Source organism: Drosophila nasuta, unplaced genomic scaffold (genome assembly GCF_023558535.2).
Source record: "Drosophila nasuta strain 15112-1781.00 unplaced genomic scaffold, ASM2355853v1 ctg17_pilon, whole genome shotgun sequence".
In the NCBI taxonomy this organism is placed as follows: Eukaryota; Metazoa; Arthropoda; class Insecta; order Diptera; family Drosophilidae; genus Drosophila; species Drosophila nasuta.
The window spans coordinates 71,305-143,393 of NW_026869403.1; the positions used below are offsets into that span (position 1 = coordinate 71,305).

Sequence of the window (72,089 nt, forward strand, 5' to 3'; positions counted from 1 at the left end):
ATCACCCACGAAGACATATGGCATCTTAATGTTTGTTTCAGGCAAGCAAGAATCTGGCGGAAAACATTTTCGAGCCCTTAGCTGCATATAGAGTTGTGATGCATTAAATGTTCCACCATCACTTTGTTTTCCATAGCCTCCAACTTCTATGGCAATAAATTTGCAATTGGCATCTGCCACTCCTTGAAGTACTATGGAAAAGTACTTTTATAATTATAAAACATATACCTGGAATGAGGTGGACATCTAAGGCGTATATGTTTTCCATCAATAGCCTCAGCACAATTTAGAAAGTTCCACAGCTTCCAAAAGTTGTCTGCTGTCTTGCTAATTATTACCTTCGTGGGCTGAGGCATATGTATCGGTTGTAGCTCTTCCCAAAGAGCTATTACAGTCTCTTTTCACTATAACTGACACAGAAGTCCTTCCAATTTTAATCGAATATGCCAATGATGAGAAAGATGCTCCTGTAGCTAAAAATCTGTAATTGCGGATAATATTCGACGTCATTCTAATTAATTAATCAAATTTGTATTTTAGAAGACTGCTTAAAAAAATGGAAGAACCTCCGGGACCAATTCCGCAACGAATGGAAAAATTCCTGTTTCAAGATCTGGCGACTCTGGTGTTTCAGAGGAGGCTTACAGCAATTACACTTCTTGGCCTCATTTTAATAGTCTACTCTTTTAAAGGATCAAATAAAACCTTGTAAATCGGTTGGTAATTTTGAAGCATCACAATTAAACTTTGAGCCATCTTCTTCAGGATTTGCTTCTGAATTGTCTCAAGATGAGATCATCTCTAAAGAGATTCACGAGCTATGTGAAGATGAAATACCAAAAAAAAGCAAAAGAAGTTGAATGCGTCAGAGGAATTAGTAGCTATTGAGCAACAAAAATTAATGTTGCTTGAAAAGAAAATTAATAACAACAAAGAGAAAGAAGACAACGAGTCATTTTTCGATAGCTTAATACCGTATATGCGGAAAATGGATCCAATGAAAAATTATTATGCAGAATGGAAATACAGAAGACCATTTTTAATTTTTCATTCGACAATAATACTGATGATCTTACTAAATCGTAATATAATTTAATACTTTAAATACTATAATTCATACTTAATAAATATAATTGAAATATATTACAAACTAACCTCAATGTTATTATTAATTTTGGCAAGGCAGTATGGGTTGTGTAACAAAATTTGGCCAATGAATAGTTACAAAACTTTTCTGGGTGGTTTCTCAAGTCATTATATAAATTTTGAACTCTCCTTTTTCATTTCTACTGCAGTTAAGCGGACGCTCCTTTTTTAACACAAAGTTAAGTGTTGCACTTGAAGCAAAAAAATCATCCGAATCCATCACCATCATATTAATAACTGAACATATTAATAACTAGAACAATGTAGCTCGCTCTCGCAAAGCTCTCACTCTGACATCTTCTCTGTTGCATTCCTTGATTTAATTACCGTTTATTTTCAAACCTTACAAACTAACAATGTAACTCGCTTCTCGCAAAGCTCTCACTCTGACATCTTCTCGCTTTGCTCATCGCTTCTCCGTCCGACACCATGAGTTATCGCTTAAGCTGCCACACTTTTGGTGGAATGAAAAAGCAAATTAAAAATACTTGTATAATGAAACGGATGGCATTAAATTTGTTGAAGTTGGGTAAAATATGTTTTATAAAAATTAATTTATTTAATTTAATTACTTAAGTGCTAAAATTTTATTAAAAAATTGTTGAAATCACCGCCATTAAAAACGTGGCAAATAGCTGATTGCCGTTGAACTCTGATTGCCGTTCAACTGCTTTTTAAAAATGTGAGTAAAAAGTTTATTTTTATAAAAATGATGCAATAAATCGAAACCCATTTTTCGAGACAATTAAATCGCTAATTGAAACAAATTAATCGATTAATATGTATCACAAATGATTAATCGACCCTTCACTATTATCGTCTCTTATTGTCGTATCAAATATTTCTGACAATTGTGTTTCGTTTTTTTGCTTTTTGCGCAATAGCCCCTGTAAATCATTTGAGTGACCTTTGTCAAAAAGTTTGATAACAGCAACACCGCGACAAAAAAAGATCCACCGCACAAAATGCACATACATAATTAAAAATGCATTGGCTCCCCACTTCATTATATTACTTATTTTTAAAATTGTTTCAGTTGATTTTTTCACTTTAATGACATCCGTTAGAGAATTACCCATATATTTTATGTTAAGTTAAGTAGAACTGAGGGTTTATTAATGAAAACATACAGCACATTGCCTTATAAAAATTAGTTTTTCTTAACTTTTTTCTCTGGTATTCCGCTTTTTTTCTTTGATCCAGCAATTTTGCTCAGAAAAAATGACTCCACTGGCCGCAACGGTATGTCCTTTTACAGGTAATCATCAACACCGTGTCTCCCTTTTCTATCTTTGCATCCACATCTGCCTTGCTCTTCAATAGTAAGTTCACCTTCTCGCGCCCCTCTTGCAAGCTGCCATCATGAGATACGTGTAGCCTTTTGTAATGGCCCCATTAATGTTGGCACTGAACTCGATGAGCAGAGTGGCAACCTCAACGTGACCATTGTTAATTGAACATGCGAGCGGCGATGGCAGTGGATAAGTGGAAATATTGACTTTCGCTCCAAAGTCTAGTAACCATCGCGCTACTTCCACTTGGCCATATGGGCAAATCCCACGTGTCGCACGCTACATTCGCACGATTTTAGCTAATGAAAATCAATTTTTGGGGGTTTTTTAAAGATTTACCGTAAACTTTTGTTGGCACCGGATCCGTGCCTTGGTTGGTGTGCCGTTGCTCGTACTTCGAGCAATCCACTACTCGAAAACAACAACTTGTAGTGGATCAATATTTGCTGAAATCTTTATTATTTTCATTATATTTCGTACATTTCATTATAATTTCATATTTTTATTTACATTCGTGCTCTGCGCACACCTTCAAATCCCTATTTTATTGTTAACAATTATTTGCCTCTGCTTGGGCTCATATACATATTCAAAGTAAATCACGCTGCCGAAATTTGCAGCTGCATTGCTACTTCTAGCGAACGTAACGGTGAAATTCCAATGCACAAAAAGAGAATCACCGATTACATATGCCCAGTAGGAAATGGGCTGGCGAAGTCCCAGTAGAAAATTTAGTTCGCCCGCCAACATTCCCCACCCCGTAATTCACTAGCATTCGCGTTGTGTATTACCAATTTTCAAATCTAATTTGGCTAGCTTTACGGCGGGCGAGTCACAATACCTTCTAGAGTGCGCACTGCGGCACTCCGTACCTGACCGTCTCTCGATCGATGAACATCTACCACAACTCCTTTGGGCCAGTTGTTTCGTTTGCCATTCTCATCTGCGATAACAACAATGTCATTCACGGCGATCGAATCTGGCAGCGGTTGGAACCATTTGGTACGGCGCGTAAGCGTTGGCAGATATTCTCGAATCCATCTTTTCCAGAACTGATCGGCTAACTGGCTCGAAATTCTGAATCCTTTGGCAAGCTTGTCACCGTTTTGAATTTCGCTGTCTCGTTCACGCATTCCACTAGAGTGGCCCAAGAGGAAAGCGCTTCTGAGTCTGCCGATTCCAGTGGTACATATGTGAGTGGGCGTGAGTTGAGAATACCCTCCACATCAGCCAACGCCGCACGAAGCACTTCTTCTCGCAATCCACCAGGCGGCAAGATTTCCGTTAGAATGGACTTTGTCGAGCGTACCAATCTTTCCCATGCACCGCCCATGTGCGGTGAGCCTGGCGGGATGAACATGAACTCCATTTCTGTGTATTTGGTCTCCACATTCCTTGTCGATATACGCTCCACTTCATCTTTTAACACTCTACTCGCATCTCGGAAGTTAGTCCCATTATCGGACATCATTCGTCGCGGGCAACCACGTCTCGCTATAAATGCCTTTAGAATACAAAGAAAAGAGTCGGTTGACAATGACGTTGCAATATCCAGGTGTACGGCACGAATTGTGAGGCATGTGAACAGAACACCCCAGCGCTTCTCGTGCCGTCGTCCAACGATGATGTCGATGGGCCCAAAGTAATCCACTCCTGTATAGGTGAACGGCGCCATGTGGTGCGCCAAACGCTCACGCGGTAGACTTCCCATTTCTGGAGGCCTAGGACGCGCGCGCCTCATTCACCAAGTCTCTCAGACCAAATATCAGGAACTTTTGCCGTAGTTCATTGACCACGATCTCGTCGTACAGATGATGGTACCGGCGATGATACGACCTCAACCAGCAGAAATGTAAATCGATGTCTTCTTGGTAGGATTATGGGTCGCTTTAGGTTTACTTCGACTCCTTATATTAGGTCGATTCTTCCCTTGACGCGCAGTATGCTCACCTCGTCCAAGTACGGAGAGCATTTGAATAGCTTGCTCTTCCGATCTCGGTTTCCTGGCACACTCGTATTAGAATGATATCCATCTCTTTTGGCCGCTCAAGTAATAATAACTTCTTCAATTCCGATCCCATGCTCTTCTTGACAATAGATCGCAAGAAATCCAATACTCGCAACTGTGCGGCTCTCAACCTCTCCAGCTTGCTGAATCTTTCTGGGTCTGGTGAGATACAGCTCAAAGGTGACATGGCTTCCAATTGCTCTTCGACGTGTTGCAGAATAGTATTGCTATGTTGGCTCTCATCAATGTTCATCTGCGGCCACTGAGAGTCATCCGAATACTCACATCTGATCCTTCTAAGATTTCGCCAATGCGGAGTGCAACAAATTGGTGAAATTTACGAACATACGAACGTATCCAGTATAGAACGTCTCTAGAGTCTGTCCAGAACACTTTCTTGTCAACGTGTACTGACATTTCAGACTCGATACATCTGGCCAACCTCAGCCCCAAAACAGCAGCCATGAGTTCCATGCGAGGTATCGAAATTGGTTTCAATGGAGCAACTCTTGTTTTCGACGCTACAAGACTGCAATGAACTTGATCGTCTACTTCAGTTCGGATGTATACGACGGCAGCGTATGCATTAACACTTGCGTCTACAAATGTATGCATTTCCAGACATATAGCTGCACTAACTCCTTTCAAACATCGGGCTATACGCAGATTGTTTAACGTTGGCACCAAATCCAACCAACGACGGCAGTCTGCCTGGTCTTCTTCTTTAAGCGGCTCATCCCATCCGAATCCACATATATTTTGCAGAATGATTTTTGCGCGTATGTTGAAAAATGCAACAATTCCAAGGGGTCGAATATGGTCATAATCATGCTCAGGACGCGGCGTTTATTTGGCCGACCATCTAGAGCCTTTGCGATCGTATCTGGCTTCACCATAAACGTCTTCTCCAGGTTGCCACCACATGCCCAGAACCTTTTCCGGACCAACATCTGGGTAACAAATTGGCTTGTCCAACATGTCATGTCTATTTTCGAGAACACAGACCACTGTTTGAGAATTGGATGTCCAGTGTCGCATGTCAAATCCTCCATCAGCATGAATTAGTTTTACAGCCTGGGCCAGCTTTGTCATCTCAGCTACTGAGTCCACAGACTGAAGCCAGTCATCGACGAAAGTGTTGCCGCAAATGGCTTTTACGGCCTCGGGATATTCAGCTTCATAACGTTGAGCATTGCGTTTTAAAACGTAACTCGCCAAGGAAGGTGAGCACGATGCTCCGAAAGTCATAACTTACATGACGTATACCTCCGGTGGTCGTTGCGAGTTTCCATCACGCCAGAGGAATCTCTGAGCTGCCTGATCCTCTGGTCGCACCCTCACTTGGTGGAACATTTCGCGTATGTCTCCCGAAATAGCAATTGGACGTTCTCTGAAGCGTATTAGAATGCCCATCAATGATGCAAGTGCGTCAGGACCTTTTAGCAGGCAGTCGTTTAGAGACACTCCTTGGATCTTCGCTGCGGCGTCCCACACTAAACGTGTCTTCTTCTTGTTAGGGTTGGTGACGGTAAAAATAGGAAGAAACCATGTTATATCTTTTCGCGCCAACTCACTATCATCCAGGCGTCTGATGTAACGATTTTCCTTATAGTTTTTCATCGTCGTTAGCATGAAGTTGCGTAACTGCGGATCTTTCGACATTTTCGATTCGAGACATTTTAGTCGCTTAAGACACATTTCATAGGAATCAGGCAAGGCCACTTTATCGAATCTACACAGTAGTCCAGTTTGCCACCTTTTCTCGTCTGCCAAGAACGTTGTCGTTGCTTCCATGATTTGCATCGATCGCTCATCGTCTTTGGATCGTAATGGATTGATCGTAGCGACAATTCCCAGAGATTCCAAAGAAAAGTACTCTTTCAATGCAACATCCAAACATGCCAGTCTTACTACATTGGAAAATATGTAGCAGGCGTGGAATCGATGAGTATTCCTTTGCTGAGCGGCCGTAAACAGCCCAGCCAAGCCTGCAACGTGCTGCAATGACGTCGTCGTCTTCACTTTCATGCAACTCCAGCGGAATAGTCCATTTAATGTTGTCGAGTCCAATGATGATTCGTGCTCGTACGTTGGAATAGGGATCTATAGGCAACGTACAGAGGTGACTCTGAGACTCCAATAATTGCTGGTCGAGGCTTTGCTCTGGTAGGTCGAGATCAGACACTGTTCGCACACTTTTCAGAGTGTATCGCTGCGATTCCATACTCGTAGCTGATACAGTGATGTCCAACGATTGCGAATTGTTTTCAACCTTAGAAACATCACCTGTACATTTTAGGCACAATTGAGTTGCCGGTCCTTCTAGCTCGAGCTCGTCAGACAAGGATCTTTCAATTAAAGAACAAGCGGCTCCTTCATCGGCCAAAGCAAATGTTTTCACAGATTTGGTTTTGCCGTGGATCGTTATCGGGATATAACGAAAGAGAGAGCTACTCGCCGTCTTTCCATGAAACATGATTGAAGACTCCTCCTTGTTGGCAGATCGAGGCACTGTTTGCCCAGTCAGCTTGTTTCGGCCATCATTGCTTGCGGCGGTATGCAGCAGTACGTGGTGAATTGATTTACATCCATCGACGCCGCAGGTTTCTTTAGCTTTGCAGTTTCGTACAAGATGCCGCCAGAAACAACAGAAACATAGCCGTTTCTGATTTCACAAACTCCCAGCGCTGTTTAACGTTCAATGCTCGAAAGCCGACACATTCCGACAATCGGTGCGTGCTTCCACATTTTGGGCATGTAGTCTCTGATTCTCCATGATGCTGTCGCTGTTGAGTCTCGTCATTGTTGTCACTAACACTGTGCTAGTCGAATGACGGAATCCAAATTATCTGCCTTTATCGCTGGCTCGTCTCTCAGTTTTCCTTGTAACGCGGCGTGTACTATTTCTGGTCGGCCATACAGCATTCTCAATGTTCCAATTGTATACGGCACTGTATCTGGCACCATCAATTTTCGGCGTACTGCTTCCAGTGCCTGGCCCTTAAGACACTTCTGTAAGCGTATAAGATTTTCCTCGTTACTGAATCCACATCTTTCCGTCGACTGCTCATAATTGCTAATGAACAGCAGCCATTCGTCAGGCTTTCCAGTGAAAGTAGGTAGATCTCGGCTGATGACATGTCGTGCACTGATTTGAGCGGCCGTCAAAAGCCCACTCCTAGCCACTGAATTGGCAGCGTGCATGTCATTTGGTTGTTGAAGATTACTGGGCAATCCCATTGATCCCGGCTGTGGCAATCCATTGATTATACCACCCATCGCTGCTGCAGTGTTCGCTTGATATGGCATTGTCAATCCTCCACGAGATGAATCCATATGGAGCTTGTTGACCACCGTGCCATATCCCGAACTATCAAAGTACATTTGTGTGTTTGCCGGTTTATGCTGGATAGGAGTTGATGAACTCGACGATGTGCTGATTCCATATGACGAAGATGAGCGGCCTATATTTGCTGCTCCATTGCGCTCAAAACCCGCGACAGCTGCCTGCACATTAACGGCTTCATGTAAACCATTGGCAGGTCCAATTGGATCTTGAGGAGCAGCTCCATCTAATTGCTGACCATCACTCGTCATCTCTTTCCAGGCACGTGTTCCTCCCGATTTGCCATAGTCGTGGTTGAGGTTATGTTACTACTCCAATTGCAAACTTTCAAAGTGCTCCACACACAATATGTTTATCTCCAAAAACTGATATTATTCCAGTTTCAGACTGATATTCCAAAATAAGACTGAATATTCGAGTCTTAGCAAGAATATTTCAGAATGAGACTGAATATTTCAGAATGTTGGCACCGGGTCTGTGCCTGGGTGGGTTTTCCGTTGCTCGTACTTCGAGCAATCCACTACTCGAAAACAACAACTTGTAGTGGATCAAAATTTGCTGAAATCTTTATTATTTTCATTATATTTCGTACATTTCATTATAATTTCATATTTTTACTTACAAATACAAATTCAAATACAAATTCAAAGTAAATCACGCTTCCGAAATTTGCAGCTGCATTGCTACTTCTAGCGAACGTAACGGTGAAATTCCAATTCCAGTAGGAAATGCGCTGGCGAAGCCCCAGTAGAAAATTTAGTTCGCCCGCCAACACTTTTGTTATGTGTTTAGAGTGAATTGAGAGTACTTTCGGAGGGTATAAGATTCAATTTCCTGGAGTCACTATTTTGAAAATAATTAATAAAATTGTGACGTGTCGCACGCTACACAAAGTGGAAGTTAGTTTCAAAATTTTCATTTCAAACGCAATTTTCAGCGAATTCTGCAAAATAAACCCTATGAAAGTTAATATCCTAAAGAAAGTTAAGAATATTAGAAGACAAAACTGATCGTTTGGTCTTAATAATGTTTATAGATTTTTAGCAAAGCCGTAAACCCATTGTGTCGCACGCTACACTTTTTCCGCTGGCATTAACATAAGACAAAAATCTTTTTATTTAAATTAAACATTTTTTATCTTATTCATAAATGTGCTTTACAATTATTTCAGCGTGATTTACTTTTGATTTGTTTGTGAGCCCAAGCAGAGGCAAAAAATTGTGAAGAATACAATAGGGATTTGAAGGTGTGTAAATTGTAAATAAAATTGGGTTTGATACAAATTTGTGCATTTATAATGATCGAAATTTCTTTTTGCTTTCAATTCTTAAAATTCGAAATATACTTTAATGTTTCATATAAAGAAAAATTACAAAATGTGAAATTTAAAATTGGTCGCTGGTGGACTGTTTCTGGATTTGCCCATATGTCGAAGCCGCTGAAAGAGCGAAGTTCGCGATCGGCGCCGGCATGCAGTAGGAAACGGACCAATGAATCAAAATGACCCTTATAGCTAGCCACTGACAATGCACTCTCGTTGTACACATTGGAACGGGTGTTGATTCCGGCTCCACGCTCGAGAAGTACCTATGAGAGAGACATTAAACATTAGGTTAATAAGCAGATTAAGGGGTGAGAGTAGTTTATACATTCTCTATATATCAGATAAAATATCTAATAACGAAATCATTAATTCGATTCTCGTCACTGAGGAGAATTGCAATCAAATCTTGGATTCTAATCACTTTTCAATGGTCAATTTACTGCCGATACTGCCGATACTCGATACTAACCTTGGCTTCTTCCACATGGCCGGCACATGCGGCCTTCATCAGCGGTGTATGTTCAATCAAATTGTGCTCCTTAACGTTGGCGCCATGGCTTAGCAGTGCATTCACCACATTAACATAACCGCCCGCGCTGGCAACCATGAGCGCCGTGTCCCCATTTTCACAACTTGCATTCACATTGAAATTGTTCTTGAGCAGCACTATGACAATGTCACAATGACCCGAAGCAGCCGCTTCTATCAGTGACGTTGAATCTTTTCGTCCCTGGAAACCCTTTTGTAATGAAAACATTTCCAACAAAACTTTCATCAGAGAAGCAAAAACGAAACACAATTGTCAGAAATATTTGATACGACAATAAGAGACGAGAATAGTGAAGGCTCGATTAATCATTTGTGATACATATTAATCGATTAATTTGTTTCAATTAGCGATTTAATTGTCTCGAAAAATGGGTTTCGATTTATTGACTCATTTTTATAAAAATAAACTTTTTTTACTCACATTTTTAAAAGCAGTTGAACGGCAATCAGAGTTCAACGGCAATCAGCTGTTTGCTACGTTTTTAATGGCGGTGATTTCAACAATTTTTTAATAAAATTTTAGCACTTAAGTAATTAAATTAAATAAATTAATTTTTATAAAACATATTTTACCCAACTTCAACAAATTTAATGCCATCCGTTTCATTATACAAGTATTTTTAACTTGCTTTTTCATTCCACCAAAAGTGTGGCAGCTTAGGCGATAACTCATGGTGTCGGACCTACACCGGACGGCAAAATTTGATTTCCAAATTTGAGGTGGGGTCAGAAATTAGTCGTTTTACAAATAATTACAAGCCTAATTGATCTTCTGGCGGTCTTAAAAGAACGACAATAAAAAGATAGAAAAAGGTATATAGAAAAAGGTATTTACTTTTTATTACGCCAAGACAAATTTTTCGTTTTGCAATTCGAAAGAATCTTGCGAAAGTGAAAACGGAGCACCATTTTTTTCGTTCTCGTTTTCAAAACGAAAACGAAAACAAAAAGTGAATACCGGAGCATGCCTGTATGTACCTAGAATATCCTTTGGTAAATTTCCAGTATCTTTGCGGTTATTTTGGTATATTTAAAAATTAATACCGCTATATTTTGCCTTTATTCGAAATGGGTAGCGGGGGTCTCAGAATTGAGCACACTTGACTGTAGCCTTCTTGTTTTTATGTTCTTCTTTGTTTACATAAATTAAAACGTAAACAGTAAATTTTACTTTTTCGCCTTTTGCAATTCTCAAGTGGTTCTGGACGGCGGCTGGACATTATCACTGTCAATGCGGGATGGCGTCGCAAACCGCTTGTCCGTCGTCCAATTCATAGGGTTTTCATGGATAATTCGACGTTCCATGCGACTAGCCTGTCATTTCCGCTTTTTCCCGTCAGATCTGGATTTTTTTAAACAGCGGGCAGCGGTAATTCTGGCTTTTGAGCAAAGTTAAGCAGCTTTTTTAGTTTAGTTTTCTTCGAATTTTAGAGATGTTTAAATTTATTCCTGCTGCTGCTGCTGAGTCACTTGCAAGGGGTTGATGGCCCACCACAAGTAATTTCAATGGCGAATGCGATGTCGACGTCGATGTTGACGCTTGCGCAGCAGTTGTTCTGCTTTTGCCTTTGTTTACATTTTGCTTGACCGCCATTTGGTTTTGCGCACCTGTGCATTTTGATTTGATTTTGCTAAAGCTTTTGTTTTGCTCTGGAAAGTCTACTGTTAAAGTATTCGTTACTTGTATTTGTATCTCTTCGAGAATATGGCCTTAAAGGATTTTCTAGGAGTGGATATGCCTCATCACCCACGAAGACATATGGCATCTTAATGTTTGTTTCAGGCAAGCAAGAATCTGGCGGAAAACATTTTCGAGCCCTTAGCTGCATATAGAGTTGTGATGCATTAAATGTTCCACCATCACTTTGTTTTCCATAGCCTCCAACTTCTATGGCAATAAATTTGCAATTGGCATCTGCCACTCCTTGAAGTACTATGGAAAAGTACTTTTATAATTATAAAACATAGACCTGGAATGAGGTGGACATCTAAGGCGTATATGCTTTCCATCAATAGCCTCAGCACAATTTGGAAAGTTCCACAGCTTCCAAAAGTTGTCTGCTGTCTTGCTAATTATTTCCTTCGTCGGCTGAGGCATATGTATCGGTTGTAGCTCTTCCCAAAGAGCTATTACAGTCTCTTTCACTATAACTGACACAGAAGTCCTTCCAATTTTAATCGAATATGCCAATGATGAGAAAGATGCTCCTGTAGCAAAAAATCTGTAATTGCGGATAATATTCGACGTCATTCTAATTAATTAATCAAATTTGTATTTTAGAAGACGGCTTAAAAAATGGAAGAACCTCCGGGACCAATTCCGCAACGAATGGAAAAATTCCTGTTTCAAGATCTGGCGACTCTGGTGTTTCAGAGGAGGCTTACAGCAATTACACTTCTTGGCCTCATTTTAATAGTCTACTCTTTTTAAAGGACCAAATAAAACCTTGTAAATCGGTTGGTAATTTTGAAGCATCACAATTAAACTTTGAGCCATCTTCTTCAGGATTTGCTTCTGAATTGTCTCAAGATGAGATCATCTCTGAAGAGATTCACGAGCTAAGTGAAGATGAAATACCAAAAAAGCAAAAGAAGTTGAATGCGTCAGAGGAATTAGTAGCTATTGAGCAACAAAAATTAATGTTGCTTGAAAAGAAAATTAATAACAACAAAGAGAAAGACGACGACGAGTCATTTTTCGATAGCTTAATACCGTATATGCGGAAAATGGATCCAATGAAAAATTATTATGCAGAATGGAAATACAGAAGACCATTTTAATTTTTCTTTCGACAATAATACTGATGATCTTACTAAATCGTAATATAATTTAATACTTTAAATACTATAATACATACTTAATAAATATAATTGAAATATATTACAAACTAACCTCAATGTTATTATTAATTTTTGGCAAGGCAGTATGGGTTGTGTAAAAAAATTTGGCCAATGCTTCTCCAGCCTAATTACGACTACTAATTTTATTTAATATGTAGTCAAAAGTCGAAATAGACATCCTTGAATAGTTACAAAACTTTTCTGGGTGGTTTCTCAAGTCATTATATAAATTTTTGAACTCTCCTTTTTCATTTCTACTGCAGTTAAGCGGGTGGACGCTCCTTTTTTAACACAAAGTTAAGTGTTGCACTTGAAGCAAAAAAATCTTCATCCGAATCCATCACCATCATATTAATAACTGAACATATTAATAATATAGAACAATGTAGCTCGCTCTCGCAAAGCTCTCACTCTGACATCTTCTCTGTTGCATTCTTTGATTTAATTACCGTTTATTTTCAAACCTTACAAACTAACAATGTAACTCGCTTCTCGCAAAGCTCTCACTCTGACATCTTCTCGCTTTGCTCATCGCTTCGCATCGCTTCGCTTCGCTTCTCGCGCGCACTCTGACATCAGCCTAAGTCCGACACCATGAGTTATCGCCTAAGCTGCCACACTTTTGGTGGAATGAAAAGCAAGTTAAAAATACTTGTATAATGAAACGGATGACATTAAATTTGTTGAAGTTGGGTAAAATATGTTTTATAAAAATTAATTTATTTAATTTAATTACTTAAGTGCTAAAATTTTATTAAAAAATTGTTGAAATCACTGCCATTAAAAACGTGGCAAACAGCTGATTACCGTTAAACTCTGATTGCCGTTCAACTGCTTTTTAAAAATGTGAGTAAAAAGTTTATTTTTATAAAAAATGATTCAATAAATCGAAACCCATTTTTCGAGACAATTAAATCGCTAATTGAAACAAATTAATCGATTAATATGTATCACAAATGATTAATCGAGCCTTCACTATTCTCGTCTCTTATTGTCGTATCAAATATTTCTGACAATTGTGTTTCGTTTTTGCTCTGATGAAAAAATCGGAAATGACACCACTGTAGCGCTGTGCCTATTTGTTGCTCAGCATAGCGCAATAGCCCCTGTAAATCATTTGAGTGACCTTTGTCAAAAAAGTTTGATAACAGCAACACCGCGACAAAAAAAAAGATCCACCGCACAAAATGCACATATATAATTAAAAATGCATTGGCTCCCCACTTCATTATATTACTTATTTTTAAAATTGTTTCAGTTGATTTTTTCACTTTAATGACATCCGTTAGAGAATTACCCATATATTTTATGTTAAGTTAAGTAGAACTGAGGGTTTATTAATGAAAAACATACAGCACATTGCCTTATAAAAATTAGTTTTTCTTAACTTTTTCTCTGGTATTCCGTTTTTTTTTCTTTGATCCAGCAATTTTTGCTCAGAAAAAAATGACACCACTGGCCGCAACGGTATGTCCTTTTACAGGTAATCATCAACACCGTGTCTCCCTTTTCTATCTTTGCATCCACATCCGCCTTGCTCTCCAATAGTAAGTTCACCATTCTCGCGCCCCCTTGCAAGCTGCCATCATGAGATACGTGTAGCCTTTTGTAATGGCCCCATTAATGTTGGCACTGAACTCGATGTTCATTGTTAATTGAACATGCGAGAGGCGATGGCAGTGGATAAGTGGAAATATTGACTTGCGCTCCAAAGTCTAGTAACAATCGCGCTACCTCCACTTGGCCATATGGGCAAATCCCACGTGTCGCACGCTACATTCGCACGATTTTAGCTATTGAAAATCAATTTTTTGGGGTTTTTTAAAGATTTACCGTAAACTTTTGTTATGTGTTTAGAGTAAATTGAGAGTACTTTCGAGGGTATAAGATTCCCTGAGTCACTGTTTTGAAAATAATTAATAAAATTGTGACGTGTCGCACGCTACACAAAGTGGAAGTTAGTTTCAAAATTTTCATTTCAAACGCAATTTTCAGCGAATTCTGCAAAATAAACCCTATGAAAGTTAATATCCTAAAGAAAGTTAAGAATATTAGAAGACAAAAACTGATCGTTTGGTCTTAATAATGTTTATAGATTTTAGCAAAGCCGTAAAACCATTGTGTCGCACGCTACACTTTTCCGCTGGCATTAACATAAGACAAAAATCTTTTTATTTAAACTAAACATTATTTATTTTATTCATAAATGTGCTTTACAATTATTTCAGCGTGATTTACTTTTGATTTGTATGTGAGCCCAAGCAGAGGCAACAAATTGTGAAGAATACAATAGGGATTTGAAGGTGTGTAAATTGTAAATAAAATTGGGTTTGATACAAATTTGGGCATTTATAATGAGTGAAATTTCTTTTTGCTTTCAATTCTTAAAATTCGAAATCTACTTTAATGTTTCATAGAAATAAAAAATTACAAAATGTGAAATTTAAAAATTGGTCGCTGGGGACTGAAAGAGCGAAGTTCAAGTGATCGGCGCCGGCATGCAGTAGGAAACGGACCAATGAATCAAAATGACCCTTATAGCTAGCCACTGACAATGCACTCTCGTTGTACACATTGAACGGGTGTTGATTCCGGCTCCACGCTCGAGAAGTACCTATGAGAGAGACATTAAACATTAGGTTAATAAGCAGATTAAAGGGTGAGAGTAGTTTATACATTCTCTATATATCAGATAAAATATCTAATAACGAAATCATTAATTCGATTCTCGTCACTGAGGAGAGTTGCAATCAAATCTTGGATTCTAATCACTTTTCAATGGTCAATTTACTGCCGATACTGCCGATACTCGATACTAACCTTGGCTACTTCCACATGGCCGGCACATGCGGCCTTCATCAGCGGTGTATGTTCAATCAAATTGTGCTCCTTAACGTTGGCGCCATGGCTTAGCAGTGCATTCACCACATTAACATAACCGCCCGCGCTGGCAACCATGAACGCCGTATCCCCATTTTCACAACTTGCATTCACATTGAAATTGTTCTTGAGCAGCACTATGACAATGTCACAATGACCCGAAGCAGCCGCTTCTATCAGTGACGTTGAATCTTTTCGTCCCTGGAAACCCTTTTGTAATGAAATATTTCCAACAAAACTTTCATCAGAGAAGCAAAAAACGAAACACAATTGTCAGAAATATTTGATACGACAATAAGAGACGAGAATAGTGAAGGCTCGATTAATCATTTGTGATACATATTAATCGATTAATTTGTTTCAATTAGCGATTTAATGTTCTCGAAAAATGGGTTTCGATTTATTGAATCATTTTTATAAAAATAAACTTTTATTACTCACATTTTTAAAAAGCAGTTGAACGGCAATCAGAGTTCAACGGCAATCAGCAGTTTGCCACGTTTTTAATGGCGGTGATTTCAATTAATAAATTAAATAAAGTAATTAAATTAAGTAAATTAATTTGTATAAAACATATTTTACCCAACTTCAACAAATTTAATGTCATCCGTTTTATTATACAAGTATTTTTAAATTTCATTCCACCAAAAGTGTGGCAGCTTAGGCGATAACTCATTGTTTCGGAATTAGGCTGATGTCAGAGTGCGCGAGTTATACATTTGTCACCACTTACCACTTCCCCATCTCATTTGTCACCACTTACCACTTACCCAACACTAACACATACAAATCATTCCATTAGATCGGGATTGCGATCGTCAATTATGTAAACATAAACATTCAAGCTCCCACTATAAACTAATAACCCAAACTGGGACTGCTAGCCTCTTTAACGTAAACATAAACAACCAAGCTTTGCTAGCTTCTTTAACGTAATTATAAACAACTTAGACGGTTTGGCATCCAAGTATATAAGAGCACTTCTTGCACAGCTTAACTTCAGTTTGTATCAATTCTCTGAATAAACCAGTTCAAATCTACGACACTGTGTACATTCTTATTTATTGAAATACAACTCATGTATATATATGTCAAACATATATAACTGGCGCAGCCGGTCTGAACGGACGGATAAATTAATAACACACTAAGAAGTAACATTTGAACTAGCTGAAAAGGCATAACAAGTGTTATCGAAAGTGAAAAAGTTAAAACAAAAAAAAAACAATACACACACTAAGAAGTGATATTTGAACTTAGCTGAAAAGGCATAACAATTATCGCCAAAAGTGAAAAAGTGTAAAACAATAGTGGCATAAAAAAGGGACAAAGTCATAATTGTGCAACTAAACTAAAAACTAAACAATCCAGTGGCAATTTAACAATCAAAGATAAAAAAAAATATATAAACTTTAAAATGGAAAACGAAAATATAAACGAAATGCAGAATTGCATTCAGGCTCTCACTCAAATTGTTGTTCAACAAATGCAACTACCAAATGCGAACTCAAGAACAAGAGCTAGAAACCAGATTGAAAAGGAAACCTCGATATCTTCCAACATTTACTGGACAAGATGGTACTCTCCATGGATTCATTGCTTCAGTGGACCAGATTATGCAGGAATATGCAGATGATGCGGATCAGGTTTTCAGCGTTATATTCAACACGAAGATTCAAGGACAGGCAAGAACAGTTCTCACCATCAATACACCGACAACGTGGGAGGAATGTAAGGAGAAATTGCGACATCATTACCGGCCAAGAATGGACCAAATGGGTTTGACTAGGAAGATCAACAATCTCAGAGTGACATCTATTAAAGATTTAGATATTAAGGTAAGGTACATAGTGGAAGAAATAACAGACTTTTGCTGTATTTGAAAATAATGAAAGCTTAGTAAATATATTAAGTTCACTATTGATTCAACGAATAAAAGAATTAGCTGCAGGCTCCATGGCAGTCTCGCTAATGCCATTAACAACAGTGCAAATGGTTAGAAATGAAATTGCTAAATATATCGGTCTAAATTTTGGAAATTTAAATCAAAGATTGTTAATTCGTAAAAATACCGAGAATGACTCAGGTAACAATATTGATCAAAGAAATAATAATAATAACAACAATAATAATAATAAAAACAACAATAATAATGGCAATTTTTCAAAAGTCAAAATACTAGGAGACAATATAACAATCAACAACAAAATAGGAATAACAATACTAATCCACAATACAATCATAACTATAACAATAATCCACATCAATATCCAAATAATAATTACAATAAAAATGAAAGTCAAAATGTTAGACAGAATCCCCAGAGGCAATGAGTGTTGATAATATAATTGATGAGGATAATAAAGTACAACAAGTGAAATCCCTAAAGATTTTTTTACCCAGTAGCCTCGGATGAAAGAAAAATTTTAATAGAAGGAACAATTGAAGATTGTAAATTTACTTTTGTTAGATACTGGATCCACAATTAGTATATTAAACACAAATAGAGTGCAGGAAAATTTTTACAAAATAATTGAAAAATATTCAAAAACAATTCATACAATTAATGCAAAGTTTGAAACTAATAATTACTTAGTTATGACAGAAGCACCAAGAGAATTTCAATATTCTCCACAAGTTCGTTCAAGATGGGTGGCTTTACCCTGGATAAATCATACGATTTTCTGTTGGGTATGGACTTCATCCAAAGAAACGTTCAATTTATTGATTTCAAGAAGAAAACAATTAAACTGATAAATGATGCTGAAATTCCATTCCATTTGTAACGTGCAACGAGAAGAAGCACAAGGCGACAGGGCTATCGGCATTTGCGGGCACGCTTTAGAGTCCGGCTCTAGCTCGTCGGCTTTGGGGGTGGTGGTCTTGCTTATACCAATAGCCCTTTCTTCGCTGCTCATTATTATTAATTTAAGATCAGAAATTGAGCGTGCTGCGACGAAGAAGGGATTGCTAGAAAACTAGCCGGAAAGAGAAGGAAGATCCAAAAATGTCTCAAAAAATAGAAAAAAAACAAAGAGAGAACAAGAGAGAGAGAGACAGACAGAGAGAGAAAGAGAGAGCGAGAATTGAGGCAGGCCATCACAGCTGTTAAGTGATGAAGTCCCTCCCAACCTATGATCACAGCATCAGAGCATGGCTCTGGTGATCCCTTTTAACCCTACGACAGTGGGGTCGCTGGCTTGTTTCGGCTAAATAAAAAGTAAATTATTTCATGGTATACAATATTTAATTAATGATAGATATTAAACAATAAGGCATTAAGAACAAAAATAGTACCGAATTATCAATAATAATAACATAAGAGGCTAGTTGCAATAATATTATAGTTTCCTTTTAAATATATAAATGTATTTTAATTTCAGTGCTTTGTATTATTTCATGTACCAAATTTTAAACTTTGATCTATTTTTGTAATTTATCTTCAAACATTTTTATAATATTTAATAGTTTTAATTTTTTTTCCGTATGCTTTTCTATAAATTTATATTTCGTGTTTGTACAATGTAAATCGAGGTGAAAGTATAAAAGTGTGTGTTTCGCAATAAAAACTCACCAACAGAACTCCTGCGGCGGCGATCGATCTCCGACGAAGGTGTGCTGGAACAGTGTTAAATTAAATAAAAAATACAACTTTCACCAAAACACTTCATATTGTACCTACGCGAAACTGGTACTAGTTATTCAATATAATTTGCATACGTTTTCAGTTTTTTTGTTTTAATTTTTGCTATTTTTAACTTGCACTGATTTTCATAACTTATTCGTTTAATTTAATTTAATATAATCATTTTTATTTAGGCATTTAGCCTTCGAAGCTTTTAGCTGTTTTGTTTTATATTTTAAATTTTTGTAACTTGTGCACTTCACATTCAACAATTGTTTTAAATTCTAAATTCTCATGGCTCTACAATTTCTTATTTAATTTCAACTATTTCATTCATATTGGTACTTGTTTTGTTTTATTCTTGTTGCGCTTCACCTTTTTAACTTGTTGTTTTACAATATTTTAGCGCTTTTATTTTTAATTGAATGTGGCACAATACATGTTCTAATTTTAACTTTTATTTTTATTTTTTTATCAACAAAACAGCTGCTCTAATTCCTTTTGATTTTAAATCATTTTATCTTTTAACTTTTGAACTTAACTTTTAACTTTTATTTTCTTTTTTTGTGCAATTTTGAAATTCTGCAATTGCAGTAGCGCTTTTAAAATTAATGTGAATTTCAACTATTTTGTGAACAAATGAACTTTCAATTTTTTTATAATTTTTCAGCTTTTAACTTTTTAGCGTATTCATTTTTTAAACAATTTTAACCAAATTAAATTTAATTTAATTATTTTAATTTTTAATATTTCTGTGCAATTTTTGCGATTTTTGCAATACCAAATTTTTCTCAACATGTTCTATTTTAACTTGTGCTGAGCGGCGCTACACTGTTAAGTTTTTACTCTATCATATTGTTTCACTATTTTTTGTTTTATACAATGTAGCGCATCATTTTAAACTTTTCAGATTTGGTTTTAATTTCTCATAAATTCACTTTAACACACACACTATATATGTAAGCGATCTGGTCGCTGATGATCAGGAGTAAAGATGAGATGAGATGATAAAGATGAGATGAGATGATAAAGATGAGATGAGATGATGAAAAAGATACTGGTGATGATTAAAGTTGAGGTTGACGACGCAGATGCAGGCCAAGAAGTCGCAGGGTGCTGCGCTGGCGGCTCGAGCAGAGATGCGCTCGCTGGTGCTTTGCTGGCCGCTACTGCGGCAGCCAAGATGGCGCTCAGTGGCGCTCCGCTGGCCGCTGACGCGGTAGCCAAGAAGACGCGCACTGGCGCTCCGCTGGCCGCTATGCGGCGGCAAAGGTGGCGCTAAGGGCGCTCCGCTGGCCGCCGCTATGCGGCGGCAAAGGTGGCGCTAAGGGCGCTCCGCTGGCCGTTATGCGGCGGCAAAGGTTGCGCAACGGGCGCTCCGCTGGCCGCTATGCACGCAACGGCGGCGCTAAGGGTGCTCCGCTGGCCACTATGCGCGCTAAGGACGCTTAGCTAGCTGCTATGTGCCGCAATGAGAGCACTTTGGCGCGCTTTACTGGCCGTTAGGGCGGCGACAAAGATGGCGCTTAGTAGCGCTCCGCCGGCCGCTAGCTTAGGCACTGTCACGCTCAAAAAGAGCCAAACCAAAAGCAGAAAATTTCGAAAACGACCTGTGTAAACGACAACAATAAGTAAAGAACACCTACCAGAATCTATTACTATTTATTCTTACCAAGTATCAAATGCACTAAGAGAATTCTAACCTCTAGTGTCTTGTGGTATAAATTTTACACCAACCAATATGCGTCTATGCACGCTGCCGGTCACCAGAAAAGTGCTTTGACCGGAACCAGCCTAGCTTAAGCTAGCTGCGCATGCGCGTGGTGACACAAACGTCAAAGCTGAGCTTTCCAGTGCAACTCGCTAAACGTCAAATGAGCTTTTCAGCTCAGCTGATGCACTACTTAAAGCTCGGCTTTACAGCGCAGCTGATGCACTTAAAGCTGCGCCCTTGGTTGAAATTTAACTTGCATACTTTTAGGAGCTACTTGCAACAACATGAACCTTGGCTTAAACTCAGCAGACTTTTAGGCCGAATTCAATACATGTTGCTGTAGGCGCCGTTACACATTCCAAGCATCCTGAAGAGGCTTGTGTTTTGGAAGTAAGTGAAATTGAAAGCTTTAATTTAACAGATTTAAATTTAGAAGAAAAGGAAATTATTACCAATCTAAACAAAAGATTTAACAAGTTATACTATAAAGAAGGCGACCAATTGACAAATACAAATACAGTGGTACACAATATAAGAACAATAATGGACCAACCGATCAATTCGAAAATTTACAGGTGTTCTCCAAAATATGAAGAAGAAATTCGAAAACAAATTTTAGAAATGGAAAGAAACGGCATAATAAGAAAAGCAGAAGTAAATACAGCTCACCTATATGCATGGTGCCAAAGAAAATAGATAATTCAGGAGTACAAAAATATAGATTATGTGTAGACTATCGTCGATTAAATCATGTAACAATACCAGACAAATATCCGTTACCTCTCATGGACTCAATATTAGACAAACTTGGTAGGGCTCAATATTTCAGTACATTGGACTTAGCAAAAGGTTATCATCAAATCTTGATGGCTGAAGAAGACATAGAGAAGACAGCGTTTGTTTCACCATTAGGACTTTATGAATACGTTAGAATGCCATTCGGACTAAAAACGCACCAGCAACTTTTCAAAGATTAATGAATGATGTTTTAAGAGATTACATAAACAAAATATGTGTAGTCTACTTAGACGACATTTTAATATTCTCAACAACGCTCGAAGAACACAAACATGCTTTAGAAAAAATTTTTAAAAACTCCAAGAACACAGATTAAAAATACAAGTAAATAAATGCTCATTTATGAAACAAGATACAGAATTTTTAGGACATGTACTCAGTAAAGACGGAATTCGACCAAATCCAAAAAGATACAAGATATTTTAGCTATTCCAATCCCAAAAACAGAAAAACAACTAAAAGGTTTTTTATGCATGACTGGTTTTATAGAAAGTTCATAAAAGATTACTCAAAAATTGCATACCCTATGATCAAATATTTACAAAAAGGAAATAATATTAATAAAAATGACCCAGAATTTATAGATTCTTTTGAAAATTTAAAAGAACTTATAAGCTCACATCCAATTTTGAAATTCCCAGAATTCGATAAACCTTTTACATTAACGACAGATGCGAGTGATTTTGCAATAGGAGCAGTGTTATCACAGCAAACTCAGCCAATAGCATTCGTATCTAGGACCCTAAACAAACACGAAAAGCAATACAGCGCGACAGATAAAGAATTTCTGGCAATTGTGTATGCCGTAGACTACTTTAGGCATTACCTATATGGCACACAATTTACAATTATAACTGATCACCAACCAATTATGTATCTAAATAAAAATACAAAGGAAAGACCTCAAGGACAAACATCAAAGATGGATATTGAAACTACAAGAATTTGATTGTGATATCAAATATTTAAAAGGAAAAATAACAAAGTGGCTGATTTCCTCAGTAGGCAGGAAACAGCCCCGCTTATAGACAAAGAAAATATTAATGAATCAAATTTAGCATTGACAGACACAATTCACTCAGCAAACGAGAACGAACCAATAGATTTTTATATAACAGATGATATAGTTAATAAATTCAAAACTCAAATCATTATCACATATTTAGCAACAGACAGTATAATTAAAAATAAAGGCAGAAAAATTATTGAAATTAATCCAGCAGACGACAATTTAGAAATAGAACAGAAACTCTTAAACAATATTAATAGGGGAACTATTGGCATATATTCAGAAGTACCAGATTCCATTTACTATAAAGTACAATGTATTATAATAGACAGTTTTAAAGACACGAAAAATATGAAATTCTTAAAATGTACAAAACGAGCAGTAGACATAAATGACGAACAGGAACTCCACAAACAAATAGCTTTATATCACACAAAAGAATCCCTACATAGTGGCATGAACGAGACATTTTATAGTTTGAAAGACAAAATTTATTATCCAAAACTTAGAGAGCACATTAACTTAGTTATATCCAACTGCACAAAATGTAGAGAAATTAAGTATGACAGGAAACCGATCAAAGCAAAATTCAATATCACAGAAACTCCTCAAGAAAAAAAAAATGAAATAATTCATATAGACATTTTCCATATCAAACACCGATCATTTGTTACAATCATAGATAAACTTACAAAATTTGTAGCTGCATACAATATAAAAGATAGGAATTGAAGGGCAAAATTGCAAATTATAATAGAGCAATTCACAAAATTTGGCAAGCCCAACAAAATTATTATGGATAATGAATTTAGATCAGAACAGATTCAAAGTTTCTTAAATAAAGAAAAAGTCGAGTTACATTTAACAAAACCAAACTCGCACACAGGTAACGCAGACATTGAAAGACTTCACTCCACGTTAATAGAAATTGTCAATAGCATAGATGAAGACATCTCGATAGAATCAAAAATTCAAATTGCTGTCAACACTTACAATAATAGGTATCACACAACTATAAAATGCTCCCCAAACGAAGCTAAAAATACAAAGAACTCACAAGACCTTAAAGAAATAATAAGCGCTAACAAAGAAAAAATCATAACAAAACTAAATGAAGAAAGAGAACAGTATGAAGAAAAAAGAGAGGAAGGACCAATTAAAAATTACAAAAGATTAAGACATAAAGATGAGCTGTATTTTAGATACGCCAAACTAGAAGATATTCATACATGTAATATCAAAAGACCATTAAAAATGGAACAAAATTAAAATACATGCACATATATATATATACATTTTTTCTTTTACTCGCACTTTCAGAATATTTTATTAATCACTTTAATGATTTTATCAATGACACATGCTAGACTGCATGTGGTCCCAATTCAAGAGGAGGCAGGATATGTCCCTATACATATGTATTCTACAGAAATTGTAAATGAAACTATTATAATTTTGCACATTATTGACATTAATCAAATCACAATAATAATCAATAAAATATACGACAATATAAAAGAATATCGAAATAGCAAATAAGGAAACATTAATTGATGAAATAGAATTACTAAGGGCAAAAGTAAGTTCTATCACCCATCAACACGAACAGAAAGAGGTATTTTTAATGGAATAGGCACCGTACATAAATGGCTATTTGGCATTATGAACAATGAGGACAGGGAAGAAATTATAGAACACTTAAATATAATAGATCAAAATAATCACAATGCAATCACTAACTTAAACCAACAAAATCACATTAACAACCATTTTAATAATACTATTAACACACTAGCAGGCATAATCCATCAAGACAGAAATATGATAGAACTTCTTTCAGCCAAAATGAATAACCAAACAAAAGAAACAATAAAAACATATTATTCAATGATCAAATGAGAACTTTAAAAAATATTGAAGAAAAATTAAATTATATTCAAGAAACCATTGCATCAGCAAAAACAATATATTTTACCAGAAATATTATCAAAAAGACGAAATAAATAAATTTAAAATAGATTTTTATAAAATTAAATTAATCAGAATGGGCATATTAAAATACAAAAACAACGCAATTGTCATGGCAATCAAGCTACCCAAAAACTTTATAAAAACAGACATCAAACTCATAACTGCAATACCTAACAGCAACAATATTCAAATTGATCAAGAAAATTTACTAATTACTCAAATTTGTAATAAAATATACGATTATAAAGAAAATGTAATTTTAAGGAACTACCATTAAGTAAAAGCTGCACAGTAAACAACAATTGTAAATTCAAATTCAACAATAAATACAGTATAGAACAAATAGATGATGAAACAATAATTGTAAGAAACAGTAAAAACGAAAAATTAAAACAAAATTGCGATCAAAGAAATATCACATTAAATGGAAACTACTTAATACAATTTGTTAACTGTAAAATTCAAATATTATCTGAAAACTTTGCAAATGAACAAATAGAATTTTATGATAGATTTTTTACCCAACAAACTTATTAAACCAATCTTATAAAACACAATAAACTTTGAACACTTCTCAATACAGAACTTTGAAAACTTAAAAGAAATCACAGAGTTAAAATTTCATAAAAAATAAGTTATGGCATTTCAATAACATTTGCAATTATTATATTAATATTAATATTTTACTTGTGTATAAAATTAAGACCTAATAATATTCATGTTAATTTTAAAAGAATTCAGGAGAATTCAAATTCTGGCGATGGAGGAGTTATACATTTGTCACCACTTACCACTTCCCCATCTCATTTGTCACCACTTACCACTTACCCAACACTAACACATACAAATCATTCCATTAGATCGGGATTGCGATCGTCAATTATGTAAACATAAACATTCAAGCTCCCACTATAAACTAATAACCCAAACTGGGACTGCTAGCCTCTTTAACGTAAACATAAACAACCAAGCTTTGCTAGCTTCTTTAACGTAATTATAAACAACTTAGACGGTTTGGCATCCAAGTATATAAGAGCACTTCTTGCACAGCTTAACTTCAGTTTGTATCAATTCTCTGAATAAACCAGTTCAAATCTACGACACTGTGTACATTCTTATTTATTGAAATACAACTCATGTATATATATGTCAAACATATATAACTCGCGCGAGAAGCGAAGCGAAGCGATGCGAGAAGCGATGAGCAAAGCGAGAAGATGTCAGAGTGAGAGCTTTGCGAGAAGCGAGTTACATTGTTAGTTTGTAAGGTTTGAAAATAAACGGTAATTAAATCAAAGAATGCAACAGAGAAGATGTCAGAGTGAGAGCTTTGCGAGAGCGAGCTACATTGTTCTATATTATTAATATGTTCAGTTATTAATATGATGGTTATGGATTCGGATGAAGATTTTTTGCTTCAAGTGCAACACTTAACTTTGTGTTAAAATAAAACGGAGCGTCCACCCGCTTAACTGCAGTAGAAATGAAAAGGAGAGTTCAAAAATTTATATAATGACTTGAGAAACCACCCAGAAAAGTTTTGTAACTATTCAAGGATGTCTATTTCGACTTTTGACTACATATTAAATAAAATTAGTAGTCGGCTGGAGAAGCATTGGCCAAATTTTGTTACACCACCCATACTGCCTTGCCAAAAATTAATAATAACATTGAGGTTAGTTTGTAATATATTTAAATTATATTTATTAAGTATGTATTATAGTATTTAAAGTATTAAATTATATTACGATTTAGTAAGATCATCAGTATTATTGTCGAAAGAAAAATTAAAATGGTCTTCTGTATTTCCATTCTGCATAATAATTTTTTCATTTGATCCATTTTCCGCATATACGGTATTAAGCTATCGAAAAATAACTCGTCGTCGTCTTTCTCTTTGTTGTTATTAATTTTCTTTTCAAGCAACATTATTTTTGTTGCTCAATAGCTACTAATTCCTCTGACGCATTCAACTTCTTTTGCTTTTTTGGTATTTCATCTTCACATAGCTCTTGAATCTCTTCAGAGATGATCTCATTTTGAGACAATTCAGAAGCAAATCCTGAAGAAGATGGCTCAAAGTTTAATTGTGATGCTTCAAAATTACCAACCGATTTACAAGGTTTTATTTGGTCCTTTAAAAAGAGTAGACTATTAAAATGAGGCCAAGAAGTGTAATTGCTGTAAGCCTCCTCTGAAACACCAGAGTCGCCAGATCTTGAAACAGGAATTTTTTCCATTCGTTGCGGAATTGGTCCCGGAGGTTCTTCCATTTTTTAAGCCGTCTTCTAAAATACAAATTTGATTAATTAATTAGAATGACGTCGAATATTATCCGTAATTACAGATTTTAGCTACAGGAGCATCTTTCTCATCATTGGCATATTCGTTTAAAATTGGAAGGACTTCTGTGTGAGTTATAGTGAAAGAGACTGTAATAGCTCTTTGGGAAGAGCTACAACCGATACATATGCCTCAGCCCACGAAGGAAATAATTAGCAAGACAGCAGACAACTTTTGGAAGCTGTGGAACTTTCCAAATTGTGCTGGGGCTATTGATGGAAAGCATATACGCCTTAGATGTCCACCTCATTCCGGGTCTATGTTTTATAATTATGAAAAGTACTTTTCCATAGTACTTCAAGGAGTGGCAGATGCCAATTGCAAATTTATTGCCATAGAAGTTGGAGGCTATGGAAAACAAAGTGATGGTGGAACATTTAATGCATCACAACTCTATATGCAGCTAAGAGCTCGACAATTTTTAAGATGCCAAATGTCTTTGTGGGTGATGAGGCATATCCACTCCTAGAAAATCTTTTAAGGCCATATTCTCGAAGAGATACAAATACAAGTAACGAATACTTTAAAAGTAGACTTTTCAGAGCTCGAAGATGCATTGAATGTGCCTTTGGTATCATGACATCCAAATGGCGTCTCTCTGGAAGCCTATTGAGACTAATCCAGATTTTGTTGATATCATTGTAAAGAGTATACGCATTTTGCATAATACAATCATTGACCTTGAAGGGCCTTATGATATAAATTTAGAGTCACAACATTTTCATATTGACCTTGAAAATCATAACAACGCCGAAATTTTAAATCATGTAAATTTAAAAACAGGCCAACTATTAGAAACGCTTTTCGCGACTTTGTTTGCACACACAGATGCACCGAATAAAAATATGTAAATACAAATAATTTGCAGTTATTAATAAATCTTTACTTACTTGATGTTTCTAACATGTTTTCAATTTCTGGGCCTGTCTGGCACGGATCCTTGCGGCAGCGAACGTATGGCTTGCCCGATTAGAAGATGGCCCGGCGTTAGAGCCTCGCCATCGTTGGGATCGGAGCTGAGTGGAGTGAGAGGCCGCGAGTTGAGAATGGCCTCGACATCTGCCAGATGAGCTCTGACCTCGCTTTCCGCCAGTGACGCGTTGGCCATTTGCCGGACGAGGAGATGCTTTGCGGATTTCACAGCGGCTTCCCACAGCCCTCCGAAATGTGGGGCTCGAGGAGGGATGACGTGTCATTCCATCCCCATCTCCGACGCGAACAACTGCAGTTTCTCCTGCTGCTTCGAGAACTCCATCTGTAGCCCCTTGAGTAGGTTGTTTGTCCCGACGAAGTTGGTTGCGTTGTCCGAATATATCCGAAGAGGAACGCCAGGCCTTGCGATGAAGCTTTTAGGGTTAATAAAACAGTTAGTGGACAAGTCAGCAACCAGTTCTAGATGAACAGCCTTTGATGCAAAACACACAAATACTGCTATATACATTTTAAAGGAGGATTTATGGGTCCGCAAAAATCAACGCCACAAATGTGAAATGGACGTGTAGCAATCAAGCGATCAGTTGGTAACTGCCCCATTACTTGTTCCATTAGTTTTGGCTTGTATCGAAAACAAAGAATGCAACCACGAACTATTTGTGTGCATTCCCTTCGAGCATTAATCAGCCAAATTCTTTGCCTTAAGAGCGAAATCATAGTTTTAACACCAGCATGACAGTTGGTCTGATGCAAGTCTCTTAAATACATTCTGACCAAGGGCGAATTCTTTGACATTAAGATTGGAAACTTGGCATCGTCGTCAATCGGTGCATTTAATAGTCTGCCACCTACGCGGATCAACGAAAGAGATTTTCCTGGCTCAGAGATTTTCTGAATAAATGGAGCGAGAGATTGAACATTTGGTTGAACTAATTGATTTGTTGAACTAATTTGCTTTGCAATTTACAATTCACTTTTCCATTCTGATTAGCTCGTATATATAAACAGCAGCCATAAGCGTGGTTGAAGCGTCTGCAAATCCATGAATTTGGATCTTGGCTTTGCTGGAATTGGTGTATCGTGGAATGGATACTTTGTCAAGGTTTCGTAGATTTTCTTTAAATCTCTCCCATCTTGTATGCATCTGCATAGGGATAGTTTCGTCCCAAGCCAGATGATTTTGCCAGAGCTCTCGCAGTAATATTCTGGCTTTAATACTGATGGGGCTCAGCAAGCCAAGTGGGTCGAACATACGAGCTGTCACAGACAAAACGGTGCGTTTTGTTGGGCTAAGATCGGTGAAGCTGGAGTCCAAATGATATCGAAATATATCAGATTTTGGCGTCCACCGCATGCCCAATGTTTTGGTCGAATCTGTGTCGTTGAAACTGAGAACTTTATCAGTTTCATTCCCATTGATTAAAGTAGGGTGGTTGGAGTACCATTTGGCCAATTGGAGACCACCGGAGCTTAGGATATCTGACACTTGGACACAAATCTCCTTCAGCGTGTCAGCATCGTCAGCTCCAGTAAGCATGTCATCGACGCAGAAGTCATTGCAGACGACTTTAGCTCCAAGAGGATGTGTTTCCTTATGGCGAACACCAAGTTCGTGAAGGCTTCGTATGGCCAGAAAAGGAGCAGTCGCAGTGCCATAAGTAACTGTATTCAGTTGGTAAATTTGAAGCTTTTCTGACGGATTTTCACGCCAGACAATAAGTTGAAACATCCGATCCTTTGGACTCATGCTTACTTGTCTATACATTTTAGTAATATCTGCCGTGAGGGCAAACCGACTAAGTCGAAAGCGAATTAGCGACGAGAAGAGTTCCCTCTGTATAGTTGGCCCCACCATTAGAATATCATTCAAAGAATAATTAGAAGTCGTTTTGCACGAAGCGTCGAAAACAACTCGAAGTTTGGTGGTGGCACTATCAGGCCTCAGGACGCACTGATGTGGTATAAAATAGTGTGGTCCTGGTGGAAAATCAACGGGAGACATATGACCAAGTTCTATATATTCTTTCATGAAACTAACATACATTTCCTTTAATGTTGCGTTTCTTGAAACCTTGCGTTAAAGTGAAAGAAACCGACGTTTTGCCGTTTCGAAGGACGAACCAAGTATTTTTGGGTCTGTTTAAAAGGAAGACTAACTTCTCATTGCCCTGTCGATAGAGTTGTCACTCGCTCAATAAAGTTCTGTTCGCATGCTCTTTGCTCTGACGAGTATTTAGCGACGTTCGATAAATCTGGAATTTTTCTAACTCCCATAGCCTTTCTACCAGCGAGTCAAATTGTATATCTTCCGACGAGTATGTTGTTGCACCACATAATGGGTTCTGACTCGGAAGACCTTTGCAACGCCCTGACACAATCCACCCTAGCAGAGTTTTTTGTAACAGAGGGCCACTGTCATTCAATTTAATTTGGCCTGTGCACAAAAGGTCGAAAAAGGAATCGTCTCCTAATAGCAAGTCGATTCTCTGCGGCTTGTAGAAATAAGGATCAGCCAGTTCCACGTTAGCCGGTATTTGTAATTGCCTGACTGGAATCAAGCTGTCTGTCTGCTGGTTCGAAATTGATTTCAGCACCCAAAAATCGGCGTCAAACTGATGTTTGTTAACACGAGATGATATCGTTGTTGACACTTCATGTCGGGCTACCAAGTTTGACGTTCCTATGGCCGTAACTGTCAGACACTTGTTGGCTCGCGACAACCTTAGAGCTTGGGCAAATTCTTCAGTCATGAAATTGACCTGAGACCCAGAGTCCAACAAAGCCCTGGCCAACTGGAATTGACCGAATCTATCGCGAATTTTCACAACAGCGGTAGCCATGACATGGTCAACTTCTGCTGTTGGCTTGGCTACGTGCGCTGGATGTGACGATGCTTGGCCGCTCGAGCTACCAGGCTGTCGATGTTGACGCTGGCTTATACTCGTGGTCTGAGGCTGAGCTGTCGCATCGAATCTATGCAGCAATGTATTGTGCGATTTAGAACACACTCTGCATTTTGAAGATGTGCAGGAGGATATTCTATACCCACAGTGCAAGCAGTTTATACAAAGGTTCTGGGTCTTGGCGAAACTGAATCGTTCTGTAACCGGCAGTGCACTAAAGCCTTGGCAACTGCTTATAAAATGATTCGCGTTACAGAACTGACAACTAGGGTTGCTGGACTTAGACGCTGAATACAACGCTTTGGTAGTCCGTTTGGGACTCGGTTCTGGCTTAGGGCTCGTTCTATATTTCGAGCTTCCCTCAGCTGAAATATGCTGGTAGCGCCTATTCAAAACATCGACACAATCAGACCATTGTGGAAGCCTGTTATAGTCGAGCTGTTCTTCATACTTTGATTTGGTGGTATGGTCAACCTTGACAATACAATATGTATGAGAATCGCATTGGTGATGTCCCGTTCATCTCCTAGTGACAACAAATTTTCAAAAATTGCCGAAACAGTATTTATAATGGTTCTCAACCCAGATGCCGAAGGTTTATTCATAGGCGAGATATGAAACAATTGTGCGATTGTTTCGAAGAATATAAGACATTTGTTGTCGTATACACGCCTTAAGTTTTCTAAAGCTTTTGGGTAATTTACACCCGAAACTTGGAACGCCTTTATTGTTCCTAATGCCTCATCAGACAGACATGAGATTTAGTGATTCAACTTTTCAATATTTGATAGCGTCAGAATCTACAAGACTTTCGAAAAGGCTTATGAACTGCTTGTATTCTGAGTGCTTACCATTGAACTTTGGTAAGTTCATTTTGGGCAAGTGAGACCTATACGATGCTGGCTGAGCAACTCGGTCCGAATCGGGATCCTTCAAACTAATCAGATACAACGACCTAGTCTTAATGCATTATTCTTCTAAGGAAGCACGGCTAGAATTATCCGGGTCAATGCAATCAATTTCAGATTGCAACTCCATGGCATCTGCAATGTATTTATTTAGTATATCCAAACGACATTGGATCTCAATTTTATTGATGGATCCTGTTTCATTTAACACTGTTAATCTAAGCCTCTCAATACTTTCTTCTAGCTTTGATAATCCAGAAAATAACAGCGTTAATTTTGCACTATGGCAATTTTCAATCACGGTTTGATTTAATTCAGTCTTCCCTTTATCTTTCGACATTGCGACTTGGTGTGTGTTTCTGGGTTGTGCAAGTTAAGCAAAGAGAAAACACACTCTACTATTAAGAGAAACACCAATGCAAGAACTCAAGAGAATGTTTCTAATGCCAAACTCAACAGTGAGCGTAGCTTCAATGTTAGTTTGAGCGGCGCCGAACAAGCAAAGCAAGAGCGAAAACGATCCAAAAAGCGAGAGCGAAACTTATAAGGCAAGCGAGAGCGAAGATTACTAAATAAAGAGAGCGAAAAATAACTGAAATTATGCGCGGGTGCTATTATTGTAACTCAATGTAATATAGAACCTGAAAGCATAATCATAAAGTTGCGAGGGTGGTTTCAATGTTTTGGCACTTGATTTCACTTATGTGTGTTGCATCAATTGTTCACTACAATTCAATAATCAGTGTCAGGCAACTGGACTCTTGTTTAATATAAGATATAACAGTCTGAACTGGGAAACAATCAAATGAATGTCACCAGGTCCAAAGTTATTAACAAAGTTTTCCAGTTGTTGACACTGTTAACTGTTCATCAGAAGAGCTGTTGTCTTCTGATTGATCCATAAATCCAAAAGGCCAGCAACGAAACAACGCAAACGAATGTGTTTTGTAATTATACGCACTCAGCTGCCAACAAGGTGTGAAATTAATTAAACTTATCAATTGCAATAATTGAATTCTCTTTATGTTTTATTAACATATCAACAAAGTCTTTTGAAGTCCCTGCTCGGGCGCCATGTAAAATTACGAAAGTCGAAAAAATTATTTGTTGTTGTTGGGAGCAAAAAAGATAAGAGACTTTGAAGGCTGCTGATGCGCAAATTAAACACGTCTGATTCGTTTGCTAGTTGCGAAAGGAGAGAGCGACAATTTATTGTTTGCCGGTTATTCCGACATTAGTAGTTAAAGGAAAACAAAGATGAGCGAACGCTTATAACTAAAATGTAACATCTGTAGCAAAGAAGAGCGCAAGATTGAGAGTAAATGTAACTGCTCAGTTAGGCTGAGCAGGCTTACAGTGGACAAGGCGCTTGATTAATTACTCACAAATGACATTAAATGCAAAAAACGCATAATTTTAGAGAAAACTGTACATAAAACTAAAAATAGAGTTACAAACTTACCATCTGAGCTTTCAAACACGCGTGCTTTGAAAATAAACGGTAATTAAATCACAGAATGCAAGAAAACAATCGTACGCTCTGAGAGAGTTGAAGCGATAAAGCAGGTTGCAAACTGCTCTCTCGCTTTCTCGCTTCGCTCTCACTCTGACATCTTTCGAGCGATTGCATATGAAAATTGTTGCAGTGGTTTATCGCTCGTTCTCGCCCAATATTATCGCATCGCTTCTCGCTCGCACTCTGACATCAGCCTAAGATGGTCAACGACGAAAGGGAGAGAGATTAAGAAAAGTGAGACCATGTAAGGCCAAACATCAACCGATATTCGATATATAATATATACCGAGTTAATATATTCGTGATGAGATGTTGCGATAACATATGTATATACTGTTTTTGCATCCAGTTTGTTCCTTTTGTTGTCACCAAATTTTATTCACATTTAATTAACATTTTTTATACCCGCTACCCATAGGGTAGAAGGGTATTATAACTTTGTGCCGGCAGGAAATGTATGTAACAGGCACAAGGAGGCATCTCCGACCCTATAAATTATATATATTCTTGATCAGCGTCAACTGCCGAGATGATCTAGACATGTCCGTCTGTCCGTCTGTGTGTCTGTCCGTCCGTCCGTATGAACACCTCGATCTCAGAGACTATAAGAGATAGAGCTATAACTTTTTTCGACAACATTTGTTATGTCTGCACGCATATCAAGTTTGTTTCAAATTTTTGCCACGCCCACTTCCGCCCCCGCAAATCAAAAAATCGAATAACAAGCGCAATTTTAAAGCTAGAGTTACGAATTTTGTATGTACAATAACTACTATAGTAGTTATGATTCCTGAAAATTTGGTTGCGATCAGACAAAAATTGTGGAAGCTATTAAAGAAATACTTTTGTATGGGCAAAAACGTCTACTTACCAGGGTTCTTAGTTGCTTTGGCTGACAATGTGGTATATCGTGCCGTCTATGGTATATTTTGAATGCGATATACCACATAGACCATTTGGTATATTTTTAGTATTTTTGCAGTATGTTTGGTATATTTTGAGAATAACACCGCAAAATATATTGCTTTTATTCAAAATGGGTTGTGGTATCTCACAGTCGAGTACACTCGACTGTAGCTTTCTTACTTGTTTTATATTTTATTTAATATATTCCCACAAAACACCAGGTGGCTGATGTCCTCACGAAGCCGTTGCGCGCTGCAAGATTTTTGACCCAAGCGCAAGGGGTCTCACAAATTAAAACTATTTATAATAATATAATTTTTTTTGTTTGATAATTAGTGATTCAAAAACATATATGTTAAATGAAGTTTAATTTTTTTTGATTAACCAATGATTTGATTAAGGTTTTACTGGTTTCCCTTAATCCTAGAACTAGTTTGTTTTAATTTGTTTAAAACTATTTCTAGATGAATATGAATCATTATTATTGTTCCCAGAATATACAACTGTCCGAATAAGAATATTATTGTAATACTAATTTTTTATTGTTCAAAATATCTTTTGAGGAGGTGTATTGAAATATACCAATTTGGAATTTCTCATTACAAAAGATTCTTGAACAACCGTGAACCGGTCACACTAAAAGTGTTTCGCTCTCTGCTCTTTAAGCTCTCTTACCCTTTCTATTTTTGACAGAGAACGGACAAGTTGTAAAGTAAGTAAAGAAATATAACAAGAATTAATTTAAAACAAAACAACCACTCGCCTTATTTAATTAATTCACTTGTTCTTTTCAAGATGAGCGGCAACCAAGCGGTCGTGGTGCTAAATTGCCGCGTATGCACCCGGGCATGTATATACTACAAATCGCTGACATGTGAGATCGAGATTGGGCCAGAGAGCAGCACAACGGTGGCAAAGATGCCCAAAGAATGCTTTGGCTTGTCGTATGAGCCGCAAGATGGCGCCGCAGCACGTTTGCCACAGCAAATTTGCATGGTTTGTTTGCCATTGGCGAAGGAAGCATACATTTTAAAGCGCACGGCCATCGAAGCCGACGAACTTTCGCGTTTGGGCCTCGACAACAACAGTTGAGGCCTGAGTATCCATAAGCGTGTCCATAATAGATCAGCACAGGCCCAATTATTAATAAATTGAAATATTTTTATACATAGTTTTTACTCTTTATTTAACTATTACTTTTAGAAAAGCCTGGGGAATTTCATAAGTTTAATAATTTAGAGGTGAATCTCTTAAAAACTGGCGAACTAAATTCACCAGACGCAATGGAAGCAGTTACTTTGAATGGTTTTGGTCGGCGATCGGGTCAGCGCACGAGTGCAGCCGAAGCACCAAAAGTTGTCATCAGCAGCAGCGTCAAGCGCAAATACAACAAGCAAGAAAGCTACAGACGAGTGCACTCGACTGTGAGACACCCGCTACCCATTTTGAATAAAAGAAATATATTTTGCGATATTTTTCTCAAAATATACCAAATATACTGCAAAATACTAAAAATATACCAAATAGTATATTTGGTATATTGATATAGTACCGCATTCAAAATATACCATAGACGGCACAATATACCAGATTGTCATCTAAAGCAACTAAGACCCCTAGTAAGTAGGCGTGTTTGCCCATACAAAAGTGTTTCTTTAATAACTTCGACAATTTTTATCTGATCGCAACCAAATTTCAGGAATCATAACTACTATAGTTATTATTGTATATACCAAAATTGGCAACTCTAGCTTTAAAATTACGCTTGTTATTCGTTTTTTATTTGCGGAGGCGGAAGTGGGCGTGGCAAAAATTTGAAACACAATTGATCTGCGTGCAAACATAACAAATGCTGTCGAAAAAAATTATAGCTCTATCTGTTATAGTCTCTGAGATCCAGTGTTTCATACGGACGGACGGACAGACACACAGACACACAGACGGACAGACGGACATGGCTATATCGTCTGGGCTGTTGACGCTGATCAAGAATATATATACTTTATAGGGTCGGAGATGCCTCCTTCTACCTGTTACATACATTTCCTGCCGGCACAAAGTTATAATACCCTTCTACCCTATGGGTAGCGGGTATAAAAACAAAAGCTTTAGCAAAATCAAATCAAAATGCGCAAAACCAAAATGGCGGTCAAGCAAAATGTAAACAAAGGCAAAAGCAGAACAACTGCTGCGCAAGCGTCAACATCGACGTCGACATCGCATTCGCCATTGGAATTACTTGTGGTGGGCCATCAACTACACATACACCCCTTGCAAGTGACTTAGCAGCAGCAGGAATCAATTTAAACATCTCTAAAATTTGAAGAAAACTAAACTAAAAAAGCTGCTTAACTTTGCTCAAAAGCCAGAGTTCCCGCTGCCCGCTGTTTTCAAAAAATCCTGATCTGACGGGAAAAAAGCGGAAATGACACCACTGGTTGCGGCTAGTGTGCTCCTCTCATATGGCGCTAATCTGGAGCACAAGACGGAGGATAACCGAACGCCACTTATGGAGGCTAGTCGCATGGAACGTCGAATTATCCATGAAAACCCTATGAATTGGACGACGAACAAGCGGTTGCGACGCCATCCCGCATTGACAGTGATGTCCAGCCGCCGTCCAGAACCACTTGAGAATTGCAACAGGCGAAAAAGTAAAATTTACTGTTTACGTTTTAATTTATGTAAGCAAACCTGCACATATGACATACAAATTTGTAATTGGAGAACGAAATATTGCATACTTTTAAGCTGATCATGCGAAGAACATAAAAACAAGAAGGCTACAATCAAGTGTGCTCAACTCTGAGACCCCCGCTACCCATTTTGAATAAAGGCAAAATATAGCGGTATTAATTTTAAATATACCAAAATAACCGCAAAGATACTGGAAATTTACCAAAGGATATTCTAGGTACATACAGGCATGCTCCGGTATTCACTTTTTGTTTTCGTTTTCGTTTTGAAAACGAGAACGAAAAAAATGGTGCTCCGTTTTCACTTTCACAAGATTCTTTCGAATTGCAAAACGAAAAAATTTGTCTTGGCGTAATAAAAAGTAAATACCTTTTTCTATATTAAATCGGATCTTCTTATTGTCGTTCTTTAAGACCGCCAGAGGATCAATTAGGCTTGTAATTATTTGTAAAACGACTAATTTCTGACCCCACCTCAAATTTGGAAATCAAATTTTGCCGTCCGGTGTAAGTCCGACACCATGATTTATCGCCTAAGCTGCCACACTTTTGGTGGAATGAAAAGCAAGTTAAAAATACTTGTATAATGAAACGGATGGCATTAAATTTGTTGAAGTTGGGTAAAATATGTTTTATAAAAATTAATTTATTTAATTTAATTACTTAAGTGCTAAAATTTTATTAAAAAATTGTTGAAATCGCCGCCATTAAAAACGTGGCAAACAGCTGATTGCCGTTGAACTCTGATTGCCGTTCAACTGCTTCTAAAAATGTGAGTAAAAAAGTTTATTTTTATAAAAATGATTCAATAAATCGAAACCCATTTTCGAGACAATTAAATCGCTAATTGAAACAAATTAATCGATTAATATGTATCACAAATGATTAATCGAGCCTTCACTATTCTCGTCTCTTATTGTCGTATCAAATACATATCGCTGACATGTGAGATCGAGATTGGGCCAGAGAGCAGCACAACGGTGGCAAAGATGCCCAAAGAATGCTTTGGCTTGTCGTATGAGCCGCAAGATGGCGCCGCAGCACGTTTGCCACAGCAAATTTGCATGGTTTGTTTGCCATTGGCGAAGGAAGCATACATTTTAAAGCGCACGGCCATCGAAGCCGACGAACTTTCGCGTTTGGGCCTCGACAACAACAGTTGAGGCCTGAGTATCCATAAGCGTGTCCATAATAGATCAGCACAGGCCCAATTATTAATAAATTGAAATATTTTTATACATAGTTTTTACTCTTTATTTAACTATTACTTTTAGAAAAGCCTGGGGAATTTCATAAGTTTAATAATTTAGAGGTGAATCTCTTAAAAACTGGCGAACTAAATTCACCAGACGCAATGGAAGCAGTTACTTTGAATGGTTTTGGTCGGCGATCGGGTCAGCCCACGAGTGCAGCCGAAGCACCAAAAGTTGTCATCAGCAGCAGCGTCAAGCGCAAATACAACAAGCAAGAAAGCTACAGACGAGTGCACTCGACTGTGAGACACCCGCTACCCATTTTGAATAAAAGAAATATATTTTGCGATATTTTTCTCAAAATATACCAAATATACTGCAAAATACTAAAATATACCAAATAGTATATTTGGTATATTGATATAGTACCGCATTCAAAATATACCATAGACGGCACAATATACCAGATTGTCATCTAAAGCAACTAAGACCCCTAGTAAGTAGGCGTGTTTGCCCATACAAAAGTGTTTCTTTAATAACTTCGACAATTTTTATCTGATCGCAACCAAATTTCAGGAATCATAACTACTATAGTTATTATTGTATATACCAAAATTGGCAACTCTAGCTTTAGCGTGGCAAAATTTGAAACAAACTTGATCTGCGTGCAAACATAACAAATGCTGTCGAAAAAATTATAGCTCTATCTGTTATAGTCTCTGAGATCCAGTGTTTCATACGGACGGACGGACAGACACACAGACACACAGACGGACAGACGGACATGGCTATATCGTCTGGGCTGTTGACGCTGATCAAGAATATATATACTTTATAGGGTCGGAGATGCCTCCTTCTACCTGTTACATACATTTCCTGCCGGCACAAAGTTATAATACCCTTCTACCCTATGGGTAGCGGGTATAAAACAAAAGCTTTAGCAAAATCAAATCAAAATGCGCAAAACCAAAATGGCGGTCAAGCAAAATGTAAACAAAGGCAAAAGCAGAACAACTGCTGCGCAAGCGTCAACATCGACGTCGACATCGCATTCGCCATTGGAATTACTTGTGGTGGGCCATCAACTACACATACACCCCTTGCAAGTGACTTAGCAGCAGCAGGAATCAATTTAAACATCTCTAAAATTTGAAGAAAACTAAACTAAAAAAGCTGCTTAACTTTGCTCAAAAGCCAGAGTTCCCGCTGCCCGCTGTTTTCAAAAAATCCTGATCTGACGGGAAAAAGCGGAAATGACACCACTGGTTGCGGCTAGTGTGCTCCTCTCATATGGCGCTAATCTGGAGCACAAGACGGAGGATAACCGAACGCCACTTATGGAGGCTAGTCGCATGGAACGTCGAATTATCCATGAAAACCCTATGAACTGGACGACGAACAAGCGGTTGCGACGCCATCCCGCATTGACAGTGATGTCCAGCCGCCGTCCAGAACCACTTGAGAATTGCAACAGGCGAAAAAGTAAAATTTACTGTTTACGTTTTTTAATTTATGTAAGCAAACCTGCACATATGACATACAAATTTGTAATTGGAGAACGAAATATTGCATACTTTTAAGCTGATCATGCGAAGAACATAAAAACAAGAAGGCTACAATCAAGTGTGCTCAACTCTGAGACCCCCGCTACCCATTTTGAATAAAGGCAAAATATAGCGGTATTAATTTTTAAATATACCAAAATAACCGCAAAGATACTGGAAATTTACCAAAGGATATTCTAGGTACATACAGGCATGCTCCGGTATTCACTTTTTGTTTTCGTTTTCGTTTTGAAAACGAGAACGAAAAAAATGGTGCTCCGTTTTCACTTTCACAAGATTCTTTCGAATTGCAAAACGAAAAAATTTGTCTTGGCGTAATAAAAAGTAAATACCTTTTTCTATATTAAATCGGATCTTCTTATTGTCGTTCTTTTAAGACCGCCAGAGGATCAATTAGGCTTGTAATTATTTGTAAAACGACTAATTTCTGACCCCACCTCAAATTTGGAAATCAAATTTTGCCGTCCGGTGTAAGTCCGACACCATGATTTATCGCCTAAGCTGCCACACTTTTGGTGGAATGAAAAGCAAGTTAAAAATACTTGTATAATGAAACGGATGGCATTAAATTTGTTGAAGTTGGGTAAAATATGTTTTACAAAAATTAATTTATTTAATTTAATTACTTAAGTGCTAAAATTTTATTAAAAAATTGTTGAAATCACCGCCATTAAAAACGTGGCAAACAGCTGATTGCCGTTGAACTCTGATTGCCGTTCAACTGCTTCTTAAAATGTGAGTAAAAAGTTTATTTTATAAAAATGATTCAATAAATCGAAACCCATTTTTCGAGACAATTAAATCGCTAATTGAAACAAATTAATCGATTAATATGTATCACAAATGATTAATCGAGCCTTCACTATTCTCGTCTCTTATTGTCGTATCAAATACATATCGCTGACATGTGAGATCGAGATTGGGCCAGAGAGCAGCACAACGGTGGCAAAGATGCCCAAAGAATGCTTTGGCTTGTCGTATGAGCCGCAAGATGGCGCCGCAGCACGTTTGCGACAGCAAATTTGCATGGTTTGTTTGCCATTGGCGAAGGAAGCATACATTTTAAAGCGCACGGCCATCGAAGCCGACGAACTTTCGCGTTTGGGCCTCGACAACAACAGTTGAGGCCTGAGTATCCATAAGCGTGTCCATAATAGATCAGCACAGGCCCAATTATTAATAAATTGAAATATTTTTATACATAGTTTTTACTCTTTATTTAACTATTACTTTTAGAAAAGCCTGGGAATTTCAGCCCACGAGTGCAGCCGAAGCACCAAAAGTTGTCATCAGCAGCAGCGTCAAGCGCAAATACAACAAGCAAGAAAGCTACAGACGAGTGCACTCGACTGTGAGACACCCGCTACCCATTTTGAATAAAAGAAATATATTTTGCGATATTTTTCTCAAAATATACCAAATATAATGCAAAATACTAAAAATATACCAAATAGTATATTTGGTATATTGATATAGTACCGCATTCAAAATATACCATAGACGGCACAATATACCAGATTGTCATCTAAAGCAACTAAGACCCCTAGTAAGTAGGCGTGTTTGCCCATACAAAAGTGTTTCTTTAATAACTTCGACAATTTTTATCTGATCGCAACCAAATTTCAGGAATCATAACTACTATAGTTATTATTGTATATACCAAAATTGGCAACTCTAGCTTTAAAATTACGCTTGTTATTCGATTTTTTTGATTTGCGGAGGCGGAAGTGGGCGTGGCAAAAATTTGAAACAAACTTGATCTGCGTGCAAACATAACAAATGCTGTCGAAAAAAAATTATAGCTCTATCTGTTATAGTCTCTGAGATCCAGTGTTTCATACGGACGGACGGACAGACACACAGACACACAGACACACAGACGGACAGACGGACATGGCTATATCGTCTGGGCTGTTGACGCTGATCAAGAATATATATACTTTATAGGGTCGGAGATGCCTCCTTCTACCTGTTACATACATTTCCTGCCGGCACAAAGTTATAATACCCTTCTACCCTATGGGTAGCGGGTATAAAACAAAAGCTTTAGCAAAATCAAATCAAAATGCGCAAAACCAAAATGGCGGTCAAGCAAAATGTAAACAAAGGCAAAAGCAGAACAACTGCTGCGCAAGCGTCAACATCGACGTCGACATCGCATTCGCCATTGGAATTACTTGTGGTGGGCCATCAACTACACATACACCCCTTGCAAGTGACTTAGCAGCAGCAGGAATCAATTTAAACATCTCTAAAATTTGAAGAAAACTAAACTAAAAAAAAGCTGCTTAACTTTGCTCAAAAGCCAGAGTTCCCGCTGCCCGCTGTTTTCAAAAATCCTGATCTGACGGGAAAAAAGCGGAAATGACACCACTGGTTGCGGCTAGTGTGCTCCTCTCATATGGCGCTAATCTGGAGCACAAGACGGAGGATAACCGAACGCCACTTATGGAGGCTAGTCGCATGGAACGTCGAATTATCCATGAAAACCCTATGAATTGGACGACGAACAAGCGGTTGCGACGCCATCCCGCATTGACAGTGATGTCCAGCCGCCGTCCAGAACCACTTGAGAATTGCAACAGGCGAAAAAGTAAAATGTACTGTTTACGTTTTTATTTTATGTAAACAAACCTGCACATATGACATACAAATTTGTAATTGGAGAACGAAATATTGCATACTTTTAAGCTGATCATGCGAAGAACATAAAAAAGAAGGCTACAGTCAAGTGTGCTCAACTCTGAGACCCCCGCTACCCATTTTGAATAAAGGCAAAATATAGCGGTATTAATTTTAAATATACCAAAATAACCGCAAAGATACTGGAAATTTACCAAAGGATATTCTAGGTACATACAGGCATGCTCCGGTATTCACTTTTTGTTTTCGTTTTCGTTTTGAAAACGAGAACGAAAAAAATGGTGCTCCGTTTTCACTTTCACAAGATTCTTTCGAATTGCAAAACGAAAAATTTGTCTTGGCGTAATAAAAAGTAAATACCTTTTTCTATATTAAATCGGATCTTCTTATTATCGTTCTTTTAAGACCGCCAGAAGATCAATTAGGCTTGTAATTATTTGTAAAACGACTAATTTCTGACCCCACCTCAAATTTGGAAATCTAATTTTGCCGTCCGGTGTAAGTCCGACACCATGAGTTATCGCCTAAGCTGCCACACTTTTGGTGGAATGAAAAGCAAGTTAAAAATACTTGTATAATGAAACGGATGGCATTAAATTTGTTGAAGTTGGGTAAAATATGTTTTATAAAAATTAATTTATTTAATTTAATTACTTAAGTGCTAAAATTTTATTAAAAATTGTTGAAATCACCGCCATTAAAAACGTGGCAAACAGCTGATTGCCGTTGAACTCTGATTGCCGTTCAACTGCTTCTTAAAAATGTGAGTAAAAAGTTTATTTTTATAAAAATGATTCAATAAATCGAAACCCATTTTTCGAGACAATTAAATCGCTAATTGAAACAAATTAATCGATTAATATGTATCACAAATGATTAATCGAGCCTTCACTATTCTCGTCTCTTATTGTCGGATCAAATATTTCTGACAATTGTGTTTCGTTTTTTGGTTCTCTGATGAAAGTTTTGTTGGAAATGTTTTCATTACAAAAGGGTTTCCAGGGACGAAAAGATTCAACGTCACTGATAGAAGCGGCTGCTTCGGGTCATTGTGACATTGTCATAGTGCTGCTCAGGAACCATTTCAATGTGAATGCAAGTTGTGAAAATGGGGACACGGCGCACACGGACAAATAGAGTTACAAACTTACCATCTGAGCTTTCAAACACGCGTGCTTTGAAAATAAACGGTAATTAAATCGCAGAATGCAAGAAAACAATCGTACGCTCTGAGAGAGTTGAAGCGATAAAGCAGGTTGCAAACTGCTCTATCGCATTGCTCTCGCTTTCTCACTTGAACTCGCAACTCGCTTCGCTCTCACTCTGACATCTTTCGAGCGATTGCATATGAAAAGGTTTGCAGTGGTTTATCGCTCGTTCTCGCCCAATATTATCGCATCGCTTCTCGCTCGCACTCTGACATCAGCCTAAGATGGTCAACGACGAAGAGAGAGATTAAGAAAAAGTGAGACCATGTAAGGCCAAACATCAACCGATATTCGATATATAATATATACCGATTTAATATATTAGTGATGAGATGTTGCGATAACATATGTATATACTGTTTTTGCATCAGTTTGATGCTACATTTCCACAATTATATTTGTATGCTCCTTTTGTTGTCACCAAATTTTATTCACATTTAATTAAAATTTTTTTATATTTTATTTAATATATTCCCACAGAACACCAGGTGGCTGATGTCCTCACGAAGCCGTTGCCCGCTGCAAGATTTTTGACCCTAAGGAGCGCAATGGGTCTCACAAATTAAAACTATTTATAATAATATAATTTTTTTTGTTTGATAATTAGTGATTCAAAAACATATATGTTAAATGAAGTTTAATTTTTTTGATTAACCAATGATTTGATTAAGGTTTTACTGGGTTTCCCTTAATCCTAGAACTAGTTTGTTTTAATTTGTTTAAAACTATTTCTAGATGAATATGAATCATTATTATTGTTCCCAGAATATACAACTGTCCGAATAAGAATATTATTGTAATACTAATTTTTTTATTGTTCAAAATATCTTTTGAGGAGGTGTATTGAAATATACCAATTTGGAATTTCTCATTACAAAGATTCTTGAACAACCGTGAACTGGTCACACTAAAAGTGTTTCGCTCTCTGCTCTTTAAGCTCTCTTACCCTTTGGATTTTTGACAGAGAACGGACAAGTTGTAAAGTAAGTAAAGAAATATAACAAGAATTAACTTAAAACAAAACAACCACTCGCCTTATTTAATTGATTCACTTGTTCTTTTCAAGATGAGCGGCAACCAAGCGGTCGTGGTGCTAAATTGCCGCGTATGCACCAGAGAACAGCACGGTTATACACACTCAACCGGTGCACCGGTTACTCATGTGGCTTTCCGATACACTTGCACTCATAAGTGTGAGTAGCCAAAAATACACACAGTGTATCGAAAGGCTTATACTCATGAGCAATAAGTGTATCGAAGGCTTACACTCATGAGTGCAAGTGCCGAGGCATACTCGGCAATTTGCGATCGGTGATTCTATGCACTGGGGTAAAGCCGGTGCCGGTGGTTATGGGTAAGTGTATCCGATACACTTGGTAAAAATTATGAGTGGACCGGCTCGATTGTATGTATGTACATACATATGTATGTTTGTATGTATGTATATTGAGATGCAAGAAATGCCGTCGGCTTTTTGTATTGTTCTTGTTATTGCTGGTGCGCTGTTCTTGCACTCATTTTATTTCTTGAAAATTTAAATTCGAAAACTATTTTTTGGCTTTGTGTAGTGTATTTATTTGATGTCTTATATAATTAATAAAAATTTTATTTAATTTAAAGATTAAATAAGAATTTAATTAAGAATTTTTATATATTGATAAGGAACAAAACAAGTAAAAATACAACTAATTAGTTTTGGAAAATCCGGGTTTTATAAAGTGAAATTTTACCTGTTTTATGAGTTCTTGGGTTTTTATATTCATCAATAACCGGTAAATCAGAAATTTGATTACCTGTTTATAACACTATTGTAAATGCCTATATAATTACAAAAGGGTATTTTGCAAATTTGTGCAATTTCCATAAATTTCAGGAAAAACCACCTGATATTTTATTTGACCATTTGTCAGAGTAAAAAACACCCAAAAATCATTCAAAGAAGTCAAAAGTCATAAAATCTACCCGCGAGTCGCGACACACAAGCATCAATAGGGGTGGGGAAAAACACCCGAATATTTGCTCAGACACTTGAGTGTTTGATCAGACACTCGGGTAGATTTTATGACTTTTGACTTCTTTGAATGATTTATGGGTGTTTTTTAGTTTGACAAATGGTCAAATAAAATATCAGGTGGTTTTCCTGAAATTTATGGAAATTGCACAAATTTACAAAATACCCTTTTGTAATTATATAGGCATTTACAATAGTGTTATAAACAGGTAATAAGATTTCTGATTTTCCGGTTATTGATGAATATAAAACCCAAGAACTCATAAATCTGGTAAAATTTCACTTTATAAAACCCGGATTTTCCAAAACTGATTAGTTGTATTTTTACTTGTTTTGTTCCTTATCAATATATAAAAATTTTAATTAAATTCTTATTTAATCTTTAAATTAAATTAAATTTTTATTAATTATATAAGACATCAAATAAATACACTACACAAAGCCAAAAATAGTTTTCGAATTTAAATTTTCAAGAAATAAAATGAGTGCAAGAACAGCGCACCAGCAATAACAAGAACAATACAAAAAGCCGACGGCATTTCTTTGCATCTCAATATACATACATACAAACATACATATGTATGTACATACATACAATCGAGCCGGTCCACTCATAATTTTTTACCAAGCGTATCGGATACACTTACCCATAACCACCGGCACCGGCTTTACCCCAGTGCATAGAATCACCGATCGCAAATTGCCGAGTATGCCTCGGCACTTGCACTCATGAGTGTAAGCCTTTCGATACACTTATTGCTCATGAGTATAAGCCTTTCGATACACTTATTGCTCATGAGTATAAGGCTCATGAGTGTGTGTATTTTGGCTACTCACCCTTATGAGTGCAAGTGTATCGGAAAGGCCCATGAGTAACCGGTGCACCGGTTGAGTGTGTATAACCGTGCCGTTCTCTGGTGCATACGCGGCAATTTAGCACCACGACCGCTTGGTTGCCGCTCATCTTGAAAATAACAAGTGAATCAATTAAATAAGGCGAGTGGTTGTTTTGTTTTAAATTAATTCTTGTTATATTTCTTTACTTACTTTACAACTTGTCCGTTCTCTGTCAAAAATCCAAAGGGTAAGAGAGCTTAAAGAGCAGAGAGCGAAACACTTTTAGTGTGACCAGTTTACGGTTGTTCAAGAATCTTTTGTAATGAGAAATTCCAAATTGGTATATTTCAATACACCTCCTCAAAAGATATTTTGAACAATAAAAAATTAGTATTACAATAATATTCTTATTCGGACAGTTGTATATTCTGGGAACAATAATAATGATTCATATTCATCTAGAAATAGTTTTAAACAAATTAAAACAAACTAGTTCTAGGATTAAGGGAAACCCAGTAAAACCTTAATCAAATCATTGGTTAATCAAAAAAATTAAACTTCATTTAACATATATGTTTTGAATCACTAATTATCAAACAAAAAAATTATATTATTATAAATAGTTTTAATTTGTGAGACCCATTGCGCCCTTAGGGTCAAAAATCTTGCAGCGGGCAACGGCTTCGTGAGGACATCAGCCACCTGGTGTTCTGTGGGAATATATTAAATAAAATATAAAAAAATTTTAATTAAATGTGAATAAAATTTGGTGACAACAAAAGGAGCATACAAATATAATTGTGGAAATGTAGCATCAAACTGGATGCAAAACAGTATATACATATGTTATCGCAACATCTCATCACTGATGAACAGGTAACAGTGTCAACAACTGGAAAACTTTGTTAATAACTTTGGACCTGGTGACATTCATTGTGATTGTTTCCCAGTTCAGACTGTTATATCTTGTATTAAACAAGAGTCCAGTTGCCTGACACTGATTATTGAATTGTAGTGAACAATTGATGCAACTCACATAAGTAAAATCCAAGTGCCAAAACATTGAAACCACCCCTCGCAACTTTATGATTATGCTTTCAGGTTCTATATTACATTGAGTTACAATAAAAGCACCCGCGCATAATTTTAGTTATTTTTCGTCTTATGTTAATGCCAGCGGAAAAGTGTAGCGTGCGACACAATGGGTTTACGGCTTTGCTAAAAATCTATAAACATTATTAAGACCAAACGATTAGTTTTTGTCTTCTAATATTCTTAACTTTCTTTAGGATATTAACTTTCATAGGGTTTATTTTGCAGAATTCGCTGAAAATTGCGTTTGAAATGAAAATTTTGAAACTAACTTCCACTTTGTGTAGCGTGCGACACGTCACAATTTTATTAATTATAGTGACTCCAGGAAATTGAATCTTATACCCTCCGAAAGTACTCTCAATTCACTCTAAACGCATAACAAAAGTTTACGGTAAATCTTTAAAAAACCCCAAGAAATTGATTTTCATTAGCTAAAATCGTGCGAATGTAGCGTGCGACATAGAAAAGGGAGACACGGTGTTGATGATTACCTGTAAAAAGGACATACCGTTGCAGCCAGTGGTGTCATTTTTTTCTGATCAAAAATTGCTGGATCAAAGAAAAAACAAGTAAGAAGTATCATTTTCAAAATATACCAAATATACTGCAAAATACTAAAAGTATACCAAATGGTATACTTGGTATATCGATATAGTACACCATTAAAAATATACCATAGACGGCGCAATATACCAGATTGTCAGCCAAAGTAACTAAGACCCTAGTAAGTAAGCGCTTTTGCCCTTACAAAAGTATTTCTTTAACCCTCTAAGACTACTTTCCAAAGTAATAGAAAAAGGTATTCAAATGATTTTTTAAGTAATGAATGCTTCTAAGCTCAAATATGTGCTTAGAAATTACGTTGAATCTTTGGTTTACCTGTAAGGTGAGAGGAAAGGTAAGCGTGCCTGAAGGCTCGCTTGGGGATTTGAGTGAAAAAATTTGTTCAAGTAATGATGTTTTTTTTTTTTTTCTTATGGTATTCTACAAAACAGTTTTTATTCGCTGTGCAGCATAAATGTAGATTGCATTTCGTGCATATGCATTGCGTTTGTGAAGTTTTACAGTGCTTGCAAAATCTTTTCCACTGTTTCGATCCAACCAATGTGGGAAATGGTTGAGCTGGTCAAACCGCAAGTCCGATATTGATGTTTTGATTTTTGACCATGTTTGAGCTGATAAGGTCGATGAGAGAGTGGAGACTGCTTTGCCCGCTCTGTCTGCAAGGATGGGGAATTTATTGTTCGTCCTGACTGAGAGGATGGAGACTGGTTTGTCCATCGCGGTGAAGATGCACTTTTGGTGTTGATTGGACGACCCGGTAAGGTTTTGTTTTTATATGTCACCAGCCCTGCGGCTAGGGTTTCGCGAAAGTCTGGGAGTGCGAGTAATTTTTCTTTGCTTTCGTTCTCGTTTTGGATACGTCTGTGTAAAATATAGGCGTTGGTGGCTGCCATATCAATTAAGTGATAAAAACTCGTGTTGCAGCATCGCGTGTTTTTGCTCTGATATGGTAGCGACCCATTAGGCCGTCCAAGAGATCTACGCCGCCCATGTGAGCGTTATACTCATGCACAATTTGGGGACAATCAATTGATATGTGTCGCTTAGATTTTCTATCAAAACGAGCAGCCTTTGCAGTTCCTTCACAAGGGTTTGTCCTTTGAAATTGCTTTACACCCACATAGGTGGTCTTTCCAGAGTACATTGGTTATGTCGACACCATATGAGGACCCAACGTACTCAGTCGAAAAACCCCTTGGGAATTTGTTGATGGCAATATCGTTTGGTAGCTTGCAATTGGGAATACGGTTTCTCGCACCGTGCCAAGGCTGTAAATACCTTTCGCTCTTAGATAAACCATCAAAGGCAAGGATGTATAAAAATTATCGATGTAAATGATGTGATTCTTAAATGTCTCAACGGTTTGTGTTAAACGCACTACAATGTTGGCAGAAGCACCAAGATCTGGGTGACCAGGTAAGACCACATTATCACCTGCATCGCTGTAAATCTCAAAGCGGTATGCGTATCCAAATGAATCGCACAATACAAATAGTTTAATGCCCCACTTGTGCGGCTTATTTGGCATGTACTGACGCAAGTGGTGCTTCATTTTTGTGCTGCACATTTGCTCGTCAACACAAAGACGAGCATACTTTGGCACCGAGTCAAACCGTTTGTTGAGACAGTCTACAAGTTTTCGCGTACGGAACAAAGGATCGTAGCCTGGTTCACCCTTTTGATCCGTTCGCTCTCATCACGTAGCGAGAAGTACTTTTGATTGCCTCGAATCTGCTTCGGGTCATGCAGGTTTGTATAGGTCCGAGCGCATTTTGTCCCTAGTAGCTCTTCAGATTTGGGTAGCGATAAATAGACATGTACATCAAAATACCTATGTAGTGGTGCATCTCATCAGTGTTAATTTTGAACTTATTGTTGATATCATCCGTTAAAGCTGCGCACATGGTTTCGCCGACGATCATATTCATAATTTCCGCATTAAAGAAATAGCAAAAGAGCTCTAGTGGTGTTTTGAGCTCCTTTATTTCTGCTGGCAACGAAAAATCGCCACGAAATGCTACATTGTTAATATGCAACTGCATTGATTTCTCTCGCCACAGAATCTTACTCGAATCTTTTGTTATTGATTCAATACCTGTTCAAATAAAACTAATTATTCACTAAAATAACACATAGCAATTAAAATTGGCTTACCAGCTGTAACGAATCACTAGTGTAATATTCGTCGGGTGCTGGTGTTGGGTTTATTAGCGTGGCGTACGCGCTGGCTTCTCCGGGCTTTGCTCAGATAGCATGGGGTACAAGGAAAGGGCCAACTAATAGGACGCACCACTTATAATAATAATACATTTAAAACTCGCGTACATAAGGGAAGACAGAGAAGAAGGAGTGTAATGGGAAGGTTACATTAAACAATAGTGAAAGAGAAGAGAAAGGGAAGGAGAGGAAGGTAGGTTAACAAAGAAGACGGAGCCACTCTCTGATGCAACACAGCTGTTATTGTGTGCAGACGCCCACCCTACCGTGATCCTGCATTCATTGCCGAAAACTAAAAAGTTGGCAGGATCCCTAAAAGACAGTGGTTCGGCTAACCTACTCCTGCTTGGTTAGGCATGGTTCCAAATAAAAATAGGCAATTAAGCGGACATACTTAATTTATTAACAGATAAGAAAAGTGATTTGAATTTTAACATTACAAACGAAATGACAAGAAAAATAAATAAATAAATAAATTAACGGACAAACATAGTAAGTGTGTAAGAGGCAGAATTAATTAAATAAGGCCAAAAAGGAAAAATAAATAAATAAATACTAAAAATAATTAATCTATAAATATAAAATATGTTCTAGCATAATTATAATATAAATAATTATTTTAGCATTTAAATGTTGATTAAATTAAGAGAAGGAAAGAAAAAAAATTAACTAAAATGAACTAGTTTTGGGTTCATTTAGAAATGCAATGTTAGACCACCACACCGAATATAGGCAAACACTAGATGCAAATAAAAATGAGGATCAGCTGATGGCTGTCACTCAATGATATGTTTTGCTATTGCCAGTCTCGCAAGGTCATTGACCGCTGGGACTGCAGACAGCTGTAGCAGCGCTATGGTCAGATGGACCACCAGCAAAAGGGAAGCTTTAGCTCTAGCTTTTGCGCCTGCATGAAAGCTGCTTGCTATGACCGGTAGCGTCGATCAAAACAAACATGCATACATACAAATGTATGCAAGTATGGTTTTACATGCTTTTCAGGCAATGCAAAAACATTAATTTTTATAACTAAATTCAATTTTACAAAGATATTTTGCCTATAGGGGTTGCCTTACATGCAATCTTAAATGATTGCCATTTCTATTTTATACAATAGTACAGTGGTACTTGTATTATGAAGGACCCAGAAAAGTTGTTGGTTCAACTTTCTCGCCACATCATATTACACTTACAACATTGATGGACTATCACTTATAGATGCATAGGTTAGGTTAGGTTAGGTAGGACCGGCTGCCCCAGTACGGGGCAAAGCATAGACCAGTGGAGGTCCGTAGCTGAACCGGTAGCTTATCTACGTCTCAGAAATCGCGCAGTATGGATGCATTTTTGGCAAAAGCCAGCAGCATCCTAGGAGATAGCCGTGAGACGTCCCGAAGATCGTTGTGGCACGGCGAATTAAGGTATTTCAACCGGAGTCGGGATAACGCTGGGCATCTACAGAGAAGATGCTCAAGTGTTTCCTTAACCCCGGGTTCGTTGCATTTCCTGCACTGATCACTGTTCGTGATGCCCATCTTTACAGCATGGACAGCTGACATACAGTGGCCAGTTAAAATGCCTAGCATTAGCCTGCAGTCTTTCCTTGAAAGCTGCATGACGAATTTGGTTAAGTTTTTGTTAGTAGAGGCACACATCAGCCTTGCAGTTTTGCACGAGTTGGCATTACGCCAGCTCGCGTCCCACTGAAGTCTAGAGCGCACCTCAATTTCACTGCCTAGAGTTCGCAGGGATATCGGAACATTGCACATGTTGCCAACATCGAGCCCCACTCCCTCTTTGGCGAGAGTGTCTGCGATCTCGTTGCCATCGATGCCCTGGTGGCTTGGGATCCAATAGATTCGCACGACCGCAGATGCGTTCAGCGACTCTATTGCTCTTCTGCTGTCCAGGAAAACTTTGGACTTGACCACATCAGAGTGCATTGATCTTATTGCAGCCTGGCTGTCAACAAAGATGTTAATAGAGGTGTGATCACGCTGTAAACCACGAGCCAATTCGGCAGCCTTGCCAATGGCAAAAACTTCCGCCTGGAAGATGCTGCAATGGTCTGGGAGTTTATAGGATTGTTTGGAGACCGGGTCCGGGCAGTATACGGCCGCTCCGACACCATCATCCATCTTCGAACCGTCGGTGAAGAGGTTGAGGGCTTCGGGAATGCATAACCCTTCCCGCCAGCACTCCGGTTCCAAGAATATAGTGTTAATATGGTCAGTACTGGTAAGGGGGATAGTATAGTCCAAGTCTCTACTAGTCTCCCTACCAATGGCGCTGTGACCATAGCCTAGCAGACCCAAATTGCCAGTTGCGGCAATCCGTAGGGACGATTTTGCGGCTATGGATTGCGCGTATAGGTGTAATGGTTCCACACCAGCTATTACCTCGAGGGCTTTAGTTGGCGTCGACCTGAGAGCGCCTGTGATACACAGTAGCGCTTGACGCTGTGTCCTTTCCATGATGGATAGGTACGTCCTTTTTTCAGTGGCCTGCCACCACACTAGAACACCGTAGGTGAGGATAGGGCGAACAACTGAGATGTATATCCACCGCATTAGATTAGAGAGAGGCCCCAAGTGCAACTAAGCATCTTCTTCGCCATGTACAAGGCTCCGGTGGCCTTCTTCACCCTTTCTAACACATTGAGCTTCCATGTCAGTTTGCTGTCCAGGACCACACCTAGGTATTTTACTGCTAGGCTCGGCTTTAGCATAGTGCAGCCTATTTTTGGGACCACGCAGGTACCTTATACCTCTTCGTGAAGAGGATAAGGTCCGTTTTATCCGCGTTAATGCTGAGCCCGGCTGATTCGGCCCATGCTTTAACTTCCCGCAAAGTAAGTTCCATTACGGAACTAAGGGTGGTTGGGCATTTCCCAGTTATCAAAATGCTTATGTCGTCAGCATAGGCAATTAACTTGGGGCCCGTCTAGTAAATTTTAGAAGTAGGCTATTTACGACCAAATTCCAAAGGAGAGGCGAGAGAACCCCACCCTGGGGAGTGCCACCTCGCACTACCTTTGTAATGGCCGCATCGCCCCACGTAGCCACCACCCGCCTGTCACAAAGAAGGCGGTTGACCCATCTGTGGATCGCTGGTGCCGTGTTAATTGAGGTAAGGCCCTTCATAATAGCATCAGTGGTGACGTTATTGAAGGCGCCTGAAATGTCAAGAAATGCACCCAAGGCATATTCTTTATAGTGGTCCGCTTTTTCTATGGAGGCTACTAGAGCATGGAGAGCAGTCTCAATGGACTTGCCCTTTGTATACGCATGCTGATTTGGGGACAACAGATGCATTGAGTTGCTTCTGATGTGCAAATCAAGTAGCTTTTCCAATGTTTTTAGCAGGAAAGAGGTTAGGCTGATAGGCCGAAAGTCATTTGGGACCACATGACTGCATTTGCCCGCCTTGGGCAGGAAAATGACTTTCGAGGTCCTCCAAAGAGTGGGGATATGACCCCATGCGAGGCACGCCGAATAGATACCCGATAGCCACGGAACAATCGTGGGCTTGCTGGCTTGCAGCATTGCTGGCGAAAGTCCATCGAGACCGGGCGACCTGACCTTCGCAAAGGAGTTGATAGCCCAAATTATTTTGTTATCTGTAATTAGACTGGCAGGAGTCTCATAACTGGGAGACTAGGAAAGAGCTGCCAGTCACTATTCTCTATTCCAATACATCCCGGGAAATGAGTTGAGAGCAGTGCTTCAAGAGTTTCAGCACTGGTCTCCGTCCACGCTCCATCGCCCGACTTGAGCAGACTAGGACTGGAAGCCTGCTTGGACAGCAGCTTCCTCAGTCTGGAGGTGTCTTTGATGTTATCCAGGTCCGAGCAGAAGGTTCTCCATGAAGACCTTTTGGATGATCGGATCATCTTCTTGTACGACTTCAGGAGAGACCTATACTCGTCCCAGACATATTCGTTGTCCGCCTTCTTAGCAAGTTGAAACATGCTAGTAAGCTCTCCACGTAGCGATGAGAGATCTGGGTTCCACCAGGGTGGCTTCGATCTTCTCGTCGGTCTTGAGAGTCTACAAGATTGGCGAAACGCTGAAAGTAGTCCTGCAGAAAGGACATTGACATTAGTTTCTAGGTCCTGCACCGAGTTGATGTTACCCGGCGAACCAAGAGACTTGGAAACAAGGCTAGAGAATTTCGCCCAGTTCGTGTTACGGGGATTTCTGAACGGCTGAGCCGCAGGTACCCTGTTAAAAGGAATGGTAAATTGAATGTACTTGTGGTCCGAGAAGGAGGGTCTGTCCAGGACCCTCCACTCTTCAACATTGGTACACTCAGTTGAAATCGTTAAGTCCAGCACATTACTGGAGGTGGGACCTACATAGGTAGATACCTCACCCCTGTTGGCTAGTCTAAGCTTATGGTTAAGGATAAAATCAAGAACTGACTCACCCCTGTCGTTGATGTCGGGACTTCCCCAGACGCTATGGTGGGCGTTGGCGTCCGTTCCGATAATAATATGCTTATTGGAGGAGCAGACCATGTCCACCAGCCTCCGCAGCTCGTCAGGTGGAGCCGGCTTGTCGTGGGCCATATAACAGGATGCCAGCAGCAAACATCCTTCACGGCTCTCCAGCACCACCACGGTTAGATCGTCGTTGCTGTAATTAGGTAGTAGATGAGCTTTTAGCCCCTTCTTTACAAGGATGGCAGTTCTCGATCTGCTTACCAATGTCGGGACGTATAAATCATAGTTGGGCGACTTCAGTCCAGCCACCGTGTTGCCCGACGCTATCCACGGTTCTTGGACCAAAGCCGCGTAGGCGGACACTTCCTCCAGGGCAAGGAGTAGCTCCGCCGAAGCCGTTTTGATTTATGGAGGTTGAGTTGCAGCACACTCATTAGAGGTTAGCAAACTCGCGGGGGCCCGTCTCCATGGACAGTTCCTCCCCACCTCCTCCGTCTTGTCAGTCAGGCTGAGGTGCTGGGTGGCGTCGGTCACGCTCTCGAGACCGAGATCTGCCTCAACCTCCCCAGACCTCAGCGTGTGTGTGTCCTTGTCGTTCGGATGACGTTTCTTGAGGCGAAGGTACACGCTCCCTAAGCCCCACGCCATCTTCCCATTGCGTTTATATAGCAGATCCTCGGCCTCCTTGTTGATCTGAATGATCACGTGCTGCCCACCACTGGGTAAAGGTTCATCAACCTTCAGCACGGACCAATCACTCGTCGGTATGGCCGGGTTCTGCTTTTAAGCAGCTGAAGCGCCCGCTCTCCCTGGACAACTATTGGGAAAAGGACTTTCGCCTTCGGCATGGACGGAATATTATTCCTGTCCACCACGTCCAGCTTGGCCCCTCCCACAGCCCGTCCAGTTTGGGTACGGTCGCTTGCAGCCACTGCAATGTTGGGTCGTCCTTGCATGTCAGGATCTTGACACCATTCAGCCAGCCAGTGCCTTCGAATGTAGGCATTGGACTGTCTGGGACATTCTCCATCCTGACAAACAGTGCGTCGACCAGCTTACTATGGGTCAACCGCCACCGCTCTGCAGACATTTTCCCGTTAGGGTCCCTCTGTCTATGAGAGCAACGGCGAGATGCCGCCTGGCAGTTTCAGCAACCGTTGCTCTCTGTTTCGTCCTGTTCGAGTCCGAGTTGGTGGAGCCAGGTGCTCGCAGCTTCTTGCTCACTGGAGCCCCTTGCTTGGGACTCTCAGCGGACCGTTGGCGCTTGCTTGCCATGGACTCCACCTTGTTGTTGGCAGGGCCGGTAGAACCGGTCTGCACTTTATTGTCTTTTGGAAGGGGGCTAAGTTGGTTTTCCCGCATCCACGTGTTGGCCCAGGCAAGCCTCTCCTGGTCCTTGACGGACAGGTTAGCTACGCCACTAAGCCTTGCGTGAATACGGGTCGCCGCCCTATTTTTGGCCTTCTCCTTCAGCCCCCCCGTGCCCCGCTGCGCAACCTTGGAGGTGCTGGCGATAGGCAGGGGTGACTGAAGAGGAAGACGTTCCCCTCCACCGTAGAAGTTGGCGCAGCGCTCTTTGGTCCGTGTCGGTTAAGACCACAGCACCCGCGCGCACCAACCTCGAATTTTTGGTGGCAGTGTTGTTACAACTGATACGGCCTGCTCCCGCCGCCTCAGAGGTGTGACCGCTGGCGACACGCAGAGAGGATCTCTCCCCCCCGTGCCCGCCGGTGGTAGCAGTCACGCCTTCCACCGACGTTTGGGCTGACATCCCAGCCCGAGTTGAATAGTTTAAAGAGTCCATTCCGAGACCATAGTTGGCTAATTTTGTTCTTGGGAGCCCCCCATAGCGTTTTCAGTCTGACCGCCAGACACCTCGTACCATGGATTCTGCTACTTATCTTCAGGCAGATGCCCGAAAGATAAGGAACAGAGTCCTCAGCTAGGATCTGCAGTTCCTGAAATATCGACGTATAGTAGAGATCTGCTACCCGTTGACACTGAGGTAATACAGATCCTACCCAGCCAGCACCCTCGGGGAGGGTTCAGCAGAGGATTTTTGCCAGCCCTTATAGATGCATAGTTGAACAACATAACGTAAATTAACAATGATAAACAAACAAACAAAAAAATAAGCTGCCGTTCGCCTTCCTCCTGGGTGACGCAGATACTCGGCCTCGATGCCACCACAAGTGCGGAGCAAATAGCCAACGGAGATCGCAAGGCTGTCGGACGCAGGTGTTTTGCAGTAGAAACACCACCTGCTGGGAAGCAATTCTCCTGTGCTCAATGAGCGTCTGCAGCTAGCAACAGCTCATATGTTTGCGTTGCCCAGACAGCTGATGTGTCCAGCACAGCTGCGACTTGGAGCTTTTGGTGGTTGGCCGTTAATCAAGCAGTTGTGTGTGTTGAAGTTTCATTTAAAATTAAGTTAAAATTCTACCACTGGGTTATTATAATTTACACACTGGGTTATTATATTCAGCTTTATACCGGGTGTTATATAAATTAATACTGGGTTTTATATAAATTATAACTGGGTCATTATATTCAGCTTTATACCGGGTGTTATATAAATTAATACTGGGTTTTATATAAATTATAACTGGGTGCCGAATCTAAAAATAAATAGACAAAACTAAACTTAGAACAACAAAAAACTAAATATACGTATAACAAATATTAACCCTAATCTGGAAAACGGCACTTGCTTTATTTACGCCAGTTGGCAAATTCCTCTAGTAGACAAACAGCTACAAGTGGACGGCAAGGTGCACTTTTGTAAAAAGAAGATGACCAGATTAACGACTCCGTATAACAATTATACAATGAAGTATCTTTGTATACTCACAAGTACGTTTTAAGCATCTTACTACACCAACCACTTCACTGATGTACTTTTTTTCTATTAAAGCACATGCACTTTCCACTATTTTTAACTTAGGTTCTGCACATAACCTGCTAACCATTTTTCTTCCAGCCAAAACCAACAACAAAAACCTTTTTTCGGAAATTTGACAATTAATCCTACTCAAAAGGTAATCGCTTGTCTATTTTGGTCTGGACTTAACACGATCAGCTGATCTAGCAATTCATGCTTGCATGTATCGTGGTCCACCAATAGATGGCGCTATTTTTGGAGCTTTCAGTCTCATTTGTAAATTAAGCTCCGCTTCTCAGAACAAAACATGACAAGACATTGAGTACCATTTTCTCAGACTACAAAACAAATTAAATAATACAAATTAACTAGGACAATAAACATATAAATAAATAATATAATAAATAATAGGTATAATTATGTATGAGTGCAGAAAAAGAAGAAAAAATGTTGCATACTTTTAGGCTTAGTCAATTTCAACTACGACAAGCGGCCTATTACACATCCCCTGGCAAAATCACACTTAGTCGTTGTAACGACAAAGTGGGATACCCGCTTGGAGGTAGCTTAATTGCAATGATGCGAAGATACGCGATTATTGTTTAAGGTCCTTCGCATGAAATTTGCCAGTTCTGTTTGTTGCTCCGATGTCAACTCGAGTTGCTGCGAATTGTCAAAGGCAATTGAGGCAATGCTGTCAGTGTCAGCCGGGTGCATCAATAGCTTGAAATCTCTCCAAAACTCAATACCCCAATATACGTCTTGCGACAAAGTCGGTAAGATATAAAATCGTTGTGGTTGTATCTTGTCCTTAAATTGGACAGGAACACTCAATTTGCCACAAATTCGCTGCCTATTTCCATCAGCAGTTTTCACCGATGACGATAGTTGCGTATATTCGGTGTTGTTTGCTAGTATTTCCTCAGCTAACTTCCCACCAATGCAGTTAATACTAGCACCAGTGTCCATTAACCCAGTTAACGTTTTGCCTAGCATCTTGACTTGGGCATAAGGACGAGGATCACTAGTGATGTCTACAACTGACGCTAATACAGCTCGTTTTTCCTCATTATTACTTATTATATAGTTCCCTTTATGCTGCTTATCGCGAATACCTGAACTACAAACATTCTCTACATTCGAACTAACAGATCTGGCCGGGTTTATTTGAATTTCAGAAACTATGTTGGATAAACTATTATCTTTATTTACTCGGGGTTGGTACCCTTTTAGACTTGTTTGCGTGCATTTGTTAACGGTGCCCGCACCTACAGGTTTGGTTAGAATTGCACACTTCGTGCAACTGGGTCGATAAGTGTCACGCTTACCACAACCGTAACAAAATACTTTACGTACGGCTACACAATCTTGGTATCTATGACCACTTTTCCCTCAATTCCAACAAGAAAGTGTTAGAGCATCTACCTCCAGATTCTCTGATTCTTCAACATCATCCTCTTCGTCTATTGTGGCTTGAACCGTGACTTCACTTACATGCCGTCTCTGTAAACCTCTGGGAACGGTTAATGGCATTGAAATAGTTTTCAAAACCTCTCTCGCGTACGAACAGTGTGACGCAACTGCTCAACGCTGAATATTGGCACATATAATAAATCGTGCTGAATATCCGAGAGCAAATTGGCTCGCAAGACTTCCAGCATGGACTGCTCACTCATTGGGCTGTTCAAACGATCTACTAATGCCACAATGGCTTCGTAGAACTGATCGAACGATTCGTTGGCTTTCTGCTTTCGTTGCGAAATAGCTGTTCGAATCTCAAATCAGTTCTGCCATCTGTAAACTGATTTTTCAATGCCTTGCATAAGTCTGCCCAACGAACTTCTGTCACACTTTTGTGGTACCTCCAGAAAAATTCACTCCCTCTACCCTCAAACAAGTTAGCAACTCAAAGTCTCCGTCAAGGGTTTGCCGAGTCAATGCTTCTACGCGATAAAGAAAATCTTCTATCGACATAGACGAATGACCAGAGTATCGCAGCTTCCAATTAGCAATAATCTGGCTAATTCTGTCGGGTCGCAAACTATTACTAAGTTGTGAACCCTGTGGCGAAGAGTTGACACCAACTTGCGGGGCTCTCGGATTTACCAACGGATTCGTATCTAGCCGATTTGGTAATCCAAACAACTCCTCAAAGCTTTGATGCTGTGGACTTGGTGGAGAAGGTCTAGGGACGGATTGAAATTGTTCATTATGTACAGCTAGTTGTTGCTGAGCTACTCTCTGAAACCCATTCTCCAGCACCTGCGATAGTATCTGCGTGTGCTGTACTAATGCTGCTGATATCGCAGCCGCAATTGCCTGTTTTATTTCTTGGCCAACAGCACTTGCCGCTGGCTGAGCTATTGGACTCTGAACTACAACCGGTTGTGGAGCTTGTGGAATTGGAGTCGGCTGCCTTGGCTGCGAGCTGGACCTACTACCATTACCAGTAGAATTTCCTGCATTGGCATTTGCGGATGCGACCGCCGCCGTGGCTTTCGCTTGCCCTCTAGTTATCATAGTTGCACTTGAACTGGCCGCTTCCAACTCTTCAGCAAGATTCATAGAAGATCTTATTAACACAGTTCGACACACTGGGCACAAATTCCTATTGTCAGTGCGAGTATTAAAGCAGGTGTGGTGAAAATAATGATTGCACCTTGTAGCTAACAATTGAGCAGGATGTTCGACCTCCTGAGTGCAAACACAACAAATGGTTTCACCTTGAATTATCGGACCTGGCATGATATGTAAGACCTAATCTTCAGAATTTCTGCTAATGAAGAAAAGAATTTTTCTACGCCAAACAACTGTAGAAATAAATAATAATAATGGGGAAAAATAATATATAAATAAATAAAGACTTAAATAAATAAGAGAAAAATGAAATAAATAAATAAATAAACAAATACCAAATAATAATTAACACACAAAAATAACTGAACAATTAAATAGATAAATAAATAATAATACAAATACAAATTTTAACAAAACTGATGATCAAACACGATTCATAAGATATTTGGAAACCATGCAAAACTTCACAGAGTGTAAGTTAGCCTCCAGATTTTCCTATTAACCCACCTGAATGGATAGGACTAGTTGCTAGATAAGCATACCTTCAATTAGTATGACGAGAAAGCAGCTCTGAGCCACGATCCGTTTCAAACACTAATTGAAATGTGAATGCCTTAACAGCCACTAAAAGGGAAGAAAATAAATTGGGAAAATATAAGCATTCATAAAGCTCCTTAATGTTAATAATACCAACTTTAAGAGCAATTATTTCAAAACCAAGTATAGCGTAATAGCGCATGCAAACCATACTCGGTCGATAATAGATCGCCTAATTAGTAATATTACATTGTAAACTTTTATGATTGATGAAGACGGACAATAAACAATACTAAACACATTAAGCTTTTTTTTTTTTTTAAGTTTAGTTTGTTTTTATTGGATCTTCTCTTTATGAGTCTAACAATAAGGTTGCAAATCTTAAAATAATACAATATCTAACAGTTTGTTTTGAACTGAATAGAGACTACGTGGTCCTAATAATTAGCGCTGGATTGGAAGGTCGTTGCGGCGAAGACGAGAACTGCTGGAAACTCGCGTGAGGGCTCTCGCGAGATGATTTGGATGCACTGATAGCCTATTGTAGTACTTTGTTTTGATATGTGCTATCTCTTCTCTGACGAGTGGTATGCGAAGGTCCCTGTGAATGTTTTCATTCCGAACGTACCACTGTGCCCCGGTGATGGTTCTGAGAATTTTTGATTGAGTTCGTTGCATTATATCCACACTGCTGTTACTGGCATTCCCCCACAACTGGGAGCCGTACATCCAGATTGGTTTCAAGACGGTGTTATATAGGAGTACCTTGTAGTCCAAGCTAAGGGGCGAGCGGCTATTGATAAGCCAGTGGAGGCTGTTGGCTTTGAGCTTTAAATGCGTTCTTTTGGCTTCAATGTGGCTGCGCCAGGTAAGCCGTCTATCGAGGTGTACGCCAAGATATGTTACTTCATTTGCTATCGGAACCACTGTGTTGTTAAGAATAAGTGGAGGGCAGTCTTGTCTGTTAAGAGTGAACGTTACGTGTTTGCATTTTTGTTCGTTAACTTTGATTCGCCAGTCGGATAGCCATTTCTCCACTGCCACCAGGTGTGTAGCCAGTTGCGCCGTTGCTTGCTTGGGGCATCTCGAGCGGCTTAGGATCGCTGTGTCATCTGCAAAGTGGATGTGGTTAGATTCCTGCTCGTTGGGATGTCCGCAGTGTAGATAAGGTAAAGTGTTGGTCCAAGCACGCTGCCTTGAGGAACTCCGGCTCTAATGATGTAGTCATCGGACATGGCTGAATTACATCTTACTGAGAATTTCCTGTTGTATAGGTATGACTTCAGAAGTTTGTGAGTGTTGATTGGGAGCATTTCAGTAATTTTGTGCATTAGACCTTCTAACCATACTCTGTCGAAAGCTTGTGATACGTCCAGAAATATCGCAGTGCAGTACTCCCTTTGTTCGAATGTATTTCGGATTTCTGCGGTTATGCGGTTGACTTGCTCAATGGTTCCGTGTTTTTCTCGAAAACCGAATTGGTGAATCGGGATTTTGTTGTGTGTTCTGAGAAATGGGGTAATGTGTACCAAGAAGCATTTTTCGAAGAGTTTTGATAGACACGTTAGTAAACTAATTGGTCTATACGATGAAGCGATTGTGCGGTCTTTGCCAGGTTTTGGTATCATTATAATGATCGACTTTTCCATCTCTCTGGGAAGTGTCCGTGTCTCGTTATTGCATTGAAGAGCTGGCAAATAGCTCGAACAGCACAGAGAGGAAGTTCAATAATCATTTTTGGTGATATTAGGTCGCATCCTGGAGATTTTTTGGGTTGAGTTGTTCATTTATGATTTTGAGTAACTCATGTGGCCTAAACACAATAGGTTCATACGTTGATGTGTCAATATCTGATGTTGCTGGCAGTGAGATCCCGTTTGATGATGTGTTGGGCTGAAATACATTTTGAAGATGTTCTGCAAATCTGACGGCTCTTTCTTCGTCGCTTCGAGCCCAGTTGCCTGTGGATGTCCTTATTGGCATTGCAGATTCAATTGGTGCGCAGAGAGATGAGTGTGCTCTCAAAGTGGGAACTTGGAGCTCATTGGGGATAACTGTTCTATGTAATGTTTTTGGGACCTTTCTTCTTCATGACGAAGTGCAGCTGAGAGCCTCCGTGTTGCGTCTTTTAACCTTTGTTTTGCGGATGGTGATCTGTTGGATTGCCATTCTCGCCTTGAGCGTCGCTTTGCTAGAACGAGCTGCTCTATTTCAACGTTCGTGTATCTGTTATTGTACGATGATCTTTGCGTTTGTGGAGTTGATACGCGAGCTGCTGCGACCAAGACGGATTCAAGAGTGTTTGTGGATAAGTTGATATCAGCTTCGTCATTCAAACGTGGATTCAACTCAATGTGCGAACTTATATATTTTTTGTACTTAAGCCAATTGGTTTTATTCGTTGTTAGTCTGAATGGTTTATCTACCGCAACTGGATGTTGATTTAGATGTAGAAGTACAGGCGAGTGATCAGACGATAAATCTGATAAGGAGTTGGCACTTATCAGGTTGCGAGGAATGTTTTTTGTGACTGCAAAATCTATCAAGTCTGGCAGTTTACTAGGATCTGTTGGCCAATATGTAGGTGTCCCAGGTGACACACAGTCTAGCTTGTTGCTTGCTTTTATTATTGCATTGTACAACTGCCTTCCCTTAGGAGTCACAAGTCGGGATCCCCAGTGCGTATGCTTGGCATTGAAGTCTCCTGCTGCTATAAATTGTTCGCTCAGAGAGTTGAAGTATTCCATGAATTGGGATTCTGATATTGTGAACCGAGGAGGACAGTATACGGCGGCAAGCTTTAAAGATCGGGAATCCATTTGCACATCTATTGATGTAGCTTGCATGAATTTAGTGGCGAAGCTATTGTGGAAGCAGTGCTTGATGCGATTTCTAATCAGAATCCCAGTGCCTCCATGTGCTTTCCCGTCTGGGTGATTCGTGTTGTAGAATAGGTAGCCTCGAATTTGAAAATTATATTTATTTGTGAGATGAGTTTCTGCGAGTAGCATTACATCGATATGGTTATTATTAAGGAATTGAGTTAGCTCGAGTTTGCGCTGTGAGACGCCGTTGGCGTTCCACAGTGATATACGAGTGGAGCCATTGATTATTTAGTCTGTTTTTGAGCAACAAGCAGCTCAATCAAAACGTTCTGGTTACGCATAAGATCTTGCATAGTTGTCTGCATGAATGACATGAACTCCATCATACTTTGTTGAAGATTACATATCATTGTTTCAAGTTTGTTCGTAGACTGTTCTTCTGGTTGATGAGAGGAAACTGATGATCTTGGATTGGTGGGAGCGGTACTTTTAAGACCCAATTTTAGAGCAGTTGCAAAGCTTGCGGATTTGTCGGTGAACTCATTATTGGCTAAAGATTTAACAGCTGTAGGGAAGACATTACGTGTAGATTTCATAGTGGTGTATGCGAGTGAGCAGTGGTCACTCTTGGGTGTGTACGATTTTTCAGTTCCTTGTAGACTGGACAGCCCTGTAGTTTGCTGTATGGTTGCCTCCACAGTTTCCACACTTTTTTGCTGCTGGGATCCTCTTTATTTTTGGGCATTTGTGAGATTCATGAAGGTCTCCACAAGCAACGCATACTGGACGAAGCGTGCAATAAGACCTTGTGTGGCCATATTCCTGACAATTATTACACTGCACCGGTCCGTTTCTTTTATGCGGCTCCTCTACCGTAATTCTGCGGTGTAGTAGGAACTGGAGAGTAAAGATTGGATGCACTTCATTTTTTCAGAGGTTTGGATTTGGTTTCGGGTTCAAGTTCTACCTTGAAAAGAGGTTGAGGCTTTCTTTCTCTATTCAAAATGTTAATAACATTTTTACATTAAAACCTTTCTCCGTCAGTGCTCTTGTAACTTCAGCTGGTGTTACTTCCGGCTCAATACCTTTTAGTACTACTTGCTGGCCCTTACTGCTTTTAATTGGTACGTGTAGAAGTTTTTATTATTGTCGTTTAAATACTTCGACAAAATTCTGTAGTTTACTTCCGTATTAGTCTGAACTTTTGTTTCATGAATATTTCCCTTTGTTAATGGAATTATGTGGAAATTGTCTGGTCCTATTAGGTTCAGTATCGAGTTTACGAGAGTATTCGAACTTTTCTCTCGAATGTAAATCGGCGGCGGCTTAGGCTTTTGTTGTCCCCTACGATGTCTTCAGGAGGCATATCATCGGATTTATCTGCCAAAATAGCAAATCTGTTTGCTTCTATGGGCTTCTCTATTGTAGATTGTTTTGAGGTGCCTCGAGTTATTTTAGCAGAGTTACCAAGTCTAGAGTTCTGTGGGCTAAGCTTACGTTTTATTTGTATGTAGCGATCCATACCAGTCTGTACGGCCGAACGTTGTTTTGAGGAGAGCACGCTGGTGTAAGGTGCTGCATTATTTGCTTGCACAGCAGTTTCCGTTATTACAGTAGATGGTATTGCGCGAGCAGTTGATACCATTGTAGTTGTAGTAATAGTTGCCGTTACAGTTGCTAATGACGTCACTGTACTGGTGACCGTGGCTAAGCAGGTAGGCATGAGGGAAGGGTATGGGGTTTTATCCAACGAGAGCGCAGGAGAGCAAGAACGCGCCCTGCCTTGCGATGTTGGATTGAGTTCATTACTCGGGCTTGGGGTTATTGATCGCGGTTGGTTATTTTTGTTGGGTTTGCGGTCGCGTTGTCTTGCGTTGACACGAATGAGTGGTATGCGTTGTTACGTTGCAAAGAGAGTCGACGCTCGTCTTGCTGACGTTGGAGCACCGTATGAGTGTCGAATTCACTCATAGCCTAATGTTTTTGATTTTCTTGTTTTTATTTACACAAAAAGTACGAAGTTCATCGCACTAAGCGTCTTTTCGCCCACTGTGTATTTATGTTTGGAGCTTACACTGCACTATGCTTTGTTTTATTTAATTTTCGTTGCACGATAAGAAGACAAAAGAAAGCACGTCTGCACTCGCCGACGTTCGCGATCAACTCTGATTTAGTTGTCCATTGCTGAATTAATTTTGTAGTACTAATTTATTTCCATCGTTTTCATTAGGTGTTTTGCTTACCGCAAGAGGCAGATCTGGTCCACGAACTTTTCAAAGTAAGCTCTACACCCAAAAGAAATACGACAGCATATAAATGACAGTAGACAGTTTGATCGTTTGAGTATAAAGCCATGTTGAAGCTATTATTTTCGAAAACGTCAACCTCTACCGTCTTGATTAAGTTCTTTTGCCCTGGTCTTATGAGGTATTACTTTCTCGATAACAACACAGACACAAAGAGACTAACCTAGTACACAAATATGGATAAGGCCAACAAAAAGACTTGAATCACTAGATGTTATTGATTCTAGAGCATATATAATATTTTAAAGGCCATGTTTACATTAAACAATAGTGAAAGAGAAGAGAAAGGGAAGGAGAGGAAGGTAGGTTAACAAAGAAGACGGAGCCACTCTCTGATGCAACACAGCTGTTATTGTGTGCAGACGCCCACCCTACCGTGATCCTGCATTCATTGCCGAAAACTAAAAGTTGGCAGGATCCCTAAAAGACAGTGGTTCGGCTAACCTACTCCTGCTTGGTTAGGCATGGTTCCAAATAAAAATAGGCAATTAAGCGGACATACTTAATTTATTAACAGATAAGAAAAGTGATTTGAATTTTAACATTACAAACGAAATGACAAGAAAAATAAATAAATAAATAAATTAACGGACAAACATAGTAAGTGTGTATGAGGCAGAATTAATTAAATAAGGCCAAAAAGGAAAAATAAATAAATAAATACTAAAAATAATTAACCTATAAATATAAAATATGTTCTAGCATAATTATAATATAAATAATTATTTTAGCATTTAAATGTTGATTAAATTAAGAGAAGAAAAAAAAAAAAATTGGCTAAAATGAACTAGTTTTGGGTTCATTTAGAAATGCAATGTTAGACCACCACACCGAATATAGGCAAACACTAGATGCAAATAAAAATGAGGATCAGCTGATGGCTGTCACTCAATGAAATGTTTTGCTATTGCCAGTCTCGCAAGGTCATTGACCGCTGGGACTGCAGACAGCTGTAGCAGCGCTATGGTCAGATGGACCACCAGCAAAAGGGAAGCTTTAGCTCTAGCTCATAGATTATTAATTAGTTAGAGTGAAACAGACTTACATACATTAGAGACTCCCACGCAGGAAGATCTTTCCTTGTGTTGGTGCCTGTCTGTGGTGTATCTGTGGGGAATAATAATAATTGCGAGCTTTTGCGCCTGTATGAAAGCTGCTTGCTATGACCGGTAGCGTCGATCAAAACAAACATGCATACATACAAACATGCATAATACAAAATTTTACAAGGATATTTTGCCTATAGGGGTTGCCTTACATGCATTCTTAAATGATTGCCATTTCTATTTTATACAATAGTACAGTGGTACTTGTATTATGAAGGACCCAGAAAAGTTGTTGGTTCAACTTTCTCGCCACATCATATTACACTTACAACATTGATGGACTATCACTTATAGATGCATAGTTGAACAACATAACGTAAATTAACAATGATAAACAAACAAACAAAAAATAAGCTGCCGTTCGCCTTCCTCCTGGGTGACGCAGATACTCGGCCTCGATGCCACCACAAGTGCGGAGCAAATAGCCAACGGAGATCGCAAGGCTGCCGGACGCAGGTGTTTTGCAGTAGAAACACCACCTGCTGGGAAGCAATTCTCCTGTGCTCAATGAGCGTCTGCAGCTAGCAACAGCTCATATGTTTGCGTTGCCCAGACAGCTGATGTGTCCAGCACAGCTGCGACTTGGAGCTTTTGGTGGTTGGCCGTTAATCAAGCAGTTGTGTGTGTTGAAGTTTCATTTAAAATTAAGTTAAAATTCTACCACTGGGTTATTATAATTTACACACTGGGTTATTATATTCAGCTTTATACCGGGTGTTATATAAATTAATACTGGTTTTATATAAATTATAACTGGGTCATTATATTCAGCTTTATACCGGGTGTTATATAAATTAATACTGGGTTATATATAAATTATAACTGGGTGCCGAATCTAAAAATAAATAGACAAAACTAAACTTAGAACAACAAAAAAAAACTAAATATACGTATAACAAATATTTACCCTAATCTGGAAAACGGCACTTGCTTTATTTACGCCAGTTGGCAAATTCCTCTAGTGGACAAACAGCTACAAGTGGACGGCAAGGTGCACTTTTGTAAAAAAAGAAGATGACCAGATTAACGACTCCGTATAACAATTATACAATGAAGTATCTTTGTATACTCACAAGTACGTTTTAAGCATCTTACTACACCAACCACTTCACTGATGTACTTTTTTTCTATTAAAGCACATGCACTTTCCATTATTTTTTTTACTTAGGTTCTGCACATAACCTGCTAACCATTTTCTTCCAGCCAAAACCAACAACAAAAACCTTTTTTCGGAAATTTGACAATTAATCCTACTCAAAAGGTAATCGCTTGTCTATTTTGGTCTGGACTTAACACGATCAGCTGATCTAGCAATTCATGCTTGCATGTATCGTGGTCAACCAATAGATGGCGCTATTTTTGGAGCTTTCAGTCTCATTTGTAAATTATGCTCCGCTTCTCAGAACAAAACATGACAAGACATTGAGTACCATTTTCTCAGACTACAAAACAAATTAAATAATACAAATTAACTAGGACAATAAACATATAAATAAATAATATAATAAATAATAGGTATAATTATGTATGAATGCAGAAAAAGAAGAAAAAAATGTTGCATACTTTTAGGCCTAATCAATTTCAACTACGACAAGCGGCCTATTACACAGCTCCATTGAACCCACCAGAAGTTGGCGGAGATGCGCACGCCGAATCTTCACTAATTGGTAAAGGTGATCGCGGCCTTTTACAGTTTTCTGGGAAGTCACAGCTTTCTGTGCATTGTTCTGGACATTTTCAACATTACTCTCAATAAATGACATAGTCTCAACATCTTCTTATGCAGTATTAAGAGCCTCCACTATATCAATGTCGCCGTCCTCGTCGTCACTTGAGCTTAACACTTCTTCATCCGACGGAACTGACTCAAAATCTTGAGCAACTGCTCATCTGTCAAGTCGGACAGCTTATACCGAACTCGGTTATCCATTTCCTGTAATATTTCTATTTCTAATAAGTAAAATCACTCCATCAATAGAAACAAACACATAAATTGCAATCTATTGTGAAATATCAGCTGGCAACAAAAGTTGTCTTGGATCCCCAAACGTGCTTCAAGGTACGTATCGCTATTTCGATGTCACAACGGATGCCTTTTTATATTTTTGAAAATCTGCAACTTAATTTTAACCGTAAATTAACTTACCTTTCAAGAAAAAAAAATTATGAGCTGGATTGGTTTTATATATTCAAATTTATTTGCACAGCAAAACACAACATAAGGCAGACCAAATTTTACGCGCGAAAAAACATATGGCTTGTGCATACCGAAATATACGTCACGTTAAAAGCTTCGGAGAGCTTTCAAAGACTCATAACTTTGTGTGCTTTTTATCAACCGTCAAAAATTATTTAAACGATTGAAAAGCTGTTAGTTTATTAGTTAAGGACAAAAAGTAATACGTGCCTTCACGCACACTTACGTGTTAGAGGGTTAACTTTGTGTTAAAAATAATGGAGCGTCCGCCCGCTTAACTTAATGAAAAAGAGAGTTCAAATATTTATATAATGACTTGAGAAACCACCCAGAAAAGTTTTGTAACTATTCAAGGATGTCTATTTAGACTTTTGACTACATATTAAATAAAATTAGTAGTCGGCTGGAGAAGCATTAGCCAAATTTTGTTACACAACCCATACTGCCTTGCCAAAAATTAATAATAACATTGAGGTTAGTTTATAATATATTTCAATTATATTTATTAAGTATAGCTCAATAGCTACTAATTCCTCTGACGCATTCAACTTCTTTTGCTTTTTTTGGTATTTCATCTTCACATAGCTCGTGAATCTCTTCAGAGATGATCTCATCTTGAGACAATTCAGAAGCAAATCCTGAAGAAGATGGCTCAAAGTTTAATTGTGATGCTTCAAAATTACCAACCGATTTACGAGGTTTTATTTGGTCCTTTAAAAAGAGTAGACTATTAAAATGAGGCCAAGAAGTGTAATTGCTGTAAGCCTCCTCTGAAACACCAGAGTCGCCAGATTTTGAAACAGGAATTTTTTCCATTCGTTGCGGAATTGGTCCCGGAGGTTCTTTCATTTTTTAAGCCGTCTTCTAAAATACAAATTTGATTAATTAATTAGAATGACGTCGAATATTATCCGTAATTACAGATTTTTAGCTACAGGAGCATCTTTCTCATCATTGGCATATTCGTTTAAAATTGAAAGGACTTCTGTGCCAGTTATAGTGAAAGAGACTGTAATAGCTCTTTGGGAAGAGCTACAACCGATACATATGCCTCAGCCCACGAAGGAAATAATTAGCAAGACAGCAGACAACTTTTGGAAGCTGTGGAACTTTCCAAATTGTGCTGGGGCTATTGATGGAAAGCATATACGCCTTAGATGTCCACCTCATTCCGTGTCTTTGTTTTATAATTATAAAAAGTACTTTTCCATAGTACTTCAAGGAGTGGCAGATGCCAATTGCAAATTTATTGCCATAGAAGTTGGAGGCTATGGAAAACAAAGTGATGGTGGAACATTTAATGCATCACAACTCTATAAGCAGCTAAGGGCTCGACAATTTTTCCGCCAGATTCTTGCTTGCCTGGAACAAACATTAAGATGCCATATGTCTTTGTGGGTGATGAGGCATATCCACTCCTAGAAAATCTTTTAAGGCCATATTCTCGAAGAGATATAAATACTTTCAGAGCTCGAAGATACATTGAATGTCCCTTTGGTATCATGACACCCAAAGGGCGTCTTCTCTGGAAGCCTATGAATGGCCTTATGATATAAATTTAGAGTCACAACATTTTCATATTGACCTCGAAAATCATAACAACGCCGAAACTTTAAATCATGTAAATTTAAAAACAGGCCAACTATTAGAAACGCTTTTCGCAACACACAGATGCACCGAACAAAAATATGTAAATACAAATAATTTGCAGTTATTCAATTATATTTGTATGCTCCTTTTGTTGTCACCAAATTTTATTCGCATTTAATTAAAATTTTTTTATATTTTATTTAATATATTCCCACAGAACACCAGGTGGCTGATGTCCTCACGAAGCCGTTGCCCGCTGCAAGATTTTTGACCCTAAGGAGCGCAATGGGTCTCACAAATTAAAACTATTTATAATAATATAATTTTTTTTGTTTGATATTTAGTGATTCAAAAACATATAATATTTTAAATGAAGTTTAATTTTTTTGATTAACCAATGATTTGATAAGGGTTTTACTGGGTTTCCTTAATCCTAGAACTAGTTTGTTTTAATTTGTTTAAAACTATTTCTAGATGAATATGAATCATTATTATTGTTCCCCGAATATACATCTGTCCGAATAAGAATATTATTGTAATACTAATTTTTTATTGTTCAAAATATCTTTTGAGGAGGTGTATTGAAATATACCAATTTGGAATTTCTCATTACAAAAGATTCTTGAACAACCGTGAATTGGTCACACTAAAAGTGTTTCGCTCTCTGCTCTTTAAGCTCTCTTACCCTTTGGATTTTTGACAGAGAACGGACAAGTTGTAAAGTAAGTAAAGAAATATAACAAGAATTAATTTAAAACAAAACAACCACTCGCCTTATTTAATTGATTCACTTGTTCTTTTCAAGATAAGCGGCAACCAAGCGGTCGTGGTGCTAAATTGCCGCGTATGCATGTATATACTACAAATCGCTGACATGTGAGATCGAGATTGGGCCAGAGAGCAGCACAACGGTGGCAAAGATGCTCAAAGAATGCTTTGGCTTGTCGTATGAGCCGCAAGATGGCGCCGCAGCACGTTTGCCACAGCAAATTTGCATGGCTTGTTTGCCATTGGCGAAGGAAGCATACATTTTAAAGCGCACGGCCATCGAAGCCGACGAACTTTTGCGTTTGGGCCTCGACAACAACAGTTGAGGCCTCAGTATCCATAAGCGTGTCCATAATAGATGAGCACAGGAACAATTATTAAAGACTGATCAGCCCATCCTCGCGCTCCGACCAATCCGTCGAGGCGCAATGCTGAATAATTGTCTCACAGCCCTCGAACGGTGCTCGCTGACTGCTCCAATCGAGGCGATTCCGTGAGCCGCTCAGCGAGTAATTCGAATTGGAATTGTTGCCACGCGTATAGCCCGAGTTGAACGAACGTTCCGAGCACACTGAACTCGCCTCCGAGTCAATGTTCTTGTAGCCATTGGGCGCCAGCGAATGATATTGTCCACAGGAGAAACAGTTGCGTATTTCCTCGGATGTCTTTTGTATGTTGTGCTTCACGTCCAGGTCGGAGCAGCCGAATATCAACTCCTGCTCCACCGACGACTGACGCGATCGTGGACTTGACTTCAGATCCATGTTGAGCGACGCAAACGGTCCAACGCTGGGACTCTGCAACGGCTTCGGGCTGC

The 72,089-nt window shown here is 38.9% G+C and overlaps 3 protein-coding genes across 3 annotated transcripts; all 3 read right to left on the bottom strand.

Moving 5' to 3' along the window:
• Nucleotides 1–3,498: 3,498 nt before the first annotated feature.
• Nucleotides 3,499–4,149, bottom strand: LOC132797705 (uncharacterized). The gene has a single exon (XM_060809457.1). It carries the CDS (start codon nucleotides 4,147–4,149, stop codon nucleotides 3,499–3,501), a length of 651 nt encoding a protein of 216 aa, XP_060665440.1.
• A 10,898-nt stretch (nucleotides 4,150–15,047) lies between these two features.
• LOC132797706 (ankyrin repeat and KH domain-containing protein mask-like) lies at nucleotides 15,048–27,954 on the bottom strand. The gene is made up of 3 exons (XM_060809458.1): nucleotides 27,781–27,954; nucleotides 15,298–15,596; nucleotides 15,048–15,120 (listed from the first exon to the last, which is right to left on the bottom strand). The coding sequence occupies exons 1-3, from the start codon at nucleotides 27,952–27,954 to the stop codon at nucleotides 15,048–15,050; spliced, it is 546 nt and encodes a 181-aa protein (XP_060665441.1).
• A 795-nt stretch (nucleotides 27,955–28,749) lies between these two features.
• LOC132797707 (uncharacterized) lies at nucleotides 28,750–29,526 on the bottom strand. The gene has a single exon (XM_060809459.1). It carries the CDS (start codon nucleotides 29,524–29,526, stop codon nucleotides 28,750–28,752), a length of 777 nt encoding a protein of 258 aa, XP_060665442.1.
• Nucleotides 29,527–72,089: the final 42,563 nt, after the last annotated feature.

Bases quoted from the DNA above. Each gene is read 5' to 3' on its own strand.
- LOC132797705 (XM_060809457.1), bottom strand. From the start codon at position 4,149: ATGGGAAGTCTACCGCGTGAGCGTTTGGCGCACCACATGGCGCCGTTC.
- LOC132797706 (XM_060809458.1), bottom strand. From the start codon at position 27,954: ATGGCCAACGCGTCACTGGCGGAAAGCGAGGTCAGAGCTCATCTGGCA. The intron at 15,597-27,780 runs GTGCCAGACAGG...TCATTACAAAAG, and splicing joins GTTCGCTGCCGCAAGGATCC to GGTTTCCAGGGACGAAAAGA. The intron at 15,121-15,297 runs GTAAATTGACCA...TCTCTCTCATAG, and splicing joins GAGTATCGGCAGTATCGGCA to GTACTTCTCGAGCGTGGAGC.
- LOC132797707 (XM_060809459.1), bottom strand. From the start codon at position 29,526: ATGAGTCCAAAGGATCGGATGTTTCAACTTATTGTCTGGCGTGAAAAT.